We start from the raw sequence: 68680 nt of genomic DNA, 5'->3' as shown, positions 1-68680 counted from the left end.
GCGTCCAGCAGCACCTGCCTCTGAGCGCCGCGGTGGTGGTTTCTGAAAGACACAAAGACACACACACCTTCACATTAGCACGCCACCTCTCCCGACGGCCCAGACCCCGCCCACCCAGTCCTCACAGTTTCAGCGTGTTGAACATCTGCAGACAGATGTCTCGGATGTCATCTTCGTTTTTACTGTCAGCTGACACCTCCTGCAGCACGCCGCCGACCGCTTCGTAAACCTCCTCGCTGTCCTCGAAATCCGCCCCGCCGCCATCCAGAACCCCTGAAACACAAACACACCTCAGCAGGAGGACCAGCAGCTCCAGGCTGCGTGTCTGCTCCCGTTCATACACCACGAGGAAGAAGCTGGTGGAAACCCTCCTAATGTCAGAGCCCCCACCAGCTGCCTCTGGGCTGGATCAATCACAGGATCAATAATTGAGTCTCAGGGTTTCTGCTTCCTCTAATGCTGCTTCCGTGTTTCCGCTACCTGTGGATCTCTCAGGCCGTGCTAACCCAGGTTCAGGTCCAGGCGTGCCGGGTTATGCCGTGCTAGCCGGTGTCCCTGCTCTGAGTGCTGTCAACCCGGTTAGCTCGTTAGCTCATTGGCTAAAGAGCAGCCGCTGTCAGGCTAACCCCCGTCGGCTCCGGGCCGGCGGACAGCGGCTCGCTCCCCCCGGACAGCGGCCCGGTGCCCGGCCTCTCACCTGTGATGTAGTCGAACAGCTCCGCGTCGATCTCAGGAAACTCGCTCTTCAGGATGTCCACGTACGTCGCCATGATAGCCGACCCCGAACACCGCCTGGACGCGCATGTGCCGGTATGCGACAGCGCTGTGAACTCTGGGAGATGACGTTTGTGGAGCGGTTGACGTCAGCGGTGAAGGAGCCCCTGCTTTTCTTTTTTTTTTTAAGAAAAAAAAATCCTGTTATTGTCTGAATTCCTGACTTTTCCAGGATGTTACGTCATTTTAAATAAAATAAACTAAACAATAAAAAACCCTCAAGCGTAAACCTGCATTCTCTCTGCTGGCCAGCAGGGCGGCGACTCCTCCTCTTCTTCTTCACTGCATCATGAGCCTCCTCTCAGATCTTCCTCTCCTCCGCCCGCCTGGCAGCTCCATCTTCAGCCGCCATCCTCTGCACATGCTCAAACCTGCTCAGCCTCTGTGACTCTGAGCTATCCCTGTGATGGACTCATGTCCATGCTGCTCACTGAGCACCTCCTCCTCCTGTTTATTAAATTATAATAAAAACGACATGAGTGAGTACAGAGATCTGCTCACCGCAACAAAGCTGGGAATTACAGTAGTACGACAAGTATTACTGCTGTATTAGCAGTAGTATGGTAGCGTGCCAGCTGTATTATACTATTATAAGCACTGTATTACATTGTTAATAGTATTATTGCATTAAATAGTTATAGTACTGTGGTATCAGTAGCAGTATTGTACAAAGCACTGGGCTGTATCTGTTGTAGTATTACAGCATTAGAAGCAGTAAGAGCATTACAAAAGTAATATTATAATAACAACTGTAGTATTGCTGTACACATATACAAATACCTGTCAGTGATCGCCTGCAAAAAATCAGAACACAGTACGATGGGCAGTAATCTTAAAAGAGTATTGGAGTATTTCAGCAGCATCGTGACTGCTCGCCAGGCTCTCTGTTCCAGTGTCTCTGTGGTAGTACTACAGTAATGTAACAGTAGTATTAAGTATTACAGTGGTAGTGAGCAGTGTTGGTCAAGTTACTTGAAAAAAGTAATCAGTAACTAATTACTAATTACTTCCCCAAAAAAGTAATCCCGTTTCTTTACTGATGACTTATTTTCAAAGTAATTAATTACTTAGTTACTTTTTAAAAACATGATTTACAACCTGAATAGGTGATAAAGCGATAGATCTTTCAGCCCAATTCTACTTTTCGACAATCCATCATACAAAATGTAATCAAATGGAAAAGTCTCTTTTTAAAACTTGTTTATCAGTTTTAATCTTTTAACTTTATGCATCAAGCAAAGATTTAATTATCTGCAACATTCTCTGACTGGAAGAAATTAGTTTAACATTTAAACCTATTTTCTGCACATTCCAGCTCATAAAATAAAATATTTTGTGTGTTTACACTCAGTCTTTCAAATAGATGCAAGTAAAACACAGCAGAAAATAAATAAAGTCAAAGACTCAGCGGTCCTGTTGATCTATTTTCACCTGTAAAGCAGGAGTGGGGCAGGCGGAGGTTTACCCTGGTGCAGGTGTGCCGCGGTCAGTGGAAGAATCCACAAGGTTGTCTGTGAATTTCCTTGGCAGCTACTCGGTGCTTGTTTGGAAGTTTAGGGTTTTTTTCGCTGTAAAAAGAAGTTTTCTTCCCACGCACAGCGGACACTAATGTTTTTGTCACTTTTTATGGAATCAAACTCAAAGTAAGGTCAGTACTTCCACGCTTTAAACGCTGCACGCTCATACTCTCTCTGCACTGGATATATGATCCACTGTTGATCTGCACACAGCTGTTGTCACGAACGTCGTGCTGGCTTATGTCACTGTCATGAGACATTCTCACAAAAAAATCATGGTTTTAGTAACGCAGCGTTCCTACGGGAAAGTAACAGTAATCTAATTACCGTTTTTGCAATAGTAATCCCTTACTTTACTCATTACTTGAAAAAGTAATCAGATTACAGTAACACGTTACTGCCCATCTCTACACAGCAAAATCTCCAGTGTTAAATTAACACTAGAGAGTGTCTATATGGGTCCACTCCTCTGAGTGTTAAATACAACACTATGTTATATGTTTAAAAGTAACCTAGTCAGTTTTGAAGATCAACAATGGCTAACACTGAGCAGTGCTGATTTTCTAACACTGGAAAATAACTCAAAATGTTAGAAATATTCCAGTAATGAGTCTCCTCACTCAATTGTAGTGTTACACTACTAGTATATGGAGCTCAAACACCACAGCGGGTTTAAAGAAGGCCCAACAGCGTCTCCACTTTCTGAGAATCCTCAGAAAAATGGACCTGAAGGAGCTGCTGACCGTCTTCTACCGCTGGTGCATTGAAAGTGTGCTGACGTACTGCACCTGTGTGTGGTTCTCCAGCTGCACCACACCACACAGAAAGGCACTCCAGAGGGTCATCAATATGGCCCAAAAATCATTGGACATCCTCTTCCCTCCCTGAAGGACCTGTACAGCACTCGCTGTCTCAGGAGGGCACGCAGCATCCTCCGGGACTGCACACACCCAGGACACCGGGTGTTTAAGCTGCTGCCGTCTGGCAGGAGGTTCAGGCTGCTGAGGTCCCGAACAAACAGACTCAAGGACAGCTGTTACAACAGGGCAACAGCCCTGATCAATGCTAACAGCTGACCTGACTGGATACCTCCCTGGACTTTTTTTTTTTTTTTTTTGGGGGGGGGGGGGGGGGGGTAAAAACAATAACAATAATAATATTTATATTTATAACAAGGTGCAATAATGACTAATGTGCAATAATAACAGTGTGAAATACACATACAGTTATTCATTTTTATTACTAAGTTATTATACTGTGTTGTATCGTGTCGTGTTACATGTAGTGCCGACGTAGGACAGTTTTCCAACTTCATTGAACTATTGTACTCTATAACTGTGCAATGACAACAAAGAGTTATATATCTTATCTAATAGTACTGTAGTATTGCAGTTTGACTAGTAGTATTACAATAGTACTAAATTATAGTGGTATAGTGATGCCAATATTACAGCAGTACTAATAATACTACAGTAGTATTGCAGCTGCACTATAGCAGTAATAAAGTAGTAGTACTGCAGTAATACTACAGCATTGCTCGCTTCGTCTTGTTGTCCAGCGCCGCAATGCGCATGCTCCGGCCTGGACTTTAGGGTGGGAGTTAGCCGTTAGCACCGAGCTAACAGCCGGAGCGTGTAATGGCGGCCTCGGTGTTGTTGGGCTCTGCGGACAGCGCCGGACTCAGCTTCACCATCGGGGGCGGCGGCACCGGGAATAGTAACGGACTGGGCCCGGCGCCCTGGAACCGTTCTCTGGACCGAGCGCTGGACGAAGCCGCGGCCACCGGGAGCTTGAACCTGAGCGGCAGGAAGCTGAAGGAGTTCCCCCGGTGCGCCGCCAACCACGACCTGACCGACACCACCAGGGCCGGTGAGTGAACCGCACCGGGACCCGGCCCGGCGGCGGGCCGTGTATAGCGGGCCGTGGGCGGTGGCTTAGTCCGGAGTGCTTAGGGGAAGTCGGGTTTGAGGCTGCGGGTAGGCTGGGACACCGTCAGGCCGGTGTTGTGACAAACATCGAACTCAGAAATCGGCACCGTGTCGGGGTTCCGCTGCCTTTACCGGGCTCTCCGAGCGGAGAGTACCGGCGCAGACAGGCAGTCACAGTGAATCCGGGGACCGAGCCCGCCGGCAGAGGCGTTTTTGTACCGGACGGTTCGGGTCTGAGCCCGGTAAGCTGCTCTTAGCATGTTAGCAAGGTTAGCGCGGTTACCTGGGTGCTGCCGCCGCGTTTAAAGCTGCGGTTAACGGCTCTCACTGCGGGGAGGCTGAGAGGTTGTCACCTGATCTCAGAGGTGACGGCTCGTGCCGCTTCACCTGCCAGCTTGTTTGTTAGCATGTTAGCTCTGCCCCCGACAGCCTGTAAACACTGCGGAGGAGGCGTGCGGGGTCACCGGGGCGAGGGGAGGCTGACCACCCGCGGGGGGGGGCTGAAGTCAGAGACTGGGCCCAAAGGTGACCACACACCTGGCTGGCTTTATTTTGTTCGACTCGATTAGATAACGAGCCAGGAGGACACAGAGGCGGCTCCGCCTGCCCGGGCCGGCGTGCCGAGCAAAACAAACGTACAGAACAAACAGCATTGATTATCGATCAGCTGATCGAAGCCCGCCATGCTGATGCTGCGCGTGCTCCTTTCATTCACACTAAATTGCACCCAAACCGATATTCGCTGTACGTAGCCTGCAATGACGTCACAGTTTAACGTGTTTGATTGGGTTTCGTCATCTCCCTGGACATACTCGGGAAGCACGAGACCGGAAACAAACAAACACGAGTGTTTCGCGTGTGTGCCATGAATTGAGTGAGTGCCGCCCAGGTGCGATGCTTGACCAGGCTGATGTTGGATGAGGGGGGAAGACTGCTCCGCGGATCCTGAGCCTTGCAGGAACAAATGCTTCATAGGCGGGTCTGTGAGCAGTACCTGTCCATACCTGTCCAGGCTCCTCCTCTCTCTGAGCTGAGGCTTCACAGCTGCTTCACTCCTCAGCTCGCTCTGTATCTCTGCTTTAGAGTCACAACATCGCCCATCTCAGAGTATCTCACATTTCTGTGTGTGCAGAGTGAGCAGGGGCCAAGCGTCCCCTCGGCGCTCTGCAGTCCTCGGAGGCGGGTTATGTTCATGTGTGAGCTCCGTGTGTGCGCGGGTCACCAGCAGCTTCAGGAACACGTGTGTGTGTGATCTCGGGTTAACCTGTACCGTGTGCGTGATCTCGGGTTAACCTGTACCGTGTGCGTGTGCGTGATCTCGGGTTAACCTGTACCGTGTGTGTGTGTGTGATCTCGGGTTAACCTGTACCGTGTGTGTGATCTCGGGTTAACCTGTACCGTGTGTGTGATCTCGGGTTAACCTGTACCGTGTGCGTGTGTGTGATCTCGGGTTAACCTGTACCGTGTGTGTGATCTCGGGTTAACCTGTACCGTGTGCGTGATCTCAGGTTAACCTGTACCGTGTGTGTGTGTGTGATCTCGGGTTAACCTGTACCGTGTGTGTGATCTCGGGTTAACCTGTACCGTGTGCGTGTGTGTGATCTCGGGTTAACCTGTACCGTGTGTGTGATCTCGGGTTAACCTGTACCGTGTGCGTGATCTCGGGTTAACCTGTACCGTGTGTGTGATCTCGGGTTAACCTGTACCGTGTGCGTGATCTCAGGTTAACCTGTACCGTGTGCGTGATCTCGGGTTAACCTGTACCGTGTGCGTGATCTCGGGTTAACCTGTACCGTGTGTGTGATCTCGGGTTAACCTGTACCGTGTGCGTGTGTGTGATCTCGGGTTAACCTGTACCGTGTGTGTGATCTCGGGTTAACCTGTACCGTGTGTGTGTGCAGATCTGTCTCGTAACCGGCTGTCGGAGCTTCCTCTTGAGGTTTGTCTCTTCGTGTCTCTGGAGAGTCTGAACCTGTACCAGAACTGTCTGCGGTCGCTGCCTGACGGCCTGCTCAACCTGCAGGCGCTTACCTACCTGAACCTCAGGTAACACACACAAAGACACACACACCTGTGCAGTTGTGTGCCTCAGGTCTGTTTCATTTATCACGAGCTCCACGCTCTGTCAGACGGCACCAAACAGGAAGTCCTCTGGCATGTCCTCACCTTGTGGCGTGCTTTTCTGTGGGTGACCTGTGGGTGCTGCTCACTGAACCAACGGCTTGAATTCTGCTGATTTTATTGGTCGGAAACCATGAAGCCCACTTTTGGTGTCATCAGCAGGACCAGAAGGAATCTGGAAGCGTCTCCTCATCTTCTTCTGCTTTTTGTCTTCCTCTTCTTCTTCCTCTCTGCTCTTCATCGTCTTTCTTTTCTTTGTCTCATTCTGTTTTGTCTCGTAGTCCTCCTCTTCCTCTGTTCTCTGTCACATGCACACTTGTCACATGTTTACCGATGACAGCTGGATGCCTGTGTCTGTGACCCCGCCCCTCTCTTAATGCCCCTCCCCTCAGTCGGAACCAGCTGTCGGTGCTGCCCGCCGTCGTCTGCGGCCTCCCTCTGAAGGTTTTGATCGCCTGCAACAACAAGCTGGTTTCCCTGCCGGAGGAGCTGGGACAGCTGAGGCACCTCACCGAGCTGGTCGGTCCTCTCACGCCGCACGTCGGCATCCTCGCTGACCGATCGCAGCGCTTATTGATTATCGTTATCTTTGATCGCCCACAGGATGTGAGCTGCAACGAGATCCAGACTCTGCCTGCTCAGGTGGGCCAGCTGGAGGCTCTAAGAGACCTGAACATCAGGAGAAACCACCTGGTCCGACTGCCACCAGGTACACACACAAACGCGTGAAACGATGGTGACCGCTGTGTTCACAGCCTGGAGTCTGCGCTGTCTGTTATCAGTTATTGTTTCTGTATCAGCCGATCAGCTGACTCAGGCCCTGATAAATGACTGCAGGTTAAATTGGAATAAAACACCTGGATCGCGCTGCCAATCTAAGCTCCTCCCACTGAGCTGTCAGTCAGCCCACGGCAGAGGGCATGGCTCAGACCAGACTAACCCACTGATGGGTCTGGTGCTCCTGTGTGAGCGTGGAGCTCCTCCTCCCCCAGTGCACATGCAGACGGGTGAGCTGCAGTTTTTAACCTCTGACCCAAACATCAGTGTCGTGAATCTCCACCCGTCAAAGCAACGTGATTAAAATCACCACACAGGCCGAACAGCAGTGGCACGAAGCGCCCGCTGTTGTGTTCAGGTTTCAAAGCGGCCGCGGCATTTCCTGCTATCTTTCCAAAGAGCTGCTCTCTCTCTCACAGCTCAGTCGCTGCCACATTTCTCTGCTTGTCTCGACTCGTCTGTGAACTCCTGAGCGAGTTCTGACGGCGAGTCAGATTTAGTTTTTTTACAGCTGAGTAGTAAAATCCTAGAACAGGCGATCCACAGTTTTCACCTGACGTCAGAGCTACGGGGACACGCCCACCCAGCAGGTAAAAACAGTATAGTCGTTTGCACGTCTTTGAGTTTAACCGAATGGCAAATCACACCAATCGCTGACGCTCCACCGCGACCCCGGCGGTCAGCACAGCTCGTTTAAACTCACTTATCCACCCAGATCAAAACCAGACATAGCGGTCAGTCCCGGCAGCAATGCGAGGCGATACTCCACGCCACGTTCAGGGATCTGAACGTGCCTGGGCGCAATGTAGATCCACAGCAGTCATAGGTCGTCTTGGTTTCTTTAATTTTCCTCCAGGATGATGAGACAGTAAAAAACACGTGCAGTACTGCCAATTGTCCACTAGTGGCCATTAGTAATAATTAGTAGTATTTAGGTGTGCCCCGCCTTTCGCCCTATGGTAGCTGGGATAGGCTCCACCCCTCAAAAGAACGGATGGAACCATAAGAAGAAGAGAATTGAGTCATTGTGTTGTCAAACCTGGGAAGTGAAGCGTGATGGCTCGTGGAGTAATCTGATTGGTCGTCCCTGCAGAGCTGGCCGAGCTGCCTCTGGTGCGTCTCGACTTCTCCTGTAACAAAGTGACCTCCATCCCCGTCTGTTATCGCCGCCTCACGCAGCTGCAGACCATCGTCCTCGACAACAACCCGCTGCAGACCCCGCCCGCTCAGGTACGCAGGAAGTGACCTCGCAGGCGTCCCTGTGCAGGTGTCGGTTCAGAGCTAACGTCTGCTTCCTGTCTGCAGATCTGCATTAAAGGGAAAGTTCACATATTTAAGTACCTGAATCTGGAGGCCAGCAAGACGACGCCGGACCTGCCCGAGTACGACAGACGACCTCTGACCTTCAGCTCCTGGTCTGCGCGCGCGCGCACACACACACACACACACACACACACACACACACACACACACACACACACACACACACACACAAAAGCTGCTGCTCTTTCACAATAAAAGCCTTTGACTCTCTCACTTTGCCCCATCAGTGTGGATGAGCTTTACCCCGGGCGTCCCTACGGAGCGCTCGACTCCGGCTTCAACAGCGTCGACAGCGGAGACAAGAGATGGCTGAGCAACGAGGTCACACACACACACACACACGCACACAAACACAGACAGTGTTTCGTCACGGCAGCCTCGATGTTCTGTTTTCTTTTAGTTTAATGAGTCGACGACACGTTTCCTCCATCTTGACCCCTGTTGACCCCTGACCCTTTAACAGTGGAGGATTTTTACATGAACTGTGCTGTAGCAGATAAATGTGTGGTTAGCGTGGCTCACACCAGGGCGAGCCCGTCAGGCATTGCTAAACGATCAGAGCTGTGCCGACCCACAGAATAATAAGCCCACCCATCGCAGCCTGCTGGTGTTGAGCCGCTGATTTCGCTCCTGCTCGAGCTCCGTTTGCAGAAACTGCGCTGTCTCCTCTGTGCAGGCCTCAGAGGAGCTGTCGGAGCTGCCGCAGCGAGTGGCCGACATCAGCCGAGACCAGAGGCAGCGAGGAGGCGCGGCGGGAGGAGCGGCACTGCCTAATGGCACATGTGAGCGTTTCTCTGATCTCACATCAGTTTAGAGGTTGAGGCGGTAAAACAAACGCACCTGAGCCTGGCACACTGCTGAGGAAGATGAAGCCGAGCGTGTTAGTGGAAGGTTGGCTCCGGCTGCTTCAGCATCATCAATTCAGATCAGTGTGACGTGGCTCATGGTTAGGACAGGTGAAACTGGTAGAAGCTCTCACCTGCACAGACGTCTCCATCAGCTGGTTCGAAGTTACGCTCCACAGCTGCCAGCCAGTCGGAATCCAGAGTACTCAGAGTGAATGTGGTGAGTGATGGAGCTGATTGGTGCTTCTCGTCTGGATCGTCTCCTCCTCTGTGTGTGTGTCAGATGGGGAGTTGGAGCAGATCGACTTCATCGACAGCTGTGCGGGTGAGGAGGAGGAGGAGGAGGGGAGGAGTCGTGGGGGAGGAGACAGGACCAGCCTGAGCTCTCAGTTCATGGCTTACATCGAGAGACGCATCACCAGAGAGGTGAGAGCTCCGCCCACAGGAAGTCACACCTGCGACTCACATGCACCCCACAATTGCTTGTCGTCTTTTAACTACAGTCTTTACAGTAAGCCTTTTTACACAGACTTCTGAAAGGTCAAAGGTCGAGTCTGTCGGTGGTTTGAGGTATAAACTGATAATTGTGGTGTAAAACCTGAGCTTTATTGTGAAAAGCCTGTGTGACTTCCTGTCTCTGTGCTCAGGGTTCTCCTGTGAAAAGCGGCTCTTCGAGGATGGAAGACCCGAGGAGACACGGCAGGTACGGTCCTCGTTCACCTTTATCACACCTGCTCTTTTCACTTCCTGTCTGGCTTCCTGTCTCGCTTACTGTGTCAACTCCTGTCCCTCAGGGGTGGAGTCGATAGCGCCGCGGCCGCATCTGGCTCACACGGACAGGTAAGGCAGTCCATGGGGTGGCTGTAGCTCAGGTTGCAGAGCAGGTCAGCCACTAATCAGAAGGTCGGTGGTTCGATCCCAGGCTGCATCCTGGCTGCATGCCAAATGTCCTTGGGCAAGATACTGACCCCGTGTTTGCCTACTGGTGGTGGTCAGAGGGCCCGGTGGCGCCTGTGTCCGGCAGCCTCGCCTCTGTCAGTGCGCCCCAGGGCAGCTGTGGCTACAATGTAGCTGCCATCACCAGTGTGTGAATGTGTGTGTGACTGGGTGGATGACTGAATGTAGTGTAAAGCGCTTTGGGGTCCTATGGACTAGAAAAGCGCTATACAAATGCAGGCCATTTACCATTTACCTGTGAGGTAGAAGCTGAGCACAGCTGCAGCAGCACTGACGGTCTGTGTCCTCAGAGAGGCGGCGTGGAGAGGATGAGGAGGGAGGCGCAGCTTGCCGCCATGAGGTACGACGAGGAGCGGCAGAAGAACCGCTCGCTGCAGAGGGACAACGTGAGCGGACACGCCAAGGTACGAACGGTACCAGTTTAACTGGTGACGGCACGTTATTGATCGCTGATCAGCTGTTATTGATCGAAACTCTGTTGATGCTTTTCAGCATAAAGCAGCTCCGAGTCCCACGAAGGCCAGTCCTGACACAGAGGTGAGTCTGTGTGAGTGTGTGTGTGTATGTGTCTGTGTGTGTGAGTCTGTGTGTGTCTGTGTGTGTGAGCGTGTGAGTGTGTGTGTGTGTGTCTGTGTGTGTGAGTGTGTGTGTGAGCGTGTGTGTGTGTGAGTCTGTGTGTGTGAGCGTGTGTGTGTGTGTGTGTGTGTGTGTGTGTGAGCGTGTGAGTGTGTGTGTATGTGTCTGTGTGTGTGAGTCTGTGTGTGTGAGCGTGTGAGTGTGTGTGTGTGTGTGTGTGTATGTGAGTGAGTCTGTGTGTGTGAGCGTGTGTGTGTGTGAGTCTGTGTGTGTGAGCGTGTGAGTCTGTGTGTGTGAGTCTGTGTGTGTGAGCGTGTGTGTGTGTGAGTCTGTGTGTGTGAGTGTGTGAGTCTGTGTGTGTGAGCGTGTGTGTGAGTCTGTGTGTGTCTGTGTGTGTGAGCGTGTGTGTGTCTGTGTGTGTCTGTGTGTGTGAGCGTGTGTGTCTGTGTGTGTGTCTGTGTGTGTGAGCGTGTGTGTCTGTGTGTGTGTGTATGTGTGTGTGAGTCTGTGTGTGTGTGTGTGTGTATGTGTGTGTGAGTCTGTGTGTGTGAGCGTGTGTGTCTGTGTGTGTCTGAGTGAGTCTGTGCGTGTGAGTCTGTGTGAGTCGGTGTGTACCTCTTTGTGAACAGGTGTTGTTAAATGATGTAATAATAATAATTCGTGATTGGTTTGATGGAATCAGAGTCATAACGTTTCACTTCCTGTGTCACTTCCTGTAACGATGGAGGCGTGTGATTCACTTGCTGATGATTGGTTGGCTCAGAGGTAAACATGGTGCTGTGTGAGGCTGACAGAAAAACGCCGGCGAGTGTGGGCGCGATTAGTCGGTCGGTTTTTATCGGCACGTGCGTTCACTTTCAAACGTCTAACAAAGATAAATGAAGACATGGAGGTCAAGGGTCATCCTGTCGGGGTCAGGCCTGTCTCGTAAGTTAACCCCGCCTCCACAGCCCATGGTGACCCAGGGCGACTCCCGCTCCCTCACTCGCTGATCTGTCCCATCTGACCGGTGCTGAGAGCTGAGAGTGTTTCAAACTGTGGAGCCAAGCACGCATGACCTCTGACCTCTGACATGGGAGCAATGTGGAAAATCGTTTTTGTTCCAAATATCTGAGAGAAAACGTAAAGCTGCACGACTCAGCAGGTAACGATCTTCTAATAGCGATGGTTATTAGAAGCTCGCACAGTGAGTCTAGCTCCGCCCCTGTTTAAACCACACCCCTCATTCGCCACGCTCTCACCTGTATGTTAGTATTTGTTAATGTGTTTGTGTGTCTGTGGTGTCTGTTTGTGCGCTCAGAACGTCTACCCCTCCCGACGCTCCACCCACACAGACGACTCCGCCCTGTTCATGGTAAGAGTATGGCCCCACCCCCAACAGCTACTAACTGATTTTCAGAGCAGGGTCGCTCGGGTTTGTGTGCAGAAGCGTTTGGAGGACAAACTGCGTCCGCACTGCGTTTCCTCATCGTGCTGTTATTTTGTAAATATATTTATCAGCTGCTCAGTGTTGTGGTCTCGGCTCGAGCGCGTGAAACTCGTCTGGGTGTAAATATGTTTTACGTGGTTGATTATCGGGTTCGTTTTCATCTCGTGGTTGGCTTCTCGCCGCTGTATGAACCACGTGAACCGGCGGCACGGTCAAAGTTTTGATGTCGTGACATGGAGGAGCTCCAGATCAGTGACAAACTTGAATGAAGGTTAAAGGTCGAGGTGAGAAACGAGCTCTCATTTTAGCGTTACGCAGACAGACGTGTTTCTCTCTGTGGATCACTTTGACCCCACGCTCGATCGCACTGGAGCCGTGTTAGCCTGTGTTAGCAGAGCGCTCTTATTTTGAAAAAGCACACAAACCCGAGGGATTCTGAGGACTGAATCAGCATGAACACACCTGTCCACCTTTCCTCTAAGCCCCACCCAGCACCACCTGTCCTTATCCTCTCCCTTTACCCCTTTCCTATCTACTCCTCTGGGCTCTGAGTGGCTACTGTGACTGTGGTGATGACATGTTAGTCTATAAAGGGTCACACGGCGCGTCCATAAACTGGTTTAAACTGGTTCAGGAGTAACCCGAGCAGCAGCGGTTACTCTCTCAGGTTCAGTTTGGTCTCTTTTCAGCATCTACTTCCTGTCACATGGTGATGTTTGTCTCCGCCCAGCAGAGACCCTCGTTGTGAACTTTAGTTTAACAGTCTGGCCGCTCTGCTTCTGTAGCATCATCACGTGTCAGCTGACCTCATTGTTCTCTAAACATCACCGACGGTGACGGCGGTGCTCGCAAATCCTTAGAAAAACTTTATTGTCACAGCCAGGAGAACAAACACTGATCGTCTCACTGGAGCTGAAATCGTTGGACCTAGAGGTGATTAACGCTGTGGGTGTGTCCCGTGAGCATCGGCACTTCCTGTGGAGAGACTGAGGTGGTAAAGTTTGTGCGACGCGTTTCCTGAACCTGCCGAGCTGTCGGAGCTTAAATTCACTGAAACAGACGATGAGCTGAAAGCACCTGCACGTCATTAACACCTGAATCTCTGCATTAACTACTTCTTCTTCTCTTCTTCTTCTTCCCCTTTTCTTTTTTCCTCATCTTCACTTCCTCCTCAGTTTGATCCTCCCCCTTTCTTTTTATCGCCGCCCTCGCCACCTTCCTTCCTGTCTGTCTGCGTGTCTGTCTGTGTGTCAGTGTGTCCTGGTGTTTGAGATCGACTTTGACACAAACACGATAAAGAGGCGACCTGGCTCACACAGACAGGTGACACACGCCTTCCACGCGTCCGTCCCTGCTGGACGCAACGTTCACTGACATCACTGCTCTTCCTTTCTTTTTATTTGGCCCCTCCCCTGTCTGTCTGTCTGTCTGTCTGTGTCTCAGTCTGTGGCTGGACTGTCTGTAGACGGCTGTTATTCTCACACTTCTGATAGCGCCACCTCCTGTCTGCTGCAGGTACTGCACTGTGCATGCTGCACTGTGTCCGCATGCTTGACCTTCAAAGTGAGGCAGTTTCTAGGAGGCGGAGTCAGCGGTTTGTCGTTACAATATTTCATTAGCAACACCAGGTGTCACTGGGCCTCATTCGCAAACCTTGGACAGGTAAACGTGGGACGGTCCTTTGAGGTGTCTCGCTGCACGTCGTTTCTCTTTGGTCCGTTTCAGTTTGCAAAAAGTCGAAAAAACCAAAACAAACGTGGTGATGTTAACGGGGCCGAACGGCGTTGGACATGGCGACGATCGTAGACCAGTCTTCTGTCAGGTGCTGCCTGTCTGCTGACTTCCTCCTTCTCTTTCCGTCGGCGCTCAGGTCTTTTTCTTTTCGTTTTTCCACGAGTCTCAGGCTACGTCCACACGTACCCGGGTATTTTTGAAAACGCAGATTTTTCTATGCGTTTGCGCCTTTCGTCCACACGTAAACGGCGTTTTCGGTCACTGAAAATGGAGATTTTCAAAAACTCAGTTTTTGCGTTTACGTGTGGACGAGGTAAACGCAGAAAACGCAGTGTCAAAGGTGTGCGCCTTTTTTGACGTCACACTGTGCGCCACGTTGTTTCGGTGAAATGAATTTCTGTTACTGTTACTCTGCAGTGTTTACATGCGTACACACACACAGTTACTGTCCCTCCACACAGACGACTCAGTTCTGCTTCTATGCCCCATCTTTGTTTACTCTTTCCCACCCAGGCTTATCGACTTCTGATTGGCCAACATTTCTACACGGCTAGAGATATAGCTGCTGTTCCTAGCAGCGTTTTCCTTCGTGTTTGGCTTTTATGTGTGAACGGGATTTTTTTGTATAAACGAAAACGGAAAATCTTCATTTTCAAAAATACCCGTGTACGTGTGGACATAGCCTCATTGTGTTTCAGTCCGGTGTTTTTAACCGCTGCCGTGGAAGCCGAGCGTCCTCTGGCGTTCTTTCTCATTAAAGTGAGAAATGACTGCGATTCGCTGTCGTGTTGTTCATGTTTCACGTGTGTGATTTTGCTGACGCGTGTTCGGTGAATGAGGCCCGGTGTCCACTGCAGGACGTCCCAGTTACAGACGTCATTTCACTGTTTCAGGAAAGAAGTGGTCTCGGCCCCGCCCCCAGAGCAGCTGTTTTTGTTCAGTCACATGATCAGAAATACCTGTGAAGAGTACCTGAGTGATTCCACTGAATGTTAATCAGTATTTTACCTGAAATGACATCATTAGCGTTGACACACCTGAGCAGCCTGGAGCTAGCAGCACACCTGAAGCTCGCTGCCTCGCACTGACCTCCAGGTGTGTCCAGCTGTGTGACTGTGTTGTGTTGTCCCACAGGGTGAGGACCGAGCTGCTCTCTCTCCTACAGGTAAGACCGACAGTTTACCGAAGCTCCTCCCCTCCCCAGTGTTCGCCTGCCTCCCGCTCACACCTGGATTTTCTCTTCTTTCAGCCAATCAGTCGCCGTCTTACCCCAGCTCGGGGGGCGTGGCCTCCTGTCGAACTACCAATGTGCGGCCAGAGAGCTTCCTGTTCCGGCTCGCGCAGAGGGAGGAGAAGAGGAAAGGTGAGGTCCTGTGGGGGTGTGTCCTCAGCCTCACTCACCTGTCAGGTGTGCTCTGTGTGACTGCTGTTCCCTCTCTGTCCTCCAGGTGACACCTCTGCTCCTCCGAGCCAAGAGGAGGCTCCCGCCGCTCCTCCTCTTGCTGCAGAGGACGTCGAGGTGGTGGAGCAGCTCAGGAAGGTGCGTACCTGGACTCACCTGGGTGGGTTACCTTGTTCACAGGTGACTGATCAGCCCTCTCTCTCCCTCCAAGAACATCGAGGCTCGTCTCAAAGTGTCACTGCCGAGTGACCTGGGAGCAGCCCTGACGGACGGCGTGGTTCTCTGTCACCTGGCCAATCACGTGAGGCCGCGGTCCGTCCCCAGCATCCACGTCCCCTCCCCTGCCGTGGTGAGTAAAGTGTTAATGTGTGCGCTGCTGTTCAGGTGTGCCCCGCTGACTGTCCCGTCTGCCCGCAGCCCAAACTCACCATGGCCAAGTGCCGCAGAAACGTGGAGAACTTCCTGGAGGCGTGTCGCCGCATCGGAGTCCCACAGGTACCATGCACACCTGAGCGATGAACGAACAACAGCAAATCCAAATGTTCCCCATCAGTCCTCCTGCCAGACGAGCCGATGCCTTTAATGAAACGGGGCCCGCTGGGGTTTTTATTGAGAGTGACCTTTGACCCCGGCTCGGAGATTTCAGACACGGGTTCGGCCTCTGCTGCTGACGCTGTCATTAAATCTCAGTGCGATCTGCAGCACGCCGCCATGACTGATGGGGCGGGGCTGGGTAGTCATAAATACGCGTGCGGTTTATCATAACGAACCAACCAATCGGGCTGGACGACTGATGGTGAAGTTTGAAGTTTCTTCTTCTACTAACGCCTCTCTTCCTCTCTGTCATCGTCCCGCCTCTCATCGCTCCCTTCCTCCTTCCGTGCGTCTCTCCTCTGTTCTTCCTCCACCGTGTCCATCTCACCCAACACGCACGCACTCAGGACCATCTCTGTTCAGTGGGCGACGTCCTGGAGGGGAAAGGGGGCGGGGTTTATGCCACAGTGGAGGTGCTGCTCTCCATGGCTCCTCCCCTGGTCAGCCTGTCCCCTCAGGTCCAGCTGGCCGGCTTCGCCCTCTTTTACCTGTCTGTCATGTCGGTGCTGTGTGCCATTTATGTGCACCTGGCGCCGCACGTCTGACGCCGAGCGAGCCGAGGGCGATCTCGCCAAGTTGCACGCAGCGGGCGTGAATTTATCCCAGCAATGTCCCCCTCAGAGTCTCCGTTCACCACAGTGACGCAGGAATCCTGCCCTGGATCTGTCGTAGTACTGCCACCTTTCAGGTTACGTTAGTTTAGCACAAAAACTGGGCCGAGGAGAAGAGCCTGGCTGCGATTGGTCCGTCTGTCTCCTGACGTGTGCAGCGGCGTCTAGTCTGTAGACACGCCCATCTGCGGGACCTGACGCTGCTCCTGAGGCTCTGATCCTGGCCCTGTAGACGTGTTCAGGTCAAAGGTGAAGACTCAGATCAGCGTGGGGCGATGCTCGCCACTCGAGTTAGAGCGTCTGTCATCGGCCAATCAGCTGTGGGCTCAGAGGAACATCCGAGCGAGTTCACTCCAGCAGCTGGATCAAATGCTCTCCCATATGCTTTGAAATCATCCATAAGCCGTTCCTCTCTCACCTGTACAGGTGTGCGTGTCGCAGCCTCCTTGCTGATTAACAGAAACATTTTCTGCTGACGACGATGAACATCCAGCCCCCCCCCCCCCCCCGTGACCCTTTGAGTGACCGATGCTCCGCCCAGTGGGCAGGTAGAAGGCGTGAGGCACAGCAGAGTTGAGTGTTTGAGCCAGAGGACCATGTGACCCCTCAGTTGGACCTGGACGATCCCCCAAAGCTCGCCCTCACGCTCGCGTCCTGCCTGTTGGCGTTCTGCCCCGTGCCTTACGTTCCATTTTTTACTGTTTGAAGTGTCAGCCCCTCCCATCAGAAACACGTCTCCCTGGAAACGACCTCTGAGCACCACATCAGCATTTCACATGTGGTCTGATGCCTGCATTGACCTCCCGGGTGGCTCTCCGGTCGAAGCGCAGGAACCTTCAGTGTCACCTGTACCGAGGCTCTGGAGACTCCTCCCACTGCAGGACTAGCAGCAACCCCCACAGGTGTGCAGGGTCAGGACACCGACATGTGATGGCCTCGCCATCGCTCTTATGTCTGTGACGGTGGAAACTCGAGCAGAACAAAGAGGCATCCTGCAGTGGGAGGGGACTCGGCCTCAACGTGGGCGGGTTTCCTGTGGCTCCAACCGGCCGGAGCACGCCGAAGCGTCACAGGATGGGATTGTTCTACGATGAAGAGTGAGGATGAGGATGTCTGAGTGTTTTGTAGACCTGTGCCTCTGCTCTGTTCCTTTTAGAGCTCCATCAATAAAGTTCAGTAAAGCCGCTCGACTCACTTGTCTGTCTTTCAAACACACCTGGAGGTCTTTGCCTCCTGATTGGTTTGTTCCATCGATGCTAGCAATGGCCGCTTCATCCTCTTCACAGAGACCCGACATCAGGTAACACAGTCAAGGTGTAAACTGATGTCAGCACATTAATTTCATGCTTCATACTCGCCTGCAACCCACCGACACTGGACTGGTGTCCTAGTGGAAACCAGCTCCTGCCACTGCAGTCGGTCCACTGGTGTGGCCCAGGACACCTTAGCAGAGCTTCTAGCACGCGTGTTGTGAAGATGACGACAAGGCAGTGCCTTATTCTTCCTCCACCAGCAGGGGGTGCTCCCCTCTCTGTAAGCATGAGTGCGTGATCCTGATCCGAGCTTCCTGACAAGTTTGTGCTGCAGTCGCTGCTTTCAGGCCTCACTGAGCTAAACTCGGAGGTTATTGTTAGTCAGGTGATCGATTAACCTCAGTGCTGATAAACTCCCATGTTTCCTAGCTGTGTGGAAGGTGTGCTGATTGGTGCGTCACCGTGCAAATGTGTTGGAGTTTAAATCTGTACGTGTTTGATGGCAGCCGGCTCAAAACTGACACCTGCCGCTGTGGCACTACACTTCCCATCCGCCTCTTACTTCCTTCTGTCTCCGCCCCCGTCTTTGGCCCACAGCCTTCTGTTCAAAGCTCTCTCACCTGTCTGCTTCCATCTGCACGCCCCGCCCCTTCTTTCCTCCTCCTCCTCCATCATTTTTGCCGTTCCTTGTTTTCATCCTTGCGTTGCCATGGTTTCAGTTATTTTACCTGTTGATTTCGTTTTCCATCCGTTCCCCCTGCCCCTCGCTGTGTCTTCTTCTGTGGTGTTTGTCTGTGCAGAGTCAGTTGTGCCTTCCTCTTCACATCCTGGAGGAGCGAGGGCTACCCCAGGTGGCCGTGACCGTCGGCGCCCTGCTCAACCTGGCCCCGCCCCGACACTCCAGCACCACAGCGACCCCCACGACGCCATCAACCCCACCGGGGCCGTCTGTCACCATCTAGCCATATTTGCACCCCATTTGTACCAGCCAATCAGAGCTAAGCGTCTCTTAAAGCCTGCATGATGTCATCAGAAAGTGTCCGAAACTCCTGCAGCAGGGGGCTGGCACCGACATAATACCACAGTGACGGGTTCTGAGCTCCTATTGGTCAGTGCTGTATGTATGGAAGCCCATTTCGGGGGGGGATGCTACCCAATGACCTCGGCTGAAATGAATTTTAAAGTAAAAGATGAATCGAATATTTAAGGTCGTGTCTGAATGACAAAAAAATATTTCACAGGTGAGACCTTCAGGCACCTCATAGGTGCAGGTTCAATTCCCCACGGCCACTTCCTGCCCGCTCTCTGCTGACTAATAAAGGCTCAGCGCCCCCAAAATACAAAGTAGAGTAAAACGTTCAGACGTTTGCAGCAAGTGTGTTTCCATTTGTGGGCAGAAATGGGCTTCCATCCCACCTGTGCCGTCGCTCTGCAGGTGAGGGAGTGGCTGATGGGCAGTGATGGAGACGAGTCGAGCTGAACTGATCTTTACTCTTGCTGCAAGGTTTGTTAGAAATCAGCTTCTCACAGGTGGAGGTTTCACTCTGGACCTATTACACTCATCACAGATGACAGAGCCGCAGAGCAGACCAGATAGGAAGGAGCAAATAATCTGACCAGATTTTAATGCTGTACCTGGTGTAGGCGGAGCTAATCTACTCCATCTGCTGATTATTACAAGTGATAATAATGAGTGCCCTCACCGTGAAACCACATCTGCTTGTGTTTGAGCAGCGGTCCAAAGGAAATCCTCCACGTGTGACAAGGCGAAAAGATAGAAGCTTACCACCTTTGACCTTTGCCCCCTGAGTCTGAGGTAAAGAAGGTAAAATGATCCTCTGATGTCAGAAAAATAACCCAGAGGCAAAGTGGGAGGTGGTTTATTCTACTTGTCAAGTTTTCTAACGGGTGAATCCATGCAGTTCAACATCTGTGTGACATTAGTTCTACATGCATTTGGTTACCTGTGTAGGCGGAGCTTAGAAACTAATATGCATAATTATTGAGCCAGTGTTAAACACAGACGACTCAAAACCATAAAACTCTGTTAGGTGGATCGTTCTGCTCATTCCAACGTTAGCTCTCACAGAGCGGCTTAGCATGAGTCCCCATCATCTTGAGCCTCAGCTCAGCCGCTGTCTCACACAAGCCGGTTTTGCTCCTCCGCCTTTAAACGTGCTTTATTCTGATTGGCTGTATCTCACAAGCAGAAGACTTGAACAACAGATGGGTGAAGCTTTTCTCTGTGACATCACACAGATCAATGAATAGAAAAAAAACCTCATAATTCCCAGTAGCTGCAGACACACTGAACTTCCTGTTTAACATGAACATTTGCCACAGAAACAGGAAATGAGAAAGGGAAAAGCACTTTAATTTAAAAAAAAAAAGTATTTCATGTTCTCAGTAACATCTGATTGATCAATAAAGTCTGAAACTGTCCGGTCTGCACACTGAGATACAGTTGCAGTGCTACTAAAGGCTAACGGAAGCTAACAGCAGTTTTGTTTTGTTTAAATAACACTAATGTATCTTGTGGCTAATATAGCTTAAAGTTAATATTGGCAAAGATAAACTTATTGTAAGCTACATTTAATGGCTAGCAGTGACCTAGCTAAGATGAGTGTGCTTAGTTTAAAATAATAATAATAAAGAGAAAACTATTCCCAGATTACCCATCGCTAACAGTGACGATTCTGAATTTGCTTCAGTCTGAAAATGTAACTGACTGTTAAGGCTAACACTATTAAAACAGAGTAAATGTGTTGGATCACGCTGATCATGCTTGTCATGTTTGCAGAGACACAGGCTGATACTTACGTAGCAGTCTGTTAACAGAAACCAGCTAGCTGGAAGACTAGCTTGAAATAGGTAGCTATAAAAGTATCGTGATGAGTTCAGACTTAACATGAACTACAGCTAGGAAGTGGCCTAAGCTAACGAGTAAGCAGTAGTCTAAAATTGAATAGACTCTCTGCTATCTCTGGGTAAGACTATAATAAGACTAACTTTATGAACTGTTAGATAACAGTACTTAATATTATATATGTGACACAGTTAGCTTTAAAAATACTGACATTTCAAAAGTTCCGTAACTATTTTAACATGGCTACCTGCTGAAGAAAGCTAACTCTAATGGTACTCTTATGTCGAGCTAACCACAGAAGGTAGCTAAGATAAAGTCAGGTAAAGCTAACAGCTTGTTTCTAATCTGAAAACGGTCGACGATCGCTTAGTTTATAGCATGATTGCTAAATGCTAATGTTACAGTAGTGGGTTTGATCGTGCCCAGTATTGTCAAAGAAATTATTTATTTTTCCTTTTTGTTTTTTTTTATAGTTTATTTAGTTTTATTTATTTTTTTATGCTTTTAGTTTTGCTTTAGGGGGCGGGGCCTCTGCCAGTCTTCCATTGTGGGGAACTCACCCAAATGTGAGCTACTTGCTAACAGTAAATAATATCCCAAAAGAAGCAGCAAGGACAAAGTGTGGTTCAGTTTGGCTCTGTTCGTCTCCAACTGTCCTTATTATGGTAAACACCTTCATCTCGCCGCTGATGAAGAGGAGGATGTCGTCTGTACAGTTTTTACTCATGTCCTTGTGATTTAGGTCAATCATGTGACCTGGCTTTGTGATCACCTGATCAGACCTTTGTCACGTGTGCAGCTGAAGGCGACTGGGTGGTTTCTGTTGCATGCTGGGACATTTTTCACCTTGTAAAGGTGGCCCGACTGTTGTGTACAAATATATCCTGTAAATAGAAATTTACTGATGATGCTCTGTATATGAGGCCGAAACCTGGGTGTTACTACGACAACAGAGATGTTTGTGTTGCCATGTCAACAATGGGGGGAGGGGGGGGGGGATTTCTTCTCCTGTCAGTGAAGTAAGCAAACAGCTGCTGTACTGTAATTTTATTTATAAAAGTTCGTCTTGACAACAGTGATCAAAGCAATACCTGCTCAGCGTCTCACTCCAACTGGAGCTCCAAAAGGCTCCAACTGCACAAACACAGTCAGGAGGTGCAGCTCAGGTGAAGCAGACTGCTAGCAGCTACAGCCGCTTGTGTCACCATCCACCTGTCAGGCAGAAGCCACACCCCTAATAATGCAAACAGGTGTCATGAAGGGGCCAGACCCTTTGTGTATCAGGCTGTAAACATGTGTGTGGGGCTGGCTCACTGCTGCCTCTGCTGGACATTAGAGGAACTGCAGCACACATCCTGCCATCCTACAGTGGGCGTGGCCTCTGTGTACAGTGATGTCATGAATCTGAGCTGCTGCTGCTTCACTAACCGGAGGAGAAGACTGTGTTTATAATTTAAACTGTAAAGATGAGTAAAGGGGGCTGGTGCTGTGTTCAGGTGGCGTAGGACATCAGCATGCTGACACTACACTAAACACTTGCTGAAGCCTCACTTTGTTTCTCAGTCACCTGAACAGAGCACAAGAGCACAACTTGAGCAACCTGAATTATGACAAGTAGGCTGGGCCCCGCCCCCTGAACCACCTCCACCAATCAGCTCATCTTAACTGGACTCACCTGAGATCTGAGTGAACCTGATGGGGACAGGTGTGGTGGCTTAGAGGTTTCAGAAAGGTGATGGTGTACAGATGTTTTCTTCTTCAGGCGCTCGTCTTGTGGCAGCAGCGGGTCACGTGACGTGGGCGGCTGTTTTTCCACTTGTGTGTTTTTGCTGTTTCAGTCATAAAATAAATAGAATGTGGCTTTGATGCTTTTATTGTCTCAACACCGCACACAGGAAGTGGTGAAAAACATGTGGCCAAAAAACAAGAACACCATCAGCTGATTGTGTTCATACTGTAAATGTTTCCTATGTTTTCTGTTTTTCTCTCCTTGGTGTTTTTTGTTTTTGTTTCTGTGAATAAAGTAGAAATATTTGTCACAGGTGAACGTCACGTCTGCAGCTCTGTTCCCGGGTCAGGACGCTGCGACAGGAAGTGCAGTCTAATATAACGTAACACCGGTTTGTGACTGAAAGTATTCATGACTCCTCTGGAGAACAATAATCATGTTTCACGGTAGGATTTTGTGACATCTTTTCAAAGTATGTTTGGAAATCAACCAAGCGACAGCGTGTCACATCAGGGCTGTTTATGAAGAACAGTCTAACTTCACATTCTTTAATGACACGCAGTGTGTGCTCTCATTGATGCTGTGGTGTCCTGGAGTGAGGTGTTCTTAAACAGCGTGGTTTATTACAGGACGTGCGGCAGCGTCCTCACAGGAAGCCCTGAGGCCCCAGATAACATTGTGCTTTAAACTGTGTCATATCAGACGCAATAATCACACCTCCCAAATACTTGGCTCTGAATTTTGCATTTATTTAAATTCAGCTTTAAGCCTAAATCTTCAAACACTTTGGCGACAGTGGGAAGGAAAAACTCCCTTTTAACAGGAAAAAACATCCGGCAGAACCAGGCTCAGGGAGGGGCGGGGCCATCTGCTTTGATTGGTTGGGGTGAGAGAAGGAAGACAGGATAAAGACATGCTGTGGAAAAGAGACAGATTAATAACAGGTGAGAACAGAGAGGGCAGCATCATCAGCTCACTGGAAGGTTCAGAAGGTGGTCAGCTGGTAAGGAGCGACGGCCCAGCCCTGTTGTTGACGATGAAGGTCATCTGTTTAAGGAGTGAGCTGTTGATCAGTCTTCACGGATCAGTGGGCAGGTGTGTAACCTGAGCCTCAAACACCTGCTTCACTGTGAGATGAAGCAGAGCTTTAACGTCAGGCTGTTTGAGCCTCCACCAGTTATCTGGTAAAATGGCCATGTACCATCTGGTGGTGACCTGACTGCCAGCTCCATGGATCACTTTCGATGTCGAGGTCCATGTGAAACAGAGAGCTGATGATTTCTTTCCTCTGGTTGCAGGTATGCCCCAGGGACCTGTCCTAGGGCCCCTTCTTTTCATCCGCTTGGACACATTTTCGTAAATACAATATTCACTGTTTCACTGTTATGTTGATGACACCCAGCTTTATTTGTCCACTAAACCTGATTCTGCTCTCCCCCCGTCCTCCCTCACCCTCTGTTTAGCCAAACTAAATTCGCGGTTCTCTTACAATTTTCTCAAACTCAATAGTAACAAATCTGAGCTCCTCCTAGTCGGCACTAAACAAACGCTATTCACAACTAATAGCTTTTCTATTACAATCAATAACTCGCCGGTCTCCGTTTCCCCATTTGTGAAAAATCTGGGTGTCATCCTTGATAGCACTCTATCTTTTAACTCCCACGTCAATGACATCACTGCATATTTCCAACATTAATCGTCTCCGTCCTTTTCTCTCCCCATATGCCGCTGCCATTCTTGTTCATAGCCCGGTCACTTCCCGGATCGATTACAGCAACTCTCTTCTTTTTGGTCGTAGTCAAAAATCTGTCCATCATTATATTCCTCTAATATGTTTGATGGTTGTGTTGATCTGTGTGGGACTGGGGGGGGGGGGGCGTTGTGGGTTTTTTTTTCATATATATGTGTGTTTATTTACTTAGGAAAATGAAGAAAGGTTGATTGTATTTTGGTAACTGCAAGTACTGTTGTTTTCTTTTTTCAATAAAAAATATTTTCAAAAAAAAAAAAAAAATCTGTCCATCAGCTTCAACGTGTCCAGAACTCTGCTGCTCGTATCATCACCAGGACTCCTTCTATGCACCACATCAGCTCTGCTCTGCAGCAGCTTCACTGGCTTCTGGTTAAATACCGCATCAATTTCAAGACACTTTTGTACACATTCAAGGCTACCCATCATCTCTCGCCTTCATACCTCTCTGACATGGTTCAGATCACCGTTCCTTCTCTGTGTCTCACATCCTCCTCCTCTCTTTCGCTTTCCATCCCTTCCCCCCCGGCTAGCCACCGTGGGGCGCAGGGCTTTCTGCTGCTCTGCCCCCCGTCTTTGGAACTCCCTCCCTCCTGAGATAAGAAACATCACTTCCCTCCCTCTTTTTAAGTCCAGACTCAAAACTCACCTGTTCACATTAGCCTATTACACATAATTTTTTCCATCCTGCTACTTTAATTTGTTTTATTTATTTGCTCAAAGTTTTATCCTTATTATTTTGTAAATTGTTATGTTTGTTGTTGTTATTGCTTGTGTACAGTGTCCTTGAGTGTTTTGAAAGGTGCTTTCTTAAATAAAATTTATTATTATTATTATTATTGTTATTATGATTATTTCAACTGTTCCAGACGCTCTTGTGATGAAAGAGTGGCCCTATGGTTTCCTCATTAATGAGTGTTTATTCATCATTATATGAAGATGCAAGAGCCAGGGATAGAAGCACATTTTACAAGACAACATAGGAGCAACTAGAAAGTGCATTTTCTGAAGAAACTGCAGTGTGAATGCTTGAATCTGAATGTATGAGCTGAAATGAATTAATTATTGAATATTAAGCTAAAAATGTTGAATGAGCTGGAAAATACAGAGTTTGATGTTCACACAGAAAAAGTTGGAAAATAGCTGAAAAGTTTTTAAATTTAAATTAGAAAAACCTAAGTAATGAGAAAAGAACATTTAGAGTCAGAAAACATCTGAAAGAATATTAAAAGGTCATATTCTTTGAATCACTGAATGACTAAAATGTGATCCCTCCACTTGTATCCACACAGTTTAAAAAGTTTAAATGTCTGAGCTTTGAAAGACACGCTGTTGGAGAGAAAACAACGATGGCGACATTTTGAGGGTAAAATGATGGCTGTAGAGCAAACACTGTGGACACAGCAGCAGTTGAAAGAGAAGTGCTAAAGATGAATCTTGGCAGAGTGAGAGAGAGCTCGTTAAGCAGGCAGGTGTGAGCCTGGTTGCTATAGTGACCGCACCCAATGGCTCCATACACACGGACACAGACATGCGCCTCACTTTTGCTGCTTAAAATGAACAGAAAAGTCAGGCCGAAACAAATCGTTCCCAAATGAAAAGTACAAGTCGTATTGACAAAATTCTTTCACCGTGAGCGGCAGCAATGTCCAGTCTACCAGATTCTCAGTTGTCATGCCTGTGGAGTTTATTATATGGACGTGGTGACAGTGTAAAGACACCATGCTCTTCTGATTTTCAAACGAACCTTCTGAGCCATTTTAACATTAGAGTCTATGGAAGAGTTGGAGGGAGGAGGCTGTGCATTGGTGACATTTATGAAAGAACCATAACACCTAGGACAATAGTAAACACATTGGATGAAAGAGGACAGCGATGGATAAGTTTTGAGGGTAAAATCATACCTGTAGAGCAAACGCTGCGGACACAGCAGCAGTTTTAAAAAAGATTTTTTTGCTCCTCTCACTCTAGCAGTTGAGCTGTCTCACTCTAGCCCCAACATTCCGTCCCATACACACCCATTATAAACTCTGAAACGGGTGAAAAAACATCATGAAACTTAAACTAGAACTGAAGAAAAAGTATAATAGATATTGAAAAGATAAATACAAGTTGAATAGTTGAATCTCTTGGCTTCGTTTTAAAGTTTGAATGGTGGCTCTATGTCAATGTATGTGGAAGTAGTAGGAGTTGAAAAATAAGTAAGTTGAATGAGGGTTTGAAGGGTCTCCAGATTGAAATACATGGGAAATTTTTGTTGAAAAAAGTTGAATAAAATTAAAAATATAAATGTTAAAAATGAGAAAAATAGAAGCAGTCGTGTCCAAAAGATGAGGAATCTAATGGTGTTTGAATGGTTTTTCTAAGTTGAACGGTTTTGAAGGAGTTAGCGTCCAAAAAACTTACGGAAAAATAATAATAAAGATTCAAAGAACAATAGTGTGCTTTTCAAGCATTCACACTAATAAGAAGAAAAATATACATCATTGAAAACATCAAGAATACATAATGACGTCATCTTGTTGTTATGGCAGCAGGTAAAAAACAGACATCCCATCAGTTATTATGGTGTGTGTGTGTGTGTGTGTGTGTGTGTGTGTGTGTGTGTGTGTGTGTGTGTGTGTGTGTGTGGCGCCATCTTAGATGAAGACATGAGTGGAACCCCGAAGTGTGCTTTGATTGTAACAATGACATCAGGCTCCGCCCATGCACTACTGAACAAAACTAAGTATGAAAAGGAAAGGAAGAGCAAAACAGTGAAGGGTATATAAAAAGGTCAATATATACAAATAAAGTAAAGCAATAGTCAAACTACAAAGGCAGCGGAGCCGTGCAGCTCTGCGTGCACACAGGGATGACAGCATTTCGTGCTGTTGCTGGGCAGCCAAAGGACATGAGCAGTTTTTGGGGAATGGTGTTTGTTCCTGGGGTGACATCAGATAAGACTCAATCCTGCTTCATAGTGCAGACCTCAGGTGTCTGCAGGTGAGACAGCTGATGGAGAAGGTCAGAGAAAACAGACTGTAATCAACGTTGGAGTTCTGGGTTAAACAGGTAACGCTGCCGTTCAGACCAATCACCACACAGTCACAGAGGCGTTTACCTGGGAGCAGGTGAGGCTCATTATCCTACAGCCAGCTGGAGACTTACCTGACAGGGTGGGATGGAGGGAGGTAATCCGCCCTCTTATTGATACAATAAAGTCAAATATTTGTATTTTAGTTCAATTTCATTTCAAATCACTTTTATTGCCAGATTACATGTGCAGGTACACTGATACAGCACATGTAAGTGAAATTCTTGTGTGCAAGCTTCACAAGCAAAAGAGGTGTGCAAAATACAAGAAACATAAGAGCAAGCGAAGTATAAGAATGGGAATCTGAGAATTCTAAGAATAAATATGTACAAATATAAGAGTGCAGGCGCGTTACTGAATATGTATATATACATATTTGTGTGTGCGTGTGTGTGTGTATATATGCATATATATTTACATATATATATATATATATATAAAATTAAATAAAAATAAAATATACAGAGGTCAGCAGATGTTTACTGTGCAAAACAAGTGGCATTTATGTACAATATGGAGTGCATAATGTTGAAGTAAGTGAAGGTGAGGTGTCTATGAAGTGTTCAGCAGTCTGATGGCCTGATGGAAAAAGCTGTCTCCCAGTCTGCTGGTTCGGACCGGATACTGCAGAACCTCCTGCTTGATGGAAATAGTCTGAACAGTTTATGGCTGGGGTGACTGGATAGGTTACATTTGCTGCATGTGACGTCATTTGTTAGTTACCAGTTTTAGTTCTCACAAATCAAACATAAATTTTTGTTTATATTATCTTCAATAAAGCGCGTTAATGCGGTGGATTTTGAAAATTAACGTAAAAATATTACATTAACAAAGACAAAACATGAAGCCATAAACATGTATTAATATTATTATTAAAATGTGTGTTATGAAATTCTGTAAACGTGTTTTTAATTGTTTCCTTGATTACATTAAAATCTAAAAAGCGGGAAAATAAAACGAGCCTTTCTTTTCAGGCAGCTCCGCGGACACCTCTGTTTACACTAATTTCCCAGCATCCCTTTCGCCCTTCCTTTTCCTCCTTCTCTGCGGACGCGGTGCAGGTAAGAGTCAACATGTCCGCCGGCACATCCTTGAAAAATGCCCGTTAATCTGCGCGGTGGGCGGCTGATAGTCCCGAGGGGGGCCGGGGCAGGAGCCCCGGCGCTGCTCGGTCGGTCTGTGTCTGCGTTTGAGCCGCTGATGGCGGAGATTCGCTCCGGATAGAGAAGCTAGCCTCGGCTAACGAAGCGCAGGGCCGCGGGTAACCGAGCGGCTTCCGAGCTGCGCGTGCCGGCTCCCGCACACGTGCGGTAAGGAAAGGGTGTGTGGGAGCCCCGATGCTCGCGGCGGGCTGGAGCTCCCCCGGTAAACGGGCCAAACCAGAGGAGCCACCGGCCGGAGCTGACTCGGATTTTCGTAGTTTCTCGTGAAACAATGAAACGGAAAGAGCCGAATGTTACGTGCTGTATGCAGGGAGCCATCGGTTATCGATCAGTGACGGGCTGACCGCAGAATCACACGGGTTCTGAACGGGACTGTTTCTGTGACAACCTCAGACACTTTACTTGTGGTCCAAGATGCCTCTGAATAAGTCACGTGACTTTTTACCTGGTAGCGTGGCACGTGCTGTTCCCACATAAAGTGTTTCTTAAGAACAGTAAACGCATCCCAGGTTGGAGCACGCTCAGTCCTCCACCTGTGAGGTCATAGCTGACTAAACCTACAGTTATCAGGGCCTGGCACTAAAAACTCGTATTATTAGTTGCCATGGTGATGTGTCCTCCTCTGAAAACACAGCGGGTACAAAGTTGCGAGCTCAGGAAAACATGCTGGTTACCAGTGCCGTCAATCACGTGATGCTACAGTAGGTTTCAGGTGTTAATGTGACTGTTTCTGTGCAGGTGAACTCACCTGAAGAAGACCACAACGACCAAGATGCCTGGAAGGTGAGTGCCAATCATTTCACTCTGTGGTCACATGATGTATGTCTGTGTGAGCGATTTAACCTGCTGAAGTTCTGAAACAGGAGAGGGCAGACAGGTGTTGACAGGAAGTGAGTTAACTGTGAGTGCAGAGCGACTTCCTGTCTGCTCTTCAGTGATTCTGGGATGGGTTTAATAAAGTTTTATTCAAACAGGCCGTGATCTGTCAGAGATGCTGTTCCTCGCTGCAGAGACGCTGATGGTGATGATGTCATGGTTGGAGGTGCACAGATCAGGGCTCGCAAAATCGCTAGCCCAACGTCCCGGAGCTAGCGATATCTCCGGTCGGGCGACCAAAATCTATCTCAGCCCCGCCGAGTGTTTTAGGCAGAAAAAGTATGTGTGTCCATGTGTAAACGCAAAAAACGGTGAAACTCAGAAGCCTGGCAGGGAACGAGTAGCAAAGATGGCACATAGTCGTGTAAACAGAGGGACAGTAACTATGTGTAACAGCAGCAGTGTTTCTGTCACTGTAGAAGTTCATCTCATGTGAACAGTAACGTCTCGCACACCTTTGATGTTGTGTGACTAAATCTCAGTTTTCCTCGTCGACACGTAAACACCTTAGAGTTGGGTCCTTGTTGCTATAGAAACAGTTGTGGGCGCTGTCAGTGGGTCGTTGCTGGTGATCTGTGGAGCGTACAGGGGAAGCAGGTGCAGGGTTACGACCTTCGATCCTCAGATCGGAGGAGAAGGGTGAAGTAACCACGGTGACATCAGCTGGTGGAGTGGGTCACGGTTTGGCTCTGATCAATAAGCACTGGAGTTCCTATTGGTTGTTTTGGGACCTTCTGCCGCTCACTTTAGTTCTATTGATCATTTGTGTCTGATTAGTGAGTTGATCACGTTGCACAGAACGCTGGCAGCAGATAAATCAATACTTGACGTCTATCAGTCCAGAGCGGCACAGGCCTCTGGGGGTCACATTCACCCGTGGCTCCTCCCACTCCAGCTTTTTGGTGATGTTGATTCTGTCAGCTGTTTCTGGGCTGATTGATCAGTCTGATTACTGATCATTCTGCAGGTTTGATTTGCTTTAGATGTTTTAAGGTCTGTTAGAGAGATGCGGAGGGTAGCTCCGTCGTTGTGATTGATTTCCCGCCTCCTGTGTTTGGCGACTGTTTTGTGCAGTTTCTGTGTGTGTGATGGAAGGGTGAGCTCCACCAGCTGATGTCTGGGTGAAAAAGACACGCTGTGCTTTGACTTTGGTGAAACCTTTGGTCACGCTTGGGCTGGAGATGAGCAGCTCTTTCCATTGGTCAGATTTGGGGGCGTGTCAGCAGGTGGTGGTGACATGGTCTGACGCAGTCTCTCTTTCAGACTGTGGAGTAAGGCCATCTTTGCGGGCTACAAGCGCGGCCTGAGGAACCAGCGCGAGCACACGGCGCTGCTGAAGCTCGAGGGCTGCTACAGCCGGGACGAGGTCGACTTCTACCTCGGCAAACGCTGCGCCTACGTCTACAAGGCCAAGAAGTGAGCTGCCACACCGCCATCTTTCATTTACTGTTAAGGTTGGCGTGTTTCTAAGTGTGTGTGTGTGCACGCAGGAACACGGTGACGCCCGGCGGGAAGCCCAACAAGACCCGTGTGATCTGGGGGAAGGTGACCCGGGCACACGGAAGCAGCGGGATGGTGCGAGCAAAGTTCAGCAGCAACCTGCCGGCCAAAGCCATTGGACACAGAGTCAGAGTGGTGAGTCACATGACCTGATCGGCTGGGGTTACGACCTCGCAGACGTCTTGGCTGCCGCGGCGTTTCTGTGTTCACTGCTTCCTATCATGCCATCAGATCGTTTCCAATACGCTTCAGGAGTAAGTGTTCGTGCGAACTTTGACCTGCTCTGGCTCAGAGCGCTACCTGAGTGCGCTCAGTCTTTAAATTTGATTTATTCACCATGAAGCCACAGCTGGAGGCGTCATTTACAGGTTCTTTTTTATAACGTGAAATCAATATGACGAGACTGAGGGGTGTGGCTTCAGACAGCAGCATTGAGGAAGCTTATCAATATTTGAATAAATGAATAAACTCAAGCAAGACGAGAGGCTGAGTAACGTTTGCACATCATTCTGTCAGATAAACTCAGATTAGAGCATGTTCATCAGACTGACAGCCCGCTCCACCCGGCTGCTGCTGTTGGTGTACAGCTGTGAGAATAGAAAGTCTTTATCCGGTCGTTCAGTCTGACGTCACTAGCCGTGTCTGGGCCTAAACTCCGCTGCAGGTCCATATATCAAACGATCACTATGGCATTACTGAGAGTTGAAAAACTGTCTAAAGTCTTTCATCTTTAATAAAATGATCAGCGTTCTGCTCTACCAGGTGTAACAACTGAGTTTAACATCCAGGCATCCATGAAAACTGAATTTATGACATTTAACGGAGTTAGAAGTTAGCAGGGAGTTAGCTCGCTAGCTTCTATCTAAATACAATATAGCATGTCCTGACTGCGGGGTTTTGGAAACAAATTCAAACGTACATCTCTGCTATCACTTCCAACATAAATGAAGACAGAAAACTAAACAGCAGTGACGTTTGTAGGGTTACTGAAGTTGGGCTAGCTGCTATATAATGATGTGCTACGTGACCGCTAGCGACACAGCTATGTTAGCATAATATAAACAAGCTAACTTTTTTTCCACTGGATAAAAGTTAACGTGAGTGTTCTCGGTGGTCAGGAACAAATGTAATCGCATGGCAGGATGCTGTAAAAGGACCAAACTTCAGCCAGGAGAACAACTGAGATAATCCATCCACAATACGAGGTTAGTCATTCATATACTGCTGCATGGGCTGGGCTGTAGTTACATCCTAAGGTTTTAAAAACTGAGCTTAAATAAATGATTAGCGGTAATAAAAGCCGAGGGAGGTCAACAGGGATCACTGACTGTTTTAGGAGCTTTTTGAGATCAAATAGAAGAAAATACAAAACATTAAACATGTTAACAACACAAAAGCCATAAACGCAGACTACTTTAGGCCCGGAAGTAGGATTCGTCACGTCATCACTGAACAACTGGATAGGTACTATACAGATTTACAGTGAGATACAGACCTGGGGGGGGGTCTGCAGCTCTGAGCAGTATTTAGAAAAAAGTACCAAGAGAAAAAATGCTGCTGAGCGCAGATCTGATGACTCTGATTGACCATATTATTTTGCAGAAATGGCGTTCAGTCATTCGGAGTCACATCTAGAGGTCTCACCTGTCACAGGTGTTTGCTCACAGTGTGACACGCGCATTCGTACCACCGTCGCCATATCTTCCACCTCGCTCGCCGCACTGATGCTCTGAAGGCGTCTCAGGTCTTCTCGCCGCTTACTTCTTCTGTGGTTTCTCCTCCTGTGTGCATTTCCTGTGTGGTAGTTGTATTGTGAAGTTCATTTCCTGTGCGTGGTTTTATTGTGACAGTGTACTTCCTCTTTGTGTGCAGATGCTGTATCCTTCCCGGGTGTGAGGCGGAGATGGCAGCGACTCTTTGTTTGTACAGAAACAATAAAGTGATCAATAATCTGGTCAGACTCCCGCTTTGTGTTTCTCTCACACACACAGCCTTCATCTACAGGAGTCTCTCACTCTTCTTCTGACTGCAGGGGGCAGCAAAGCATTCGGAGAGGTCTTTTAAAGCAGCGGTCCCCAACCCCCGGGCCTCGGACCGGTAGCGGTCCGTGAGTCGTTTGGTACCGGGCCGCAAGAGTTGAGGCTCAGGTGTGAAATGTATAGTTTTCAGGGTTTTTATCGGTTTTCAGCGTTATTTTGTTATCGTTTTTATCGTTAACTCGGTTTTCCTGGGTCTTTCCACGTGTGTTATGAATAAATCATCTTTTTTTTCGGTACCAGTACTAGTTTTATTTTCTTGTATTTATCCGCGACACCTTAAAGGAAAATATTGTCGGGCATAAACCGGTCCGTGGGGCAAAAAAGGTTGGAGACCGCTGATTTAAAGGGTGTGTTATGTCCAGAGTTTAGGCTGTCAGGTTGTCAGGACAACGGTGATGATTGGTGGGGATTCAGGTGTGGGTGGTGCAGCACAATGAAGTTTGGAATCGACTCCAGGTGTAAGTGTTATACAGTGTTGGGAAGGTTACTTTTAAAATGTATTCCATTACAGAATACAGAATACATGCCCCAAAATGTATTCTGTAACGTATTCCGTTATGTTACTCAATGAGAGTAACGTATTCTGTATACTTTGGATTACTTAATATATTATCATGCTGAATGTACTATTGCTGTGTGATTTATTACTATTACTGAAGGTCCGCGACTCCGAACTGTAGTAAAGGGACCTCTGACTAATACGGCGGGGTCCCTGTCGGCTCGTAGCTGAAAAATAGCTTTACTTTGTTGTGTGGGTCAACTTTTCTTGCGAGAGACAGAGAGAGGCGTTGAAAAGCTGCTCCAACGGAACTTATTGTTTTCAGAGGAAAACAGGAACACGGTGTACAGTCGAGTCTTAATAGCTTACTTACAGCTGGGCTCGTCAGGCTCTCTTCTTGGCTGCAGTGGTTATTATTATATTTACATGCTTCCAGCTCCCGTTTTTCCTCGATGACAACTCCTACCTTTCCACTCCCCTTTTTCTCCCTCCTCGCGCTCACAGACACATAACGTGTATGGCAGTCCATTCTCCCTGCAACACGGACTACACTGCCCATGATGCTACATTCTTTAGAGCTATGCTTGTAGCATTCTGCCTGTTAGCTTAGCACAACAACAAAAAGGCGCTCTCTCACCCAGGAAACACGCAGTTGCAGAGAGAGAGAGAGAGCGTCGCCCTGTAACCATGGCAACCGTAACGCTGCCGCCTGGAACAAAAGAACGTAGCTGTCAAACAAAACCCAAACAGTCCTGACCCGCGACAACATGAAACAGGAAAGTACCGCAGTGTAATCCATTTATTTCAACAAAGTAACTGTATTCTGAATACCACCTTTTTAAACAGTAACTAACGGATACAGTTACTCATATTTTGTATTTTAAATACGTAACGGCGGTGCATGTATTCCGTTACTCCCCAACACTGCTGTTATATAACCGGACTGTATATGAAGCACCTAAAGTGAGCGTGCTCAGAATGATTGGTCCAGCTGTCACATGGTTTTCTTTTTATTAATTAATGTAACAAGTACAACAATGGCAGCATTTTCAAAGACTTTTTTGCAACTTGAGGTAACAGCAGAACAGCCTGTATTTCAATATGTAAAGTAATATAAACATAAGTAACTAAAGAAATTAATCAAATTAAAAGACAGAATTCTAACCTCTGTGTTTTCTAAAGGTTTTAGTGCAGATCCACAGCGTGTTTTTTGTCAGGCACAGTTCTTTGTGAATAGTGAAAAAGGTTGGCTTTGTTTTCAGAAATCAACATTTGTGAATGAAGAATTTACACATAATTATCACATTTAAGACATTTTCAAGTTTCTTTTCTTAGAGATGCAAAAATAATATAATTTTTAGAAAAATCAAGTAAGTTTGGAATCTTTGGGCAAAGCCTGTAGTGCACGTAGTCCCACAGGGCTTTACAGTAAATACATCTGTAAGATTCAATGTTCCCGTCACAGAAAGAACAGGAGTTATTATAAAGAGCAGAACGACATGTGAGAGATCCATCGGAAGAATCAGAATACTTTATTGATCCATAGGGGAAATTGTGTTGGTTACATGCTCCAGTACAAACACTAACAAAGGCAGACAATACAAAAAGAAATAGCACAGTATGTATGTATGTATATATGTATATATATATATATGTATGTATATATACATACAGTGGGGCAAAAAAGTATTTAGTCAGCCACCGATTGTGCAAGTTCCCCCACCTAAAATGATGACAGAGGTCAGTAATTTGCACCAGAGGTACACTTCAACTGTGAGAGACAGAATGTGAAAAAAAAATCCATGAATCCACATGGTAGGATTTGTAAAGAATTTATTGGTAAATCAGGGTGGAAAATAAGTATTTGGTCACCTCAAACATGGAAAATCTCTGGCTCTCACAGACCTGTAACGTCTTCTGTAAGAAGCTTTTCTGTCCCCCACTCGTTACCTGTATGAATGGCACCTGTTTGAACTCATCATCTGTATAAAAGACACCTGTCCACAGCCTCAAACAGTCAGACTCCAAACTCCGCCATGGCCAAGACCAAAGAGCTTTCGAAGGACACCAGGAAAAGTATTGTAGACCTGCACCAGACTGGGAAGAGTGAATCTACAATAGGCAAGCAGCTTGGTGTGAAAAAATCAACTGTGGGAGCAATCATCAGAAAATGGAAGACATACAAGACCACTGATAATCTCCCTCGATCTGGGGCTCCACGCAAGATCTCATCCCGTGGGGTCAAAATGATCATGAGAACGGTGAGCAAAGATCCCAGAACCACACGGGGGGACCTGGTGAATGACCTGCAGAGAGCTGGGACCAAAGTAACAAAGGTCACCATCAGTAACACACTACAACGGCAGGGAATCAAATCCCGCAGTGCCAGACGTGTTCCGCTGCTGAAGCCAGTGCATGTCCAGGCCCGTCTGAAGTTTGCCAGAGAGCACATGGATGATACAGCAGAGGATTGGGAGAATGTCATGTGGTCAGATGAAACCAAAGTAGAACTTTTTGGTATAAACTCAACTCGTCGTGTTTGGAGGAAGAAGAATACTGAGTTGCATCCCAAGAACACCATACCTACTGTGAAGCATGGGGGTGGAAACATCATGCTATGGGGCTGTTTTTCTGCCAAGGGGACAGGACGACTGATCCGTGTTAAGGACAGAATGAATGGGGCCATGTATCGTGAGATTTTGAGCCAAAACCTCCTTCCATCAGTGAGAACTTTGAAGATGAAACGAGGCTGGGTCTTCCAACATGACAATGATCCAAAACACACTGCCCGGGCAACAAAGGAGTGGCTCCGTAAGAAGCATTTGAAAGTCCTGGAGTGGCCTAGCCAGTCTCCAGACCTCAACCCCATAGAAAATCTGTGGCGGGAGTTGAAAGTCCGTGTTGCTCGGCGACAGCCCCAAAACATCACTGCTCTCGAGAAGATCTGCATGGAGGAATGGGCCAAAATACCAGCTACTGTGTGTGCAAACCTGGTAAAGACCTATAGTAAACGTTTGACCTCTGTTATTGCCAACAAAGGTTATGTTACAAAGTATTGAGTTGTATTTTTGTTATTGACCAAATACTTATTTTCCACCCTGATTTACCAATAAATTCTTTACAAATCCTACCATGTGGATTCATGGATTTTTCACATTCTGTCTCTCACAGTTGAAGTGTACCTCTGGTGCAAATTACTGACCTCTGTCATCATTTTAGGTGGGGGAACTTGCACAATCGGTGGCTGACTAAATACTTTTTTGCCCCACTGTGTATGTATGTATGTATGTATATATGTATATGTATATATATATTATATTAATCTCTTGTCGTCAATAAGCAACGTTTAGGGAGCTCTATAGTATTCAATGAGAGGGCCCTGCGCGTCGATAAGTGACGCAGAGGGAGCCTGACCATGCCTCACACATGTGCCGAGTTGGGAGTGAAAAGGTGTTGGAACAAAAGGTTTTCTCCTTCATTTCTGTCAAACAAAGGTGTCTGAAACGTTTCCAGCTGTTAGTATCTTGTTCGCTAGGCAACCTTTTCAGCGCGACGGAGGCTAGACCGTCCCATTTCACAAGCCTCTCACTTCCGGCCTGAGCTGTCTTTGATCATGCGGCCCTTGTGGACCGTTAAGCTGCAGACCCTGAATTGGGACACAGCCTCAGTCTCAAGGGAATCTGGGAGAAGGGTCACATGGTTGATGATACATGATACTGTACTTGTTACTAACTTGTGTATTGCTGATGTGTAATGATGTGATCACACTGAGAAACCAAAGATTTCAAATCCACAGTTTTTAATATTGACATATTAATATAGCACAACTACACAAAATCTGTAAATTGGTACTCCAGTCCCCTCCCTCCCTCCGCACGGTGAGTGCAGGCTGGGTGCTGTCACGTGACTCAGATGACCAGGATGAGGTTTGTGGGATTGATCAGTGAGCGCGAGCGCCCTGACAGACCAGACTGAGGGATCACGTCGGTGCTGACGTCATGTCGGGGGGAGGGGGGGGTCTTCGGTCGGATTAAACTCCATTTCCCATGCTGCCCCGCGCATCACCGCTGCTACTGCTGAGCCGCAGCTTCAGTTACCAGAGATCCGCGGACCTGAAGGAGGACAGTGACCGAGGCTGCGCTCACACCGGGAACGCGGGCAGACTGTGGAACGGACGGACAAGTGAGACCCGCACAGGTGAGCCCGGACACCGGGCAGCAGCTCCTCTCTGCCCGTGTCCGAGCGCGAGGACAGCCTGTTCTCTAACGGCAGCATCACAGGCTTTTATTGTGAAGGAGCCATAGCCCGTCACCTTATTCTGGAGGAGATGCAGTATTTATACTACTACCATAACCGTATTTATACCTGTACTACTGCAGTATTTATACTGGTACAATTGCAGTGTTGATAGCATTAATACTGCAGTATAATCCTGTGTTATTTATATTAATTCTATCACAGTATCTATACTAGTGTGCCTGTAGTATTTAAACCAGTACTACTACAGTACTCCTACCGGTTTAAAGGCAGAAGCAGCGTTCCTCCAGTATTTACAGTATTTTAAGTTTTTTACAGAATATTTTACAGTATTTGAAGTATTATTGTAGTAATTGTTCAAATGTTCCTGCAGCGTTCTCACTTAGTTACTTACTGGAGTATTTATTAAGGTAGTATTGAAATATTTTTAGTAGTACTAATGTAGTATTTACTGCAGAATTACTACAGTAGTAGTGCAATTTGTGCAGTGCAACTATTAATGCAGCGTTTTCAGATTGTATTGCAATATTTATATCACTGTAAAGACAGTATTTACTCATGTATTACTGCGGGATATAGTCCAGTATTACTGTAGTATGTATTGCAGTATTACTGTGATATTTATGCTGGTGCAACTGGTACTACAGTCTTGGCATCACTGTAGTACTGCTAGATGTAATATTTGGAGTAGTCTTACTGCAGTGTTTTTAATGTGTATCTGTTTTTGTCTTCAGGAGCTTTTCCTGAGGTTGTTGGTGTTGCGGGGTCAGAGGTCACGGTCCCATGTGGTCTGATAGAAGATGAAACAATATGACTTTGGACAGAGCGAGTCGGGGTCCTCCTGCGGCGCTCTGCCGGGGTTGCAGGTGAGTACTCGGGTACAGCCACTCAGGAGGGCAGTAGTACTGCATCGATATTGCATTTGGGAGCACAGTGAAGCCAGGTCACCTCAACAGCAATTGCTGATCAATACTTTCTATTGATCAGTGGAAAAACCTAGAGCCAGGTCAGGTCAGAAACAGGAACACCTGTGGACGTTCCAGGTGTTCCTAATAAAGTGACCACTGCACCAGAAATCACAGCCAAAGCGATTGATCAGTGTTCATCAGTGTGACTGATGAACTCATTAAACCCTCTGCGGACCTGAATATCTGAGTAATCAATAAATAACTGATCAGATTCAATTAATACATGATGTGATCAGAAATCAGACAGGAAACGTGAGCTTCTGCTTCAAAATAAAAGCTTCTACTGCACTGCTAAATAAAAAGCAGACAAAGCTGCAGTCTGTTTATATAACGAAGCCCCGCCCACTCCCGATGCTGAGGACCCCGCTGTGTGATTGGCTGAGGCTCTGAGTCTCAGGGTCTATGAGGCACCTGATTGGCCGAGGGCGAGTGAATGGAAGTTATGTGTGTAGGCATCACGAGGCAGGAACGTGAGCTCTGAACGTGCTCGGTGGATGCAGCTCTGCTGCTGTGAGTGAGCGTGCTCAGAGAGGAGGCTGCAGCCACACACAGAGACTTGTCTCTCTTTAAGGACCCTCAGCCACATGATGCTAGTCCTGAAACTCAATGAGACACACATCGGTCCTGTTACCATGGTTACCTGAAGGTTTGCAGCAAACTGCTAACAGCCAATCAGAGAACATTCTTCTGTGTATATAGAGTCAGTGTGTTTGGGGACCAGTTTGGGTTTTAGCCTTTTAAATGCTGAAGACGTAGAGACAGTAGAAGTTTAACAGGTGTGTACTGTGTGTGTCTGTGTGTGTCTGTGTGCGTGTGTGCGTGTGTGTGTCTGTGTGCGTGTGGTCAGGTTTCACTGGAGGACAGATCAACTGACTGCCACTGTGAAGAGCTGGAGGAGGACAGAGCCAATGATGCAGAGCAGAGCAAAGGTGGAGAGGATGACAGGTAAGCCCCCCCCCCCACACACACACACAGATTTGTTTTGCTATGATTGTGAGGACCTGGTACGTCCCTAAGAGGCAGGCAGGTGCACTCACCTGTGTGTTACTCCTCAGGTGGTGTCATCCCGTCGACAGCGCTGGGTTCTTCTCCTTCATGACGTTTAATTGGTTGACTCCTCTGGCCATGCGTGCCCGCAGGAAGAAACAGCTCCTATTGGATGATGTCTGGCCCGTGTCGCAGCGGGAAAGCTGCAATGACAACAGCATGAGGTGGGAGGAGCTAATGAAGGCATGTATTCAAAGCCTTTGGTCTGTATGTGTGTGTTATTGTGAGACTGTGTGTCCACAGGCTGTGGGCTCTCTGGAAGGAAGAGCAGAGGTCAAAGGGCACGAGCGCCTCTCTGTGTTCAGTGGTCTGGGCGTTCTGTAGGACACGCCTCCTCCTCTCCATCCTCTGCCTCGCCGTCACTCAGGTGGCCGGGTTCAGCGGGCCGGTGAGAACCTCAGAGCCAGAATCACGTTTGCCTTACTGCCATCAGACTGCCGTGGTGTAACCAGTGACTCCACCCCCCACAGGCGTTCGTGGTGAAGCGTCTGCTCGAATACACCCAACAGGAAGAGGCCGACCTGGGCTACGGGCTGCTGCTGGTTCTGGGTCTCCTCGCGGCAGAGCTGGTGCGGTCCTGGTCTCTGGCTCTGACCTGGGCCCTGAACTACCGGACCGGGACCAGACTGAGGGGAGCCATCCTCAGCCTGGCCTTCCAGAAGATCCTGCGTTTGCGCAGCATCAGGGACAAGTCTGTGGGACAGGTGTGGTTACCTGACTGTGCTGACTTTAATACTCTTATTGTTTTCTACTTCCTTTCACTCTGCTGTCATCTTTTGCTTCCTTCCTGTCAGCTGGTGAACATGTGCTCCAGTGACGGTCAAAGGATGTTTGAGGCGGCAGCCGTGGGCAGTTTGCTAGCAGGAGGCCCCCTGGTGGCCGTCCTCGGCGTTGCCTACAATCTGTTCATCCTGGGACCGACCTCTCTGCTGGGCTCCGCCGTCTTCATCCTTTTCTACCCAACCATGGTCAGCACCTTTAAAACTCGCCGAGTCTGACTGAGTCTTTGACCTTTTGTGAGCCCGCCTGTGCTCACCTGACTACACCTGTGTTCTTCTAAATGATTACTCTTTAACCCTTTCATGCATGAATTATGACAACCTCAATCAAGATTTTTTCTTAAGTATTTTTATTCATCTTTAGGCATGAAAAAAATATTTTTGAACTTCATTTTTTTTAAACATGTACTTTTCAAAGACTTTTTTACACGTCCACTTAGGTGGATAAGATTACCTTTGGAGTGGGTGGCAGGGTGTGGAGTGACACATCAGTGTCCAATGTTGTGTTTTATGTGCAAGTACAGCATCAACACTCACACAAATACAAGAAAACAGCCTTTAAAGAGCTGTGCACTGTGGTGACCACTATGTGTGAAAGGGTTAAAGGCAGTGTGAGACGGCGCTGTGACTGTAAGCTGTTTCTGTCCTTAAACGAGCCTCAGACGTGCTACAGGCGCACCTATCGAGCGCGATTAAGTGTATTGATGGCGATGTATTGATCTGCCATTAGATGCTCAGCTCGAGGATGACGGCGTATTTCAGGAGGAAGGGCATGGCCGTCACCGACAGGCGTGTTCAGAAGATGAACGAGATTCTCAGCTACATCAAGTTCATCAAGATGTATGCCTGGGTCAAAGCCTTCTCGCAGGACGTCCACCGTACGCGCTCACCTCACACGCGCTCAGCGGTTGCCACGGTAACACAGCCGAACACTCATCATGTCTGTGTTTCCTTTCAGGGATCCGGGACGAGGAGCGCAGGATCCTTGAGCTCACGGGATACTTCCAGAGCATCACAGTGGGCGTGGCTCCCATCGTTGTTGTCATCGCCAGCGTGGCGACATTCTCTGCCCACATGTTGCTAGGATACGACCTGACAGCTGCTCAGGTACCGCAATTCATGTCCTCTCTGTGCCGGTTACCTGTTGACAGTCTGGTATGATAACAGATGCCCTTTCCCGTTACCCATCCAGGCCTTCACCGTGGTAACGGTGTTTAACGCCATGACCTTTGCCCTGAAGGTCACACCATTTTCTGTCAAGTCGCTGTCCGAGGCCTCCGTTGCTGTGGAAAGATTCAAGGTTGGTTATTGACTTCGTGCACTTACGCCTGCGTACTGCACGTTCACAGGAACACCTGCACACACCTGTGCCTCCTGATCTCATCTATGCCCTGCCCTCCTTCCTCAGAGTCTCTTCCTGTTGCCTGAGGTCGATGGGGTCCGAGCGCTGCCTGTCAACCCTCAGGTTGCCGTGGAGATTAGCGGTGCCAGTCTGGCGTGGGAAGGAGGCGGACAGAGCGCTCAGCCCAGTCCAAGTGTGGGAGGGGCCAGCAGACACAGACAGAGAGAAAAGTAAACCCACGAGCTCGTGTTGATCAGCTGTATTGATCTGCCCTGATCGCTGATGCACTCAGGTGTGTGTTTGCTGGTGTCCAGGTGCAGAGACTCGGCCGTCATCCAGGAGCAGGACGAGGAGGAGGTGAAGGACTCCCTGCTGAGAGGAAGAGAAGGAGGAGAGGAGAGAAGTCCGGAGGAGGAGGAAGACGGGGAGGCGTGTCCTCCATTGCTGCCCACCCCCTCCATCCCTCAGCGCCTGCAGAGCACGCTGCACAACATAAACCTGAGCATCCAGCAGGTATCCACCAATCAGTCACACCTTAGCCCGAGTGGGGGCGTGGCATTAGTAGCATCTGAGCCTGAGTGGGGGTGGGACATCACTCACACCTGTCTGTCTGCTCAGGGGAAGCTGCTCGGCGTCTGTGGAAGTGTCGGCAGTGGAAAAACCTCGCTGGTTTCAGCCATCTTGGGACAGGTGATGTCTCCTTTCCCTGCTGTTGCCATGGTGATCAGTGTTGGTTGTTGGCCATTATCGGTTCATTATTAAACATTGATGTGTTGGCAGATGACGGTGCTGGAGGGCAGCGTGGCGGTCAAAGGAAGGCTGGCGTACGTGGCCCAGCAGGCCTGGATCCTGAACGCCACGCTCAGAGACAACATCCTTTTTGGGCTGGAGTATCAGGAGGACAGGTGAGGCAGAGACACCTGCACATCACACACTGACACACTGAGCTGGACGCCAAACAGGAAGTGACATCACCCAGTCAACAGAAGCCCTTCTGTTGTTCCACACTAACTCCGCCCCCTCTCTGCAGATTTCAGTCTGTCATCAGCGCCTGCTGCCTCAGAACCGACCTCGCTCTTCTGCCCAGCGCTGACCTCACAGAGGTGACATCACTTCCTGTGTACCTGTGTGTAGATAGAAGGCTCTGGATGCGTCGTTTTATGTTGCTGTTTTCCTCCAATCAGATCGGAGAGCGTGGCGCCAACCTGAGTGGTGGGCAGCGGCAGCGAATCAGCTTGGCCCGCGCCCTCTACAGTGACCGGGATGTTTACATCCTGGACGACCCGCTGAGCGCCCTCGACACCCATGTGGCCAGCCACATCTTCCACAACGCTATAAGGAAGCAGCTTCGCCACAAAACCGTCATCTTCGTCACCCACCAGCTACAGGTGAGCACCCTCGCCACCACTGAGCTTTTCTGCAGGTGGTTACCATGGAGATGACCTGTGTGTGTGTGTGTGTGTGTGTGTGTGTGTGGCGGTGGGCAGTATCTGGTGGACTGTGATGATGTCATCTTGATGAGGGAGGGGAGTATCGTGGAGCAGGGTAACCATGACAACCTGATGAAACTCAGTGGGGACTATGCCGCCATGTTTAACCTCTTCCTGCTCGGAGACAAACCACACATTGAGGTACCTGCCTGTATTTCACCTGTCTGTAGTCTGTATCTCAACCGTCTTTCTCACCTGTCTGTATCTCACCTGTCTCTGTCTCACCTGTTTCACCTGCCTGTATCTCACCTGTCTGTAGTCTGTATCTCAACGGTCTTTCTCGCCTGTCTGTCTCACCTGTCTGTATCTCACCTGTCTCACCTGTCTGTATCTCAAATGTCTCTGTCTCACCTGTCTGTATCTCACCTGTCTCCTCAGTCTATATCTAACATGACTGTCTCACCTGTCTCGGTCTCACCTGTCTCTGTCTCACCTGTCTCACCTGTCTGTATCTCGCCTGTCTGTATCTCACCTGTCTGTATCTCACCTGTCTCACCTGTCTATTTCTCGCCTGTCTGTCTCACCTGTCTGTATCTCACCTGTCTGTCTCACCTGTCTGTATCTCACCTGTCTGTATCTCACCTGTCTCACCTGTCTATTTCTCGCCTGTCTGTCTCACCTGTCTTATCTGTCTGTATCTCACATGTCTCTGTCTCACCTGTCTGCATTTCACCTGTCTGTATCTCACCTGTCTCTGTCTCACCTGTCTGTATCTCACCTGTCTCTGTCTCACCTGTCTGCCTCTCACCTGTCTTTCTCACCTGTCTGTAGTCTGTATCTAACATGTCTTTCTTACCTGTCTGTGTCTCACCTGTCTCTGTCTCACCTGTCTGTATCTCACCTGTCTCTGTCTCACCTGTCTGCCTCTCACCTGTCTTTCTCACCTGTCTGTAGTCTGTATCTAACCTGTCTTTCTCACCTGTCTGTATCTCACCTGTCTCACCTGTCTGCATTTCACCTGTCTGTATCTCACCTGTCTCTGTCTCACCTGTCTGTATCTCACCTGTCTCTGTCTCACCTGTCTGCCTCTCACCTGTCTTTCTCACCTGTCTGTAGTCTGTATCTAACATGTCTTTCTTACCTGTCTGTGTCTCACCTGTCTCTGTCTCACCTGTCTGTATCTCACCTGTCTCTGTCTCACCTGTCTGTATCTCACCTGTCTCTGTCTCACCTGTCTGCCTCTCACCTGTCTTTCTCACCTGTCTGTAGTCTGTATCTAACCTGTCTTTCTCACCTGTCTGTATCTCACCTGTCTCACCTGTCTGTATCTCAAATGTCTCTGTCTCACCTGTCTGTATCTCACCTGTCTCCTCAGTCTGTATCTAACATGACTGTCTCACCTGTCTGTATCTCACCTGCCTCTGTCTCACCTGTCTTTCTCACTTGTCTGTATCTCACCTGTCTCACCTGTCTGTATCTCACCTGCCTCTGTCTCACCTGTCTTTCTCACTTGTCTGTATCTCACCTGTCTCACCTGTATTTCAGCTGTCTCTGTCTCACCTGACTGCAGCTCACATGTCTCTGTCTCTGTCTCACCTGTTTCAGGCTCCGAGCAGGAAGAATGGCAGCTCTCAGAGGAAACCAGCGGACGCTAAACCAGGATCACTGAAGAAGAACATCCCGGTCGTCAAGGACAACGGTAGGATTTTTTAATCCGCTCTATTGAAAGTTTCGTAGTGACAGAGAGCACAGCGTTCAGGTAAATTAAACGAGGGACCTTCTGTCTCTGTTTCTGTCCCATTTCCTGTTCATGTGACCCTAAAGGGGAGGAGCAGCAGCACGGGGCTGTGGTGTGGCCTGTGTTCCAGGTGTACATGTCAGCATGTGGTGGCTCCGCCTCCTGCCTGCTGATCGTGGCCCTGTTTGTCCTGAATGTGGGAAGCTCTGCCTTCTGCCATTGGTGGCTCAGTTACTGGATCAATCAGGGCAGCGGGGTGCGTCTCCTCCTCTCTGCTCTCCGCCTCTCGTCTCCTCCTGTTCCCTGCTCTCCCTCTGACTCCTCTTTCTCCGTTTTTCCCAGAACACCACGGTAACCCTTGGCAACAGTTCAGCGGTGAGTATCAGCATGAGAGATAATCCCATGATGCAACAATATGCCGCCATTTACGCCTCCTCCATGGGAGTCATGTTGCTCTTCAAACTCATCAGAGGGGTCGCCTTTGTCAAGGTCAGAGTTCAGCCCAGGTCCCCTCCGGCCTGTTGCTGCAGTTGCTCTCAGCCTGCTTGTAAAATACTGGTTACCGTGGTTACAGCGAGCCTGTTGTTACAGCGTGGTGTTTGTGGTCTCTCCTCAGGGAACCCTGCGAGCTTCCTCTAAGCTGCATGACGAGCTCTTCCATAAGATCCTGCGCTGCCCCATGAAGTTCTTTGACACGACTCCCACGGGACGGCTCCTCAACCGCTTCTCCAAGGACATGGATGAAGGTGACGGTGGGACTGGAGGGTCTGAGCTGCCGTTCGGGTCCAGGGTCTAACCGAGTCCCGTCTCCTCTGTTTCCATCTAGTCGACACTCGTCTGCCGTTCCAAGCGGAGATGTTCATCCAGAACGTGATCCTGGTCTTCTTCTGCCTGGGCGTGATCAGCTGTGTTTTCCCGTGGTTCCTGGTGGCGGTGGGTCCTCTGGTCCTGCTCTTTGCGGTGCTCCACAGCATCTCCAGGGTCTTCATACGAGAGCTGAAGCGACTGGACAATGTGACGATGTCTCCCTTCATGTCCCACATCACCTCCAGCATCCACGGCCTGGCCACGCTGCAGGCCTATGATCGAGGCCGCGACTTCCTGCACAGGTCTGGGTCGGACCGACTGACCCGCTCCGATGTCCAGGATGTAGTTCTGACCGCTGACTGTGTGCTGTTGTTTCCAGGTACCAGGTGTTGCTGGACCAGAACCAGGCCCCGTTCTACCTCTTCAGCTGTGCGATGCGGTGGCTGGCTGTGCGCCTGGACATCATCAGTGTGGCTCTGATCAGCATCACAGCTCTGATGATGGTTGTGATGCATGGAAAGATCTCCCCTGCCTACGCCGGCCTCGCCATCTCCTACGCCGTCCAGGTAACTTTAACATTTAAACCTTTGCAGATGTGATGCGACGGCGTTACTGGTCCCCAGTGGAGTAATGTCTAACGGTCGTCCGGGTCATGAAAATGACCCACAGTTAGAGTCGAGATCGATGCTAAGCTGCTGTCAGAGAGCGCTCTGTGAAGACAGCCAGCTGCACTGTTGGCGCTGTGCTCACGGCTGGTTCGACTGAAGCTGATGTGCTGAAGCACAAACCAGACCACGGAAACCTGCAGCTTCAGTGAGAGAAACGTGAGAGCTCAGTTTAAACACTGTGAGGGAAATAATTATTTGATCTGCATATCACTGAGTGAAGTCAGCCAAAGTAAAATATGACATAGTACTTGGTGGAGAAAGCCTTGTTGGTGCACAGCAGTGATGCTTGTAGTTGGAGAGCGGTTTTGCAGATACAGGGAGTGCAGAATTATTAGGCAAATGAGTATTTTGTCCACATCATCCTCTTCATGCATGTTGTCTTACTCCAAGCTGTATAGGCTCGAAAGCCTACTACCAATTAAGCATATTAGGTGATGTGCATCTCTGTAATGAGAAGGGGTGTGGTCTAATGACATCAACACCCTATATCAGGTGTGCATAATTATTAGGCAATGTCCTTTCCTTTGGCAAAATGGGTCAAAAGAAGGACTTGACAGGCTCAGAAAAGTCAAAAATAGTGAGATATCTTGCAGAGGGATGCAGCAGTCTCAAAATTGCAAAGCTTCTGAAGCGTGATCATCGAACAATCAAGCGTTTCATTCAAAATAGTCAACAGGGTCGCAAGAAGCGTGTGGAAAAACCAAGGCGCAAAATAACTGCCCATGAACTGAGAAAAGTCAAGCGTGCAGCTGCCAAGATGCCACTTGCCACCAGTTTGGCCATATTTCAGAGCTGCAACATCACTGGAGTGGCCAAAAGCACAAGGTGTGCAATACTCAGAGACATGGCCAAGGTAAGAAAGGCTGAAAGACGACCACCACTGAACAAGACACACAAGCTGAAACGTCAAGACTGGGCCAAGAAATATCTCAAGACTGGTTTTTCTAAGGTTTTATGGACTGATGAAATGAGAGTGAGTCTTGATGGGCCAGATGGATGGGCCCGTGGCTGGATTGGTAAAGGGCAGAGAGCTCCAGTCCCACTCAGACGCCAGCAAGGTGGAGGTGGAGTACTGGTTTGGGCTGGTATCATCAAAGATGAGCTTGTGGGGCCTTTTCGGGTTGAGGATGGAGTCAAGCTCAACTCCCAGTCCTACTGCCAGTTTCTGGAAGACACCTTCTTCAAGCAGTGGTACAGGAAGAAGTCTGCATCCTTCAAGAAAAACATGATTTTCATGCAGGACAATGCTCCATCACACGCGTCCAAGTACTCCACAGCGTGGCTGGCAAGAAAGGGTATAAAAGAAGAAAAACTAATGACATGGCCTCCTTGTTCACCTGATCTGAACCCCATTGAGAACCTGTGGTCCATCATCAAATGTGAGATTTACAAGGAGGGAAAACAGTACACCAGACAGAGCTGGGGATTGAACCAGCAACCTTCTGGTTACAAGATGAGCGTCCCAACCCGCTAAAGCACAGTGCATCAAATCTATTTACCAATTGGCTATGGCTTTCCAAGTCAGCCAGTTTCATCTGAATACTCCGTTGTTGCTGGAGCGACTGGGTTAGTGCGTCTTTTGCGGCCATATTCCCCCTTTCCATCTCTTCCAGTCTTTTTTCAGCTTGTTCGAGTCTGGTCTCATGGCTAGCTAGCTCATTCGCCGTTTCTGCCTGGTTTATATTAATGTCTTTCTTGAAGCCGTCGGATTCGTCCTTCATTTCTTGTTTGATGTCTTTCTTATTCGTGGCAAACTCAGTTTTAAACTCTGCTTTAAGTGAGTAATGATGTCCTGGAAGCCTGCGTGGGGGTGGCTAGCTACATCTCCGTCCATCTGCTCGCCTTGCACGCTGTTCTCAGAATCAGAATCCTTTATTGATCCCTGGGGGAAATTATTGTTCGTTACAGTGCTGCATTATAAACAAACAGTAGAAAGACAGACAATACACAACTAAGAATAGCACCATATATAATATATACAGGCATATATATACATAAAGTCACTTATTAATAAATAGCTGAAAAAGAACGTGCAAGAAGGGTGTAGCTGTAGCAGTAACCAGTGTGTTAAGTGGATGCGTTGTAGAGGGAGCCACAGGCAGGAATGATTTCCTGTGTCGTTCAGTGGTGCATTATGGGTAATCTCTCACTGAACGTGCTCCTGTGACTGACCAGCATGTCATGGAGTGGGTGGGAGGTGTTATCCAACATTGTCTTTATCTTGGACAGCATCCGCCTCTCCGACACCACCTTGAGGGAGTCCAGCTCCATCCCCACAACATTGCTGGCCTTACGGATCAGTTTATTAAGTCTGTTGGCATCTGCGACCCTCAGCCTGCTCCCCCAGCATGCAACAGCATAGAGGATCGCACTGGCTACAACAGACTCGTAGAAAATCCTCAGCATTTTCTGGCAGATGTTGAAGGACCTCAGTCGCCTCAAAAAATAGAGGCGACTCTGGCCCTTCCTGTAAAGCGCTGTGTGTTTTTAGCCCAGTCCAGTTTATTGTCAATGTGTACTCCAAGGTATTTATAGTCCTCCACAATGTCAACACTGACCCCCTGGATCTTCCTTCAGACTCAGGACTATCTCATGTGATCAGTGTCCCATATAAGTGAATTTCTCCAAAGCCCATTATAATCATGGAGAAACACACTTTGCGACAGTTTCCAGTAAGAATATTTGATAGAACTTTAAATTTCAGTCTTCCAGGCCTGGATAAAAGATTCTTAAATCATGAGCTCACAAAATATCACCACCGTTGGATCACACGTCTCATATTCCTTATCTCAGACCATAAAATCATAATAAAATAACAAATACTAGAGCCAGTTCCAGACATGTCTAAGCACAAAACTGTCTTTCTCATAGAGGAAGAAAACAATCCAAACCTCACTGATAAACTCAACCTACTGCTAAGAAAAATCAACAGAAAACTCACAGGAGTTCCCCATAGAACAATACTGTGTGCGAGTTAGAACCTCAGATGCTGTAACATGCAGAGTTGCATTGACTGCTCCTGGATTTAATTAGTTTCTTATACTTTCTTGGTCTGAACTCAGACTTGAGTGTCACTCTGTGACAGTCTTTCCACCTGCTGTCACTTGATCTATCAAGGGGAAATGCACCTTATTTAGTTTCTCCAGGGATCAAATCTCAATCATAGAAAATGCAGTGCTCCGAATTATACATTACACAGTTAATTCATCATTTTCACTCTGTACCACTGCTCCTCATATCTCTCATCTGGCTGTGTGAAGCCCAGTGAACAACTCAGTCCAGGCCTTGAGCAGCCATAAACATCCCGAGGCATGCAGTCAGGTGCAAGAAACTCCACTCTCACCACACAGACATCGTTTCATGAGCAGAGAATGATAGACCTCGTTTGTTAAATGTACATATGTGTCCTCTGGATAACATAAATGCGTTCTGTGTAATCAGTGGCTTCTTATAACAGAGTCTGTATGTGGGTTTGTGTGTGTGTATTTTGTGTGTGGATCACTTCTCAGTGAATCAGCACTTCGGTTTAGGTGTGTGTGTCATTTCTCACTCAATCAACAAGTGCACATGTGTTTGTCTGTGTATCACTTCATGCTGAGTCAGAGTGTGTGTAGATGTGTGTGTTCATCACTTTCCTGTTCTGGTGTCTGGGCTAAACCACGGCCTGAAGCGTGCCCTGGGGTCCTGCCCTCCTCTTCAGTCTGTTTGCGTCCATTGCTGCTGCTCACAGTTCTGTCCATCCTGGTTCTGATCCCATTGGGGCGGTCCTTCCTTTCTCCAGTGTCCATGCTCACTGCAGGTGAAACCTGCATCTTCTTCTGTGTTTGTCCGTTCTGAGGTGCCTTTTGAGCTCAGTTACTCCTCCTGTCTCTGCCACGCCCTTTCTCTGCTGCCCGATCATCCGTGTTGGTCCGTCACTGTGCACAGTGTTAATGCAGAGTTACCAAGGTCAGCATTCTGTTGCTCGGCCTCACTTTTCATCCGTGCTTAATGGGCGTCTCATCACAGCTCTGTCAGCTGAAGCTGTCGGGGAATTTCCCCGTGTAGTGATAGCGCCCTCCATCTCCGCTGCATGAGATCCTTTCCTGTAGCACTGTTGACATTTTCAGATTGTTGTTGTGGGTCCAGCTGCTGCAGCGTTTGGTCAGGGCCACGTCAAAGATGGTAGAGGGGAGAGCAGGAGTCCAGGTCAGCCTCGGCTTCCAGGGCCGGCAAAGCAGCCTGTAATCAAGCATAAACAGAGAGGAGTGGACCAACAGGGAAATGATGTTGTGTTTGCTGTGTTACAGAGAAACACTGTCCTGTGTCAGCGTTTCTCCCCCTTGTTTGTTTTTTTAAATAATATAATGAACTCATAGCTCACCAGGATGACAGGACAACAGAGATGCATATTTAAAATATTACCACAAAATAGAATTTTCTTCATACAGTAATTACTTGTGTTTCTCAAGCAGCAGAAAACATCTCACAATTTGACTCTTAACCACTACATTTATTGTTTCATCACTGGTTGGTCATACCAGTCTCTTTTTTTAGTTTGTCAGTAGTGGATAAAATCAGCATTTTAACAACAAGTGTGTGTTAAGTTAAGTTAATATTGCTGAGAAGTACTGACGTGTTTATGAGTGTAAGCTGACTTTTGCTGCAGGTGTGTGTGTTTGCAGACAGGTTTGTATGTGTGTTTAGTGGAGCTGCAGATCCAGCAAAGCCTCTCTCTGCCTTAGCTCCCGTTTTTCTCCAAAAGGTGTTTCCTTAAAAGGAGCCTTCCTCTCACGTTTCTCTGCCTGTGTGTGTGTTTGTTTCACCTTTTGTTGCGATGCTCCGGACACTTTCTCAACCTCCACAAGTCAGTTGGCCCCAAATCTCGACCCAATTTCGATGTACTCTTAAACCCTTCATTTCTCCTTTAGTTCTCTGCTGTCCGTTCCACAGCTGCTGATTCTTGCTGGGTTATGTTAATCTATCATTTTGTTCCGGCTGCTGTGCTCGTGGTGGACGGTTGATCCAGGTCCGTAGTTACCTGTATTAACACACTAAGAGATTTATTTAAAATCAATTTCATCACTGGTTATTTGACACTCTCCCTGATTCTTTAAACACATTTCCCCTTGTTGCTAATTTAAATAATCCTGTGCCTTCTTTTCCCAATTCCTCCCGTTCTGCTTTAGTTTTTATGCATAATTCATAATAATTTACCGCTTTTTGTTTTTTGCTCTTGACTCTCCGTTTTAGACACTTTCCCCCTGCAGTCACACAGACTGCTTCTCCTAGCGCCTCCTTGGATCCACCTCACACTCAGCTCCTCCCCTCTGAGTTGGGTCATTTGCTCCTCCTCTTTCTATCTGCTTCACTGCGCTCTGGGAGACACTTCTCCCTCACACTCAACACACCATACAGAGCGCGTGTCTCGCTCTGCAAAATCCAAACACACGGTTTTAGAGGCAAATTTCAACTTTAAGCCTAATTTACTAACCCCAAAATTAACCCAGACAGTCTCTAGGCGCTACAGCGGCCAATGAACCCAGCTTGGAATCTAGAGTTGGATGTCTCGAAGCCAGTCTGGAGACCAAGACTGGCCTCAAGACCACTTTTACGTGGCTTACTGAGCTTAAGCCCGGGTCATCTTTTTCAGAAGCCCGGGGTCTTTTGGAGTGTAATTTGTTCCATAGTTAGATGCCTGGCTGACAACTGTATAAAACAAAAGCTACACACAATATTAGAAGCACATAGCGCACTGTCATAAATTCCCCCTAATTTTGGTATCGTCCGAGCTCAGGCACTAGGTGACTGAGCACAGCACTGACGCCTGTGAGAGGGGGGGGAGCTGCCGCCTGTGAGTTTGCTGCAGACAGAGGAGTTTGACCAGGTACCAAAGCAAATCATTCGTACTGTACAAATAATGTAAATATGACGGTGAATCACAAAGGATTGATATCAAACTGATCACGTGACCCATATTACGTTACTCGCTCTTCCAGTGAATCAACAAATGGTGAAATGAAAAGCCGAACAACAACAATGCTGTTTCTTTAGAGACTCTTAGCTTACATGTGTGTTTACAGTGGTTGCAAAAGTATTCGGCCCCCTTGAACTTTCCCACATTTTGTCACATTACAGCCACAAACATGAATCAATTTTATTGGACTTCCAGGTGAAAGACAACACAAAGTGGTGCACACGTGAGAAGTGGAACATAAATCAGACATGATTCCAAACATGTTTTACAAATAAATAACTTCAAAGTGGGGTGTGCGTAATTATTCAGCCCCCTGAGTCAATACTTTGTAGAACCAGCTTTTGCTGCAGTTGCAGCTGCCAGTCTTTTAGTGTATGTCTCTACCAGCTTTGCACATCTACAGACTGAAATCTTTGCCCATTCTTCTTTGAAACAGCTCCAGCTCAGTCAGATTAGATGGACAGCATTTGTGAACAGCAGTTTCAGATCTTGCCACAGATTCTGGATTGGATTTAGATCTGGACTTTGACTGGGCCGTTCTAACACAAAGAAGCTTCTGATTGGTTAGTAGAGTCCATGTGAGGGTGGCACAGCTGTGGATGCATATAAGGCAAAACACAGAGGCTGTTTCTGTGAAATGGGAACATCAGGAGATGTCAACCAAACACCAGGAAGAGAATCGTGGAGCTCCATAAGTGTGGCTCAGTTTGAATACAATTTGGTCTCTGTTCGCTTCGCTGGTTGAGTCCCCAGACTGCGCCCAATCCATCCTCCTTAGCCTCGTATTGGAATCCCGGACGAGCCCCCAGTAGTTAATATCAACACTTCACCGAGTTCTTTTTGATTCCTCAGAGGCATCCGATGGAAGACAAAACACTGCTCAGTAGACCATTTAACTTTATTTCTCTTCACATTACTTCTAGAGGGGAGATGCGTCCTGCATGACACGTTGCCGCGGATTTCAAAATGGTGGTGCGCCCCTGACAGTCTGATTACAGAAGCTCTCTCATTCTAGTCTAAACAACAGTGTCTCAGTAACTTTCCACTAGAGATGGTCCCCTCTTATCTACATTTTCCCAGGCAAGCGTGAGCGAGAGTCTACAGCTCTCTACTTCCCAAGAGCACATGGTCTCATGCCTTTATTTTTCAGGGCTGTGTCCACTTAATACTACACTATATAACTTTATAACACTTATTAATAAAAAAGCATAGCGTTATTGAGACTGCAAATTATTTAATCCCAACACTTACTTACAGCTGGGCTACACCGCCCATGAGGCTACATTCTTTAGGGTGATGCCTGTAACACTCTGCCTGTTGCGTTCATATTAGAGCCTCTTAGTGAGTGTTTTGTTTGGGTTTCCACCGACGTGCAATTACCAAAAATAGAAAGGGGACAGCCCAACATATGAAACAGGAAAAGACCGCTGTATAATCCATTTATTTCAACAAAGTAACTGTATTCTAAATACCACCTTTTAAACGTAAGTGTGACGGAATACAGTTACTCATATTTTGTATTTTAAATACGTAATGGCGGTACATGTATTCCCTTTACTCCCCAACGCTGACGGTACGTGGCTCATCAGCTCTGTACCAAAGAATGCTGCCACCTCCGTGCCCGACTGTGGGGAAGGTCTGATCATCTGACAGCAACACTTTCTCCCAAGGTTCTCTGAGTCATTAGGATGTTGTCTGTGTGTTAGCGATGGTGTTCTTGGTGGCTGTGGACCCAGATGCCTTCAGCACATTAACAAGCTCTGCCTGTGTGGTTTTGGGCTGATCCAGAGTCCTGTCGCCGTGGGTTCCGAATTCGGGTCATCAGTGGGTCGTGTAGCCTTCACAGAGTTCCTGCGAGTGCTAATCGGGCAGCTGGATGTGTGCTGATAACACACAGTCTTTTGTGCTGCTGTAGCTCTGTTGTGCAGCTAACATTGGTAACTGCTGCGAGGCTCCATGACCGCCACTGCTGTAAACACTCCCTCCAATGCAGTGAACCGAGCCATTCTTCTATTCCACGGCTCTCAGCTGATCCACCTTCCTCAGGATCATCCTCATCCTATGAGGCGAGACCTCCGTGGAGCGCTCTCTCTCTCTCTACAGTTATAATGACCTGCGACAGCGTGCAGAGTGAGCCACTCTGCTCCCGCTGGCTGCTTCATTGGCTGATTTAAAGCTACAGACAGCTAACAGCAGCCCGTGTGTGACATTGACATGGATACTTGGTCGATTGTAGGACCTTTAAGGTAAACGGGTATTTTTGACCTCGCTGCTCATGGACAGTCAATCCAACGCAGGTTTCTTCCTCCCCACTGTCACCAGGTGCTCCTTGCTGAGGATTGCAGTGTGATGCTCTGTGAGATGTTGCTGTTGTGAAACTGTGCTGTATTTGAAATGAAGTAACACTGAGTGGAGGATCATGTGTCAGTTAACAGGTCTGTTCCAGTTCACTGTGCGCCTGGCCTCTGAGACCGAAGCTCGCTTCACCTCCGTCGAACGAATCCATCACTACATCCAGGTACTGTTGCCCCTCGCTGGATCGTTCTACACTCGGTCCAGTTCTGCTCAGTTTTGGTTCCTGTCAGATTAAAACTCCTCCAAATTAAAAGCACTCGTAGTTTTTTGACAGGATCTGAAACGAAGCTGCTGCACCGGCGGTACCTCTAACCTGCATCTCCTGGCTTTGTCGGATTCTGGTTCTGATGTGCCGTCTGTGTCTCAGTCCCTGTCCCAGGAGGCGCCAGCCAGGGTCAAAGGTCGAGCCCCTCCGCCCGACTGGCCGCAGGAAGGGGAACTGGTGATGAAGGACGTGGAGATGAGGTACCAGGAGAACCTCCCTCTGGTCCTCAACAAGATCTCCTGCACCATCCGACCCAAGGAGAAGGTCGGCATCGTGGGCAGAACCGGATCAGGTCGGACCCGAAAGAGAGAGAGTGTGTGTGTGTTTGTGAGTGTGTGTGTAGTTCCTCTCCCTGCCTGTAGAAGGCGGTGTGCTGATGCTTGCCGTGTTTCTTCAGGTAAGTCGTCTCTGGGCGTGGCCTTGTTCCGGCTGGTGGAGTGCTGTGGCGGCTCCATTCTGATCGACGGCGTGGACATCAGTGACATCGGGTTGGCCGACCTTCGCAGCAAACTGTCCATCATCCCTCAGGACCCGGTGCTGTTCAGCGGCACCGTCAGGTACGAGCACCTGAGAGCACCTGAGGCACTTCAGGCCCGTGAGGAGGTGTCACACTCAGACTGTGTGTGTGTGTTTCAGGTCCAACCTGGACCCGTTTAACCAGTACAGCGAGGAGAAGATCTGGGACGCCCTGGAGAGGAGTCACATGAAGGAGTGTGTGAGTGTCACGCTGCTTACTGTGTACCACACGCCGTTCTTCTTCTTCAGCAACAAGTGTTTGTAACACTGACATTATATGACCGTCATGTGCCCCTCAGGTGTCCCAGCTGCCCCTGAAGCTGGAGTCGGAGGTGGTGGAGAACGGAGAAAACTTCTCGGTGGGGGAACGTCAGCTGCTGTGCATGGCCCGTGCGCTGCTGAGACGGTGCAAGGTGAGAACCTGAGAGGTCAGAGTGGCTCCGCCCCTGGCCTGTCCTCTGTCTCTGATCGGTTCGTTCTTCTCTCAGGTACTGATCCTGGATGAGGCGACCGCGGCCATGGATGCCGAGATGGATGCTCTGATCCAGGAGACCATCAGGAGCTCGTTCCACCACTGCACCACGCTGACCATTGCTCACCGCCTCCACACTGTCCTGGCCTCCGACCGCATCATGGTGCTCAACCAGGGGCAGGTACGGCCAATGGGAGCTCAGACATGCACCACCGCGGCCAATAGGAGCATAGCTGGTTGTGTGTGAGCAGATCAGTGTAAACACGTTGAAGCTTCAGTCACATGTTAGTTTGAAGGTTTTTGTTTCTTTAAATGATGAAAATAAAAACTGTGACGTTAAAGTCGCACAGATGGTGAGAGGCGGAGCTCAGAGTGGTTTGGAATGGAACTATTTCCCTGAAATATGGAACACTAGAATAAATTAGACACCTGTGTCATTAGTAATCAAAGTAACAAGCGGTATAAAACCCCAAAATCGAAACTTTGTTTCCTGTAAAAGAGAAAAAACAGACATAACACGCACCTCTGTAAACAGACAGGTATGGCCCCCTGGTGTCTGTTTTAGAGAGTGCAGGTTTCAGGTGTTCATTTTCAGCCCCGGGAGCTGCGTCCAAGACAACGCCTCGCACTGAGCAGTGACACACGCGTGACCATAAGTGTGTGGACGAGCTCGTGTCGCGTATGCTGACACAGAAGATCTGGTCTCTGTGTTTGAAGTGTTGTCGAGCTCCGCTAACACTCTCACCTGCTCTGCCTCCCTGTCTCTAATTGGTCCAGGTGGTGGAGTTCGACGAGCCGTCCAAGCTGCTGGCCAATGAGAACTCACGGCTGTGTTCGATGCTGGCAGCCGTGGAGAACAAGATCTCGGTGCGAGGATGAGGACGAAGAAGCTGCTGTACTGTAACTGACCTCAGGGTGGCGCTCGCAGGAGTCGCTCTGACTTACTGTTGCTTTTTTGCGACGTTCTTCTCTCGAATCATGTGACCGTCGTTTTTATGACCTGATGCGAAGCAGGTCTGTGCTCACTGAAGTGCTTCAAACATCTGTCACGTTGTCTGGTGGGCGGGGCTAAAGGACGCTGTACTTTAATCTTCTTTGTTGTTTTTATCGATGTTGTTTCGCCTCGACTGCGGTTTCCTTTGATCCAGAAGCTGATCAGCTATTTATGAATTTGTTCAGAATGTAAAGAGGACTGTTTTTATTCTAACCTGACACACGTGAGCTTCTCTACATTTTTATAGTCTCTTTTTTGCACGTTTGTGTAGATTTGATTGTTAGTTCGTAAGTGAAGCCTGTGCTGCCCTCTAGAGGAGAAGCACAGTAAGTACATATTAGTCCAGTTGGACTGTTAATGATTCTGTAACTTGTTTGATATCAGTGAAAAATGCCGCTTTTAATCTCATAGCGCAGCCGCTTTGTGTTTGTGTAGCGGCTGCGCTCAGGCTTCGTGTCGGTGGCTCCGTGATTAGACATCATGACATTTACTGCAGACCACGCCGGAAGCGCCCACGCACATGAAAACAGCAATTTATTAATCCTGATGTTTCTGTTTCCTCCGTTTATGGAGTTTCTTTTTCTCTTAAACGTCTTTGTTTAATGTGAAAGCGAGAAACCGATGCTGACTGCAGTGTGCGGGGCTCGAGCTCGGGCTGTGCACACGTCAGCGTGTCTCTGTAGCTGTTCCTATAAATAAACTACTGACTTTAACTCCACCTGTCCTCCTTACTTCCTGTCGTGTGGTCACTGCTCGATGTTCACGTTTGAAGTTTGTAACGAGTTAAAGCTCCTCTGGAAACTTACCTCACAGGTTTTTCTACTCTTGGATCTGGATATTGTCACAAAGAGGCTCCACCCACCTGCAGTACGACAGACCTTCTGTTTATGAGCAGCAGCCAATCAGAGGAACACTGTCTTGAAGGGGGCGGAGCTGAATCAGCTTCTTTTAAACCACAGATGAAATGAAGGCCTGTACTGGTCACTTTATTAGGTATGACACTGGAGCTCCTTTTTCTTTCAGAGCTGGTTTAATTCTCTGTGGCTCACAGTCTGACCATGTTTAAAGACACGTTACCTGCCCGTCGTGGTCACACAGTGCAGGATCTATTACAGGTCTAAAACTAAGGCCAGACATGAGATTGTCAAAATAAAACAGGAAGTTACTGACTAAACATGGAGAAAGGACCGTAACACAGAAGCATACAGACTACAAAAATAAGACGAGACTCACAAAATATAGCAGACACATAAATAATGGGAATCAACAACATACTGAGAAATCAAGAATACACTGAAACCTCACATCAAACACTCAAAGCTCTGAGAGGATCGGGGCCGTCATCGATTTTCACCCGAACATCATCTTTCATGAACACATAGCACAGTCGGACTCGCCCTGCCTCATGGTTCAGTCGGCGCAAGACTGAACCATAAAGACGTGGTTAACGATAAATAGCAGAGCAGTCTGCCTCGAGCTGGGTTCGTGAGCTTAGCTGACACTTTCAGTTCAGGAAAAAGTGCCACAGTCAGAGAGATGAAGGAAGAAGAGCGTACATCACAGAAGAGGAAGAGGTGTTGATTGGCTCGGCAGAGAGCTCGAGAGGATAGAGGTGTATGGATCGATCCAAATATGGATGGTATCGATACCAACGCTAGTATCGGTACTTTGGTTGTATCCATCAAGTTCAGTATGCAGCCCGCTGAACTGTGTTTATTATTCCTTTGGAAAAAATAAACGTCAAACATGAAAAACGTTCCCACCTTTGTGTGCGTTACAGACAGGAAAAACCCAAAAACCTGGTTTGAAAACACATGAACAGCTGAAAGGTGTGTTTCATTGTGTTAGCTAATTTTTGTGGAAAGTAACAATTGCAGGGATATAGTGGTGAGAACTGATCTCAAAAGTCACAGCACACGGCTCTCCTCCAGTCAGCTGCTGAGTAACTTTGGATCCACACCAATATATTTGTAGTGTGACACAGAAATACTGTGGATGTTGAGATGTCCATGTTAAATGACAGAAAGGTATACGTGTTCAAATAGCATCAGCTAACAGCAATGTTCCCTCTAAGCTGTGCGTGTCCGCCATTGCGCACAGAAAAAAAATCTAACCTAAATTGAAATCAAAATTAAAACTTTAACAATCCTGTTCTGCAGTGTTAGTCAGTAAGTGACTGGCTGCTCCCGTATGGGATCAGAACGATGCCACCTTATCCCAAAGTCCAGCCAATGATGCGATTCACATTCGTATATATGTCTGTGAAGGTTCTCAGTCATCCAGGTCATCGTAGTCTAAGGAGCTTGGAAAGAAAAGCGTCTGGACTTCTTTAAGTTGCTTGAAGATGTTTCACCTCTCATCCGAGAAGCTTCTTCAGTTCTAAGGTCAAATGGTGGAGAGTCCCAGATTTAAGCTCTGTGGGAGTAACAAAAGGACAAAGGGACCCCCTGATGATCCTCTAACTAATCACATGAGCCAAGGTGTGAAAACTACCTACGAAGCCTTAAAGCGAGACCCCACAAGCAGCTACAAAAAGAAAGTTATAGCTTGCCTTCAAGACCTTGAGAAGGACAAAATCATTGACCACTGGCTTTACCCAGGGGATGCCATACCCTGCATTTATGGACTTCCTAAGATCCACAAAAAAGGGGTCCCACTCAGACCCATAGTCAGTAGCATAAACTCAGCCACTTACAACATTTCAAAACACCTTGCTACCATCCTTGCGCCTCTTGTGGGGAACACCCCACACCACATCAAGAACTCCACGACTTCACCGACAAGGTCCAGAAACTTCCCCTGGATCCAGATGAAACCATGGTGTCCTTTGATGTAGTCTCTCTCTTCACTTGCATACCCACCACGGAGGCCGTGGAGACGGTCAGAAAACGACTACAAGAAGACAGCTCCTTGGAGGACAGGACCAACTTCACACCCGATCAGATTTGCACCCTGTTAGACCTCTGCCTCACCACTACATACTTCAAATACAACGAAGGCTTTTACAGACAAAAACATGGCTGTGCCATGGGCTCCCCCGTGTCACCTATTGTAGCCAACCTTTACATGGAGGAAGTGGAAAGGAAGGCTCTTGGCTCTTTCAAAGGAAGAGTACCCAGCCACTGGTACAGATATGTGGACGACACCTGGGTCAAAATCAAGACACAAGAAGTGGAATCCTTCACTGCGCACATTAACTCTGTGGATAAAAACATCAAGTTCACCAGGGAAGACACAAAGGACAACTGTCTGCCTTTCCTGGACTGCGCCGTGCACATTGAAGAGAACGGCAACCTCAACATCAAAGTTTACCAGAAGCCCACACACACGGACCAGTACCTCCTGTTTGACTCCCATCACCCTCTGGAACACAAACTTGGAGTAATCAGGACCCTACACCACCGGGCAGAACATGTTCCCTCTAAGCCTGAAGGAAAAAAGAAGGAACACACACATGTAGGGAAGCACTCAAAACGTGCGGCTATCCTAAATGGGCGTTCTTAAAGTCAGCAAAGAGGCACAGAAAAGAAGACCAGACACCAGCGAGGGAGGATAAGAAGGACAGACGCAACAACATTGTCATCCCCTATGTAGCCGGTGTATCAGAGAAACTCAGGAGAGTTTTCTCCAAGCACGACATCCTGGTGCATTTCAGACCCAGCAACACGCTCAGACAGAAACTGGTTCACCCGAAAGACAAAACTCCAAAACACAAACTTAACAATGTGGTGTATGCTGTACAGTGCAGCGAGGAATGCCCAGACCTCTACATCGGAGAGACCAAACAGCCACTTCACAAGTGCATGGCACAACACAGAAGAGCCACCTCCACAGGACAAGACTCAGCAGTCCATCTGCATCTAAAGGTCAAAGGTCACTCTTTGAGGATGCCAATGTTCACATTTTGGACAGAGAGGACAGATGGTTTGAAAGAGGAGTGAAAGAAGCATCTATGTCCACTGTGAGCGACCATCTTTGAACAGAGGCGGGGTTTACGACACCAACTGTCTGCCATCTATAATCCAGTTTTGAGTTCCTTCCCAGACGCCTTAACGCCCACTCACATCCTGGGCCATCTGACCTCAGGAATTCGCATGATAAGGTGGGGCCAGGTTTCACAATGAGCACACCTGAAACCCTGGCTGATTGTGACCCACACCCAGTTTCACACCTTGGCTCAGGTGATTAGAGGATCATCAGGTGGTCATGTGTCCCTCTGTGGGGGGAAACTCCCACTAGGTTTAAATCTGGGACTCTCCACCATTTAACCCTAGAACTGAAGAAGCTTCTCGGATGAGAGGTGAAACGTCTTCAAGCAACTTAAAGAAGTCCATTGGAGATGTGAGCAGGACAGACGGAACAATTGACGGAAAAAGTGTGGACTTTATACCAGTTTTTAAATTGTGTTGATCGGCCACGTTGGGCGATCGTGGCCTTGTAGTTCGTCTTGTAATCGGAAGGTTGCCGGTTCGAGCCCCGGCTTAGGGCCTAGTAAAGCGCTATATAAATACAGGCCATTTACGTAAAACCAGAGTTATGATAAAATATCTGCAATGTTTGTTTTTCTTCCTGAATACTGTCGTTGTTTATATTTACTGCGGGAAGAAATGGTGAAAACGGCGTTTTATAAGGAAAACGCTCGAAAGCCTGTGAGCAAAAACAAAAACAAACCTCCCCCCACCTTTCCTATTGGTGGAAAAATGTACCATGTGGACCAATCAAAAAATGATATGGCAACGTGGCATTTAGTTTAGGGAGGGGGAAGTTCTAAGAGTGACGGCGTGTTTTGAGATGTGAGAGATTTGTGACGTTCAATGCAAATCTTATGTAGTTAGTGTGTAGTTAGTGTGTAGTTAGTGTGTAGTCAGTGTGTAGTCAGTGTGTAGTCAGTGTGTAGTTAGTGTGTAGTCAGTGTGTAGTTAGTGTGTAGTTAGTGTGTAGTTAGTGTGTAGTCAGTGTGTAGTTAGTGTGTAGTTAGTGTGTAGTTAGTGTGTAGTCAGTGTGTAGTGTAGTCAATAGTTGTGTTGTGTGTGTCAGAACAATGAGGCGCCTGCTGAGTGTTACAGGTGTTACAGCAGTGACACATCTGCTGTTGTCAGGCCTGCAGGTATCAGGCTGTTGTTCTCCTTCATCTCATAGTGGACAGAAATTATTTTTTGGAGCGGCACAAATAATTTGTGTGGCATCAGATTTGATGCAGAACAGCTGATTGTTCTGTAAATAGTTTGAAATGTTTGTTTAAAAAACGCCTTGGCTGCATTTTTAGGTAAAAGCTGCAAAAAACTTTGTTGTTTGCATAACTCAGTTACTTTTTTGAAGAAGTAACTATATAATTAATTGGCCAACATTGGTCATTATTTACTGTATTTTGCAGACAGAGTTACAGACTCTCTCCCAGACCACAGACTCAGAATACAAGTCAGAGCTTTATTTAAAAAATAAAAAAAAAGAAAGTTGTGTTTTCAAAATTGGAGTTGAAGTTATTTTTACTTCCAATAGTGTTAACATGCTGCACAGGTCATGAACAAGATTTTTTTTATGGTTTCTTTTTATGTTTGCTTATCCTGTATTCTCTTCTACGTTTAGTAATGGAGAGTGCTTATAACCCCGTTTTGATGTTAAACCTTTTTCATTCAACCAGAACAAACATGTCCGTCATACAAAACCAGAGCCAACATGGTAAATAAACGTGCCATTTAACTGCAATAGCATAGACTGTATGAAGAGAACAAAAAGTGATTCATATATCAAAATGACTTTGTTCAGAAGTTTCTGTCTGTTTTGATGTCCCTGAGGTGTCTGATCCTTCAGCCTGGTCTGTGTCCCGCAAAAGCTCCAGAGACCGTCCACAGGAAGCACAAAAAGGAGTGAAGAGGCTGAAGCTAACACCACAAAACGGGCAAAACATTTTCCAGCTATTTTTAGTGCAGCGAGCACCTTCAGGGTAATAACGAAGCGCAATGAGGAGTTACTTTCTCGACGTTTGTTGACATCCCGCGTTTAGCTGCTGCTTATTCTTCTGCCGCTAATTTAAAGGCACTTTACTGCCACCTGCTGGGCTGGAGTGTGGACCATGACGGTTTTAAGGTCTGGATATTTTCTTAAGAAAATCCCCGTGACATTTAAAAATCTGAACATCATTATCTCACCCATACTCTTTTGTAAAATCTCTTCAAACATTAACTGAACACTACTTCTCTGAAAAGCCCTCGCTTAGCTGACTACAAATCACTTTTCCGTACTACAAATATGGAGTAAGCCTAATCGTTGAGTCACTTCCGGTATTTCAGACAATCCCTTTCTGTCAAGAGCCACTTGTTAATTTGTTGCAGACTTGTTAAAATGTTTTCGGAAATGTTATTTTGTTGTTGATGTTTTAAATGTGATTTGCACTTCCCAGCCACCGTAGTATTTTTCCCTGGTTTTACTACCACACTGGGGCACATGTTCACCCTCACATGGAAGAAGTAATCTGATTGGCATGGTAGTATGTAGCATGTAGTTTGAAGCAGGGATTTCGTAGTGCCCCATGTGTAGCGCTGGAACCCAGTCAGGATGTGTTTCATCCATTTCATAGGCTGGTTTGCTGCAATAATGAAAAACAATTAGCAACTCTATAAATAGAACATTTATCTACAAAATCACTCATTAGGATGTTTGTTCTAATTTGCTATGACCTCAGAGCGCATTGAAAATAAAACTAATAGGCTATAAAGAGTAATATGAACTTATTTGGATCTTACCTGAATGAAAATGTCTGTAGCACCAATAGATATCTGGGGATGGTAGCGAACTGGATATCAGCTCGTCTCACAGCTGCTATCCAGGCTAGACGCCTTCTTTTGGTAACACCCGATACATGAGCTCCTTCGTGATGCTTCCAGGTGGGGAAAGAGTAAAAAGAGAGCCCGTTTTCCAGCTTATTCCCTTCCCGATCGTCCGATCTAACAACTGACAACACAGCAAGGACGAACCATTACTGATGCTTGCACTCCTCTAGCCATTTGTTTGGCCTGCTAAAATGGCGCCTCGGTGGTCACGCCCTCTCCAAAGCCCTGGGAGACAGTTGGTGTGGTAAGCCCCGCCCTCTATTCAAAGATGGTCGTTCACAGTGGACATAGGCTGTGTCCCAATCCAGCGACCGCACGCTTCATAGTACGGGCGAGTATTGGTCAAACTGGGCAGAAAGTCTACAAACACATAACATCCTTATAGAATATGATGTAACACTATAGATCAACTTAGCTCAGAATATATAAAGCATATAAACAGTTACAGCAATATGATGCAACAAACACAGCAGCTACTGATCCAAAATACTCAAAGCTTCATAGAACTGAAACCAACATTTATTTTAGCTCCATTCTGCTGCTGATACACACTTTAGGTTTCTGAACATTAAACTTGTTGCTGCCTTTCATAGTGTGTAACTTGAAGGCCCTGAGTACTCTGAGTACTTTCTCCCACACTGGAAACACTGGGATGATCACATTATGTGAACATTACCTAATAAGACTGATTCAGCACAGACAGTCATGTTAAACTTTCCTAGCAGTCCTTCACAAACAGGGAACAGTCTGTCTATTCTCTCCATCTGTCAGCTGCTGCTGGCTCTTCCTCCTCCTCTTCCTCACACACTGCCGAGTTTGTCCTGGTGGATCATCAGGGCTGCAAAGCCTCACAGATGATGTGCAGCAGTGTGTCCCTCAGTCTGTCCTCACTCTGGACACTTGCAGTCGTCACACATGGAAATCAAATGTGTGATAAGCTGCAGGATTCAAACACAAGTGTAACTTATAAACACATGTTCATACTTTTATTCCACAATCAGAGAGAAAGAAACAGAGAGAGAGTGCAGGACAGACAGACAGGTGACAGTCTCAGGTGTACACACTGCTACACAACAGCACAGAGAAGCAGGATTTAGTGTTTGTGTTATTACGAGTGTAAACAAGAAGAGTTCCAGATGGTGCAGTGGACACATGTGTGACTGCTGTGATTAAAGCATCTTTCTTTCAGCTTAACGAGTGAACCGTCAGCTCGTTCAAACACACGTTAAAGTGCGTTTGGCTCGACACCACCGAACAGAGGCAGCAATATAACACAGCTCACATTAACAGTGCAGTGGATCCTGCTTGTGCCGTGATGTTCAGGACTGCAAACCGAGCAGCATCACTGACTTTCAGCTTGTTGTGTTTGTGGATATATGACTGACTTTAATTATCCACAAAATCATCACAATCTCTGTAAGATTAAGGTCGACTATTGAACGGCGTATATTTAAAGGCTTTAAAACCAAGTTAGTACAAACATCACTAATGTCACATGACTTTGCCGACATGTGACCAACAGTAATGTTTTAATGTTCTTCATTATTAAACATTTGTACATAAATAAGTGACACAATATTCAGTACTTACTTTTGAAAGTTTACTCTTCGGCCGCTCCGCTTCAGACATCCATCGTTTTTTTCCGAACAAATTATCCACACCCACCACCGCGCTATGAATTGTGGGATATATGGGACCACGAAGTCTACACCGGACCACACTTCAAATTTGGGGACATGAACGGTACATTTGTTGACTGCATTTGGAGTACACTTTGAATTGGGACACCCTTCGTGCGTCGCTGTGACATAATCGGTCTCCAAATGCGTGCGGTCACTGGATTGGGACACAGCCATAGATGCTTCTTTCACTCCTCGTTCAAACCGTCTGTCTTCCAGTTCAACATGTGGACACTGGCGTCCTCAAAGACTGACCTTTGACCTTTAGATGCAGATGAACAGCTGAGTCCTGTTGAGGTGGCTGTTTGGTGTCTCCAGTGTACAGCTCTGAGCTGTCCTTGCTGCACAGCTACACTACGTTTTTTAGTTTGTGTCTGCATGTGTGGCTGGGTCTGAAGGACACTGGGACGTCGTGGTGGCGAAGACTCCTGAGTCTGCCTTCCACAGGGTGGAGGTACTGCTCTGTGTGTGGGAGCTTCAATGTTAATGTTTCCATTCTCCTCAGTGTGCACAGAACACTCCAGAAAACCACGATCCTTCCACTGAGCTGATGTGTTGGCTGGTAAATGGATGAATAGACTGATACGTTGATGGGTGGATGAATGGTTGAATCGATGGATCCTCTGTGGAGGTCGTCAAGAGCACCAGATTCCTTGGTGTCCAGCTGGTGGAGAACCTCTCCTGGTTAACACCAGCTCCATAACTAAGAAGGCCCAGCAGTGTCTCTACTTCCAGTGGAAGCTGAGGAAAGCCCATCTCCCTCCATCCATTCTCACCACCATCTACAGAGGGACTATCGAGAGCATCCTGAGCAGCTGCATCACTGTCTGGATGGTAACGGCACCGTATCGGATCACAATGCTCTACAACTGTTAGTGAGAGCAGCTGAGAGGCTGGAGCCTCTCTTCCCTCCATCAGACACCTGTCACACCTGCTGCATCTGCGGAAAGAGGTACTGGAGCATCCGGGCCCTCACTGCCAGACTGAGGAACAGGTTCTTCCCCCAGAACTTCAGACTCCTGAACACATGCACACACGCACACACACACACACACACACACACACACACACACACACACACACACACACACACACACACCTTAATACATCAAGTTACCTTTTGCACAACCCACTGTCATTGTTGCACTTTTCTTTTGCACTGTTTTTTGTTTTGTTTGTTGCAGTTTTTGCACACTTTGCACGTTATGTAGTCCTGTGTTGATTGTGTGTCACATGGAGCATCGTGGTCGTGGAACGAATCAATAGACTGATACGTTGATGGGTGGATGAACAGGTAACTGGATGGAGCCGCCCTCTCGCTCCGTGTACCCGCCTCCACAGCGCCACTCATCGGCCTGCATAAACTTTTTTCCCGCTGTTGTTACTTCCTGTTTAGTCCGGAGCGGAGCCTCGACTGTCCCCCGGGTCTCCGCCGGTGTCCTCTGCCTCTTTGTGTCCGTGTGTGGCCGCTCGGTCTCGGACTCACAGCTCACCTCCAGCCTCCGTCGACCCTCCGGGAGGACGCGGGTTCGGTGTCCGGGACTGCGGGTAGGAGCCGGGCTGAGCTCTCCCGGGGAGCCGGTGTCCGCCTGGTTCTTCCGCCGTGCGGTCCCGATGGATTTTACTTAAATGTGTCCCCGTGAAGCCGCAACAGTGCGCCGTGCTAATGCGCTGATTAGCCGGCTCTGCTAACCAGGTCAGTTCAACGCGCTGACCTTAAAGTGCTGTTTTCACTCACTTCGAGCTAAAGCTGCTAACTTCCAGCGCTGCTAGCCGCCACTGTAACTCCTCCGAGTCCCTAAAACTGCGCTTTAAACTGGGCTTTGAGAGTCTCCCGGGTGTCGGAGCTCTTTCGGGTCTCTGACTTAATTGGACTTGTTGTTTATATGAAGTTTAACTCCGGTTTAACAAGTAGGGCTGTTAAACACTGCCTGTCAGTGTTTGCTAAGTTTGATTAAATGTTGTTTAAATGGACTAAGAGCCAAAGTTTACTCGTGAAACAGTTCCTTAAATCTAAGAGAAGCAGGCAGAAGGTCAGCCCACGCTCAGCGAAGCCTTTATTCGGCTTTATTTTCAGTCTTCAGCGGACTGACTATTAAATTCAATGTTGTGTGATTGAGGTTTTGAATGGGGTGGGCCGGGGCTGACCAGTAAAGCTGGGTTTAGATGTGGATTAAAAGTTTTCATTTGGCCCTAAACTGTTTATAAAATGTTAAAATGATTTAAAAATACAAACTTCAGGGTTTATCGAGGATCCAGGGACACACAGGATGAGTTTTCACCGGGGGCTTAATGTCCTGTTAGGCGTAAAATTAGACGTTTCTTTAACGAGGTTTTGAATGGAGTTTTGACGCTAAGCCTCTTGTTGTGTTAAAGTTACTTATTTGGGCTAAACTGGGCTACGCATCGAGTCCTGAGTTAAACTGGGTTAGTACCTGAGTTGTGTACTGGGTTCACTGGTGGGTGTCAGTTTACTGTGGTTAGGATTAGACTCTGGATTGGATCATGTGCTTTTTAATTGGACTAAAACTGTGAGTTAAAGGTAGTTTTGGGGAAACTGTGTTAAACTGGGGTGCTGTTGGCATCGGTACTGGGTGTTGAGCGTTGAGGCGGGCCTGGTGGGTTTCTGCTCTGTGTTCCCGACCCTCACAGGTGTGTTCTTGTTCGTGTCTCATGCAGTTGGTTCCGGTCTAAGCAGGTTTGGTCCCAGCTTTAGCTCACCATGGCAGAGCTCCACCAGGCGCCCACCTCGCTGTGCTGCTGCCGTAAATCCCTGCCGGACTCCGGGGGCCGGTGCTCCGGGGACTTGGCCCGGCCCTCTGCGGGCCTGGGTCTGGAATCCCAACGCTGCCCCCTGGTGGATGTGGCGTCCGCATCGAACTTCAGGAGCTTCCAGCTGTGTCACTTCCACCTGGACCTGCGGCTGAACTTTGCAGTGAAGGAGATGAGCGGCTGGCTGGTTCTGGACCTGGTTCCGGTGCAGCCGGGGGTCTGCTCCCTGATCCTGGACTCCCACCCTTCTTTATTGATCCACTCCATAGACTGTAAGGTGCCGGGGGCCGGGCAGCAGGAGCCCGTGTCCCTCACGTACCGCGTGGACCCGTTCACCGACTACGGCTCGTCGCTCAGCATCAGCCTGCCAACCGCGGCAGTGAAACCAGGCCGGGCGGTCCAGATCACGGTCCGCTACACCACCACGGACGGGCCGGCGGTAAGGAGACGACACGGCGTCTGTACA

The 68680-nt window shown here is 48.1% G+C and overlaps 5 protein-coding genes across 13 annotated transcripts in view; 4 read left to right on the top strand and 1 right to left on the bottom strand.

The window, feature by feature from the left end:
- abcf3 (ATP-binding cassette, sub-family F (GCN20), member 3) overlaps window positions 1–4650 on the bottom strand; it is a 25301-nt gene extending 20651 nt beyond the window's left edge. Inside the window, exons 1-5 of one of the 2 annotated variants that reach the window (XM_086262602.1) lie at window positions 4503–4650; window positions 1005–1221; window positions 698–889; window positions 126–273; window positions 1–42 (exon numbers count right to left, since the gene is read on the bottom strand). The exon at window positions 1–42 is cut by the window's left edge and continues 35 nt beyond it. In XM_086262602.1, coding sequence (XP_086118728.1) covers window positions 1–42; window positions 126–273; window positions 698–770 — 263 coding nt within the window. In that variant the 5' untranslated portion in view covers window positions 771–889; window positions 1005–1221; window positions 4503–4650. Of the gene's footprint in view, window positions 43–125; window positions 274–697; window positions 890–1004; window positions 1222–2205; window positions 2963–4502 lie in introns of those variants that run through there. The other variant, XM_086262603.1, reaches the window with a different exon arrangement.
- lrch3 (leucine-rich repeats and calponin homology (CH) domain containing 3) lies at window positions 3862–21687 on the top strand. 7 transcript variants are annotated; one of them, XM_086262601.1, is made up of 22 exons: window positions 3862–4160; window positions 6121–6265; window positions 6733–6859; window positions 6944–7049; window positions 8211–8347; window positions 8423–8532; window positions 8668–8761; window positions 9117–9222; window positions 9569–9711; window positions 9933–9988; window positions 10080–10125; window positions 10533–10646; window positions 10735–10779; window positions 12119–12172; window positions 13502–13570; window positions 13691–13762; window positions 15116–15146; window positions 15231–15344; window positions 15430–15521; window positions 15595–15732; window positions 15801–15878; window positions 16325–18634. In XM_086262601.1, the coding sequence occupies exons 1-22, from the start codon at window positions 3929–3931 to the stop codon at window positions 16520–16522; spliced, it is 2307 nt and encodes a 768-aa protein (XP_086118727.1). In that variant the 5' UTR covers window positions 3862–3928; the 3' UTR covers window positions 16523–18634. The 7 variants fall into 7 exon arrangements, 6 of the variants coding, with proteins under 6 accessions (XP_086118727.1, XP_086118722.1, XP_086118723.1 ...); XM_086262596.1 differs by lacking the exon at window positions 12119–12172; XM_086262597.1 differs by lacking the exons at window positions 12119–12172; window positions 16325–18634 and adding an exon at window positions 18642–21687 and having other exon boundaries at window positions 3863–4160.
- A 6557-nt stretch (window positions 21688–28244) lies between these two features.
- Window positions 28245–32755, top strand: rpl35a (ribosomal protein L35a). The gene is made up of 5 exons (XM_086262595.1): window positions 28245–28323; window positions 29164–29208; window positions 30565–30717; window positions 30792–30936; window positions 32674–32755. The coding sequence occupies exons 2-5, from the start codon at window positions 29198–29200 to the stop codon at window positions 32695–32697; spliced, it is 333 nt and encodes a 110-aa protein (XP_086118721.1). The 5' UTR covers window positions 28245–28323; window positions 29164–29197; the 3' UTR covers window positions 32698–32755.
- Window positions 32756–37351: 4596 nt separating this feature from the next.
- On the top strand, window positions 37352–57651 carry abcc5 (ATP-binding cassette, sub-family C (CFTR/MRP), member 5). 2 transcript variants are annotated; one of them, XM_086262593.1, is made up of 30 exons: window positions 37352–37536; window positions 38331–38462; window positions 39412–39509; window positions 39620–39775; window positions 39855–39999; window positions 40082–40315; window positions 40406–40579; window positions 41121–41268; window positions 41349–41497; window positions 41583–41690; window positions 41799–41962; window positions 42047–42245; window positions 42351–42422; window positions 42513–42637; window positions 42763–42835; window positions 42917–43120; window positions 43220–43363; window positions 44768–44861; window positions 44987–45156; window positions 45243–45389; window positions 45517–45646; window positions 45727–46009; window positions 46087–46273; window positions 54760–54849; window positions 55054–55243; window positions 55349–55508; window positions 55588–55666; window positions 55767–55880; window positions 55956–56120; window positions 56717–57651. In XM_086262593.1, exons 2-30 carry the CDS (start codon window positions 38397–38399, stop codon window positions 56816–56818), a joined length of 4170 nt encoding a protein of 1389 aa, XP_086118719.1. In that variant the 5' UTR covers window positions 37352–37536; window positions 38331–38396; the 3' UTR covers window positions 56819–57651. The 2 variants fall into 2 exon arrangements, with proteins under 2 accessions (XP_086118719.1, XP_086118720.1); XM_086262594.1 differs by lacking the exons at window positions 37352–37536; window positions 38331–38462 and adding an exon at window positions 39088–39210.
- Window positions 57652–66559: 8908 nt separating this feature from the next.
- rnpepl1 (arginyl aminopeptidase like 1) overlaps window positions 66560–68680 on the top strand; it is a 10690-nt gene continuing 8569 nt past the window's right edge. Inside the window, exons 1-2 of the mRNA XM_086262590.1 lie at window positions 66560–67138; window positions 68122–68653. Coding sequence (XP_086118716.1) covers window positions 68165–68653 — 489 coding nt within the window. The 5' untranslated portion in view covers window positions 66560–67138; window positions 68122–68164. The remainder of the gene's footprint in view (window positions 67139–68121; window positions 68654–68680) is intronic.

This window comes from Aulonocara sp. 'chitande type north' Nkhata Bay, linkage group LG14 (assembly GCF_057382095.1).
Source record: "Aulonocara sp. 'chitande type north' Nkhata Bay isolate Kocher_YH1m ecotype deep benthic linkage group LG14, A_spYH_male_GT1.1, whole genome shotgun sequence".
Taxonomy (NCBI): Eukaryota; Metazoa; Chordata; class Actinopteri; order Cichliformes; family Cichlidae; genus Aulonocara; species Aulonocara sp. 'chitande type north' Nkhata Bay.
The sequence above is the reverse complement of the archived record's forward strand: the minus strand, read 5'-3'. Positions and strand labels throughout refer to the sequence as shown.

Coding starts and splice junctions, on each gene's coding strand:
- rpl35a (XM_086262595.1), top strand. Junction 30,718..30,791: donor TACGTCTACAAGGCCAAGAA/GTGAGCTGCCAC, acceptor GTGTGCACGCAG/GAACACGGTGACGCCCGGCG. Junction 30,937..32,673: donor TTGGACACAGAGTCAGAGTG/GTGAGTCACATG, acceptor CTTTGTGTGCAG/ATGCTGTATCCTTCCCGGGT.
- abcc5 (XM_086262593.1), top strand. CDS start 38,397: ATGAAACAATATGACTTTGGACAGAGCGAGTCGGGGTCCTCCTGCGGC. Junction 43,364..44,767: donor GAGACAAACCACACATTGAG/GTACCTGCCTGT, acceptor CACCTGTTTCAG/GCTCCGAGCAGGAAGAATGG. Junction 46,010..46,086: donor GGCCGCGACTTCCTGCACAG/GTCTGGGTCGGA, acceptor TGTTGTTTCCAG/GTACCAGGTGTTGCTGGACC.
- lrch3 (XM_086262601.1), top strand. CDS start 3,929: ATGGCGGCCTCGGTGTTGTTGGGCTCTGCGGACAGCGCCGGACTCAGC. Junction 8,348..8,422: donor TGCAGACCCCGCCCGCTCAG/GTACGCAGGAAG, acceptor TCCTGTCTGCAG/ATCTGCATTAAAGGGAAAGT. Junction 9,223..9,568: donor GGCACTGCCTAATGGCACAT/GTGAGCGTTTCT, acceptor TGTGTGTGTCAG/ATGGGGAGTTGGAGCAGATC.